Source organism: Rutidosis leptorrhynchoides, chromosome 7, assembly GCF_046630445.1.
Source record: "Rutidosis leptorrhynchoides isolate AG116_Rl617_1_P2 chromosome 7, CSIRO_AGI_Rlap_v1, whole genome shotgun sequence".
NCBI lineage: Eukaryota > Viridiplantae > Streptophyta > Magnoliopsida > Asterales > Asteraceae > Rutidosis > Rutidosis leptorrhynchoides.
Window position 1 is genome coordinate 348,338,850 of NC_092339.1, and position 72,089 is coordinate 348,410,938.

The 72,089-nt window shown below is 35.7% G+C and overlaps 7 protein-coding genes across 7 annotated transcripts; 1 reads left to right on the forward strand and 6 right to left on the reverse strand.

Annotated features, from left to right (window-relative positions):
• Positions 1 to 1,604: 1,604 nt before the first annotated feature.
• LOC139860403 (uncharacterized) lies at positions 1,605 to 9,466 on the reverse strand. Its single transcript, XM_071849166.1, has 4 exons — positions 9,277 to 9,466; positions 6,735 to 7,001; positions 5,760 to 6,666; positions 1,605 to 1,608 (listed from the first exon to the last, which is right to left on the reverse strand). Exons 1-4 carry the CDS (start codon positions 9,464 to 9,466, stop codon positions 1,605 to 1,607), a joined length of 1,368 nt encoding a protein of 455 aa, XP_071705267.1.
• A 2,001-nt stretch (positions 9,467 to 11,467) lies between these two features.
• On the reverse strand, positions 11,468 to 12,619 carry LOC139858120 (flavonol sulfotransferase-like). The gene has a single exon (XM_071846973.1). The coding sequence runs from the start codon at positions 12,579 to 12,581 to the stop codon at positions 11,652 to 11,654; it is 930 nt and encodes a 309-aa protein (XP_071703074.1). The 5' UTR covers positions 12,582 to 12,619; the 3' UTR covers positions 11,468 to 11,651.
• Positions 12,620 to 18,876: 6,257 nt separating this feature from the next.
• On the forward strand, positions 18,877 to 22,301 carry LOC139857032 (MND1-interacting protein 1-like). The gene is made up of 3 exons (XM_071845744.1): positions 18,877 to 18,925; positions 19,052 to 20,611; positions 21,574 to 22,301. Exons 2-3 carry the CDS (start codon positions 19,061 to 19,063, stop codon positions 22,081 to 22,083), a joined length of 2,061 nt encoding a protein of 686 aa, XP_071701845.1. The 5' UTR covers positions 18,877 to 18,925; positions 19,052 to 19,060; the 3' UTR covers positions 22,084 to 22,301.
• Positions 22,302 to 22,560: 259 nt separating this feature from the next.
• LOC139858312 (flavonol sulfotransferase-like) lies at positions 22,561 to 23,652 on the reverse strand. The gene has a single exon (XM_071847169.1). It carries the CDS (start codon positions 23,606 to 23,608, stop codon positions 22,679 to 22,681), a length of 930 nt encoding a protein of 309 aa, XP_071703270.1. The 5' UTR covers positions 23,609 to 23,652; the 3' UTR covers positions 22,561 to 22,678.
• A 4,433-nt stretch (positions 23,653 to 28,085) lies between these two features.
• On the reverse strand, positions 28,086 to 29,159 carry LOC139858326 (flavonol sulfotransferase-like). Its single transcript, XM_071847185.1, has one exon. It carries the CDS (start codon positions 29,115 to 29,117, stop codon positions 28,188 to 28,190), a length of 930 nt encoding a protein of 309 aa, XP_071703286.1. The 5' UTR covers positions 29,118 to 29,159; the 3' UTR covers positions 28,086 to 28,187.
• Positions 29,160 to 38,198: 9,039 nt separating this feature from the next.
• Positions 38,199 to 41,980, reverse strand: LOC139860405 (uncharacterized). The gene is made up of 3 exons (XM_071849167.1): positions 41,791 to 41,980; positions 39,249 to 39,515; positions 38,199 to 39,180 (listed from the first exon to the last, which is right to left on the reverse strand). Exons 1-3 carry the CDS (start codon positions 41,978 to 41,980, stop codon positions 38,252 to 38,254), a joined length of 1,386 nt encoding a protein of 461 aa, XP_071705268.1. The 3' UTR covers positions 38,199 to 38,251.
• Positions 41,981 to 43,981: 2,001 nt separating this feature from the next.
• Positions 43,982 to 45,133, reverse strand: LOC139858308 (flavonol sulfotransferase-like). Its single transcript, XM_071847162.1, has one exon. The coding sequence runs from the start codon at positions 45,093 to 45,095 to the stop codon at positions 44,166 to 44,168; it is 930 nt and encodes a 309-aa protein (XP_071703263.1). The 5' UTR covers positions 45,096 to 45,133; the 3' UTR covers positions 43,982 to 44,165.
• Between the last annotated feature and the right edge of the window lie 26,956 nt (positions 45,134 to 72,089).

Here is a 72,089-nt window from a genome sequence, read left to right on the forward strand (position 1 = left end):
CGGATGACTTTTTACAGCGCTTTGAGGGTGCAATGCGCACTCAAGGTTGGGTGGATCCGGTTGCGTGCTAAATATTTCCAATGACCTTGCAGGGCATTGCTCGCGAATGGTTCAATAAACTCCCGGCGGGCAGTATTGCCGGATTCATGGATCTGCGAACAAAGTTTTTATTGCAGTATCAGAATCAAAGACCACGCAAGCGCACTCACATTGAATGCCATGATATTACGCAGAAATCCAAGGAATCTTTGGGAGAGTATCTCACAAGGTATACTAATGAATGTTTGCGCATTCCAGATCTCAAGCCAGAACAACAGATATCAGGACTCATACATGGCATCAATTCAGAACGGCACCCAACGCTAGTCAAGCGTTTGCGTCATACGGTGCCAACAACTTATGCTGAGGCGCTTAAAGAATGTCACGATTATATGCGGAGTGGCGAAGATAACGATGTTCCCACAAACAGCTCGCGAAATGAAAAAAAGGATGATGATGACCGCTCACGAGATCAAAACCGCGGAAATAATTCTCGCGGGCGTTACCATAGTGGCGGTCCTATCAGAAGTGAAAAGGGGAGATCTAATGGCAATTATCGAAGCAATAATCAGCGCGGCATCAACAATCAGAACTATGCGCTTCTTAAAAGCTTATCCAAAACGCCCAAAGAAATTTTGGCGACGGAGCCAGTATGCGCGACCTTCGCGGTCCCAACTCCGCTTACAGAATTTGGTAAGCGGGATAAGACAAAGTATTGTGAATTTCACGATGATTACGGGCACGATACGAATAGGTGTAAAAACTTGATGGAATGGGTACTGGAGGCGCTCCGTGCGGGTAAGTTGGATCACCTCAAACCGCCAAAGAAAGATAAAGGGAAAGCCGCAGAAGAGGGGTCAAAAACTAAAACCTTCGCGTGGCAGAAAGTGGATAAGGCCAAAAATGCTGATTTAACCATTAACATGGTTGACGCAGAGAAATTAGGTCAGCGAAGAAAGTATAACGATCATCAGGATTGGGAACTTCTTCCAATCACTTTCCCTCCTGTGATGTCAATTGACAGGGTGAATGAACCTATCATTATCAAGTGCCGCATTCCTTCTTGCGGGGTGCAGGTCAAGCGCATGCATGTCGACACTGGGAGCGGCGTTGACATTATGTACGAGCATTGCTATCAATTTCTTCCCGAACACGTGAAGGCGCAGCTACGTCCGTCTGATATCACGCTGTCTGGTTTTTCCGGAGAAAGCTCATGGCCCGTGGGACGGATAGAGTTATTAATAGAGCTCGAAGATGACAAGAATCCGCAGTTAATAAGGAACGAATTAGTTGACTTTTATGTGGTTCGCTCGACTTCGCGATATAATGCGCTACTGGGAAGAAATTTCATACGGCGTTTTAACATCATACCTTCGGTAGTGCACGGTTTGATTAAGTTTCCTACTAAGGGAGGAGTTGCCACAATGGCGTCACATCAAACGATTGAGATATGTGCGTCAGTTGTGCAAATTAACATCCCTAGCGTCAGGGAGCAGATTGCAAGCAGTGCGGTCATTGCTAATCGCTTGCATCCAGATAAGGGTATAAAAATCGGCGCAGGTTTATCAGCTGAAACCAAGGCTAAGTTACATGGTATATTGTCCGCAAACGCAGATGTTTTCGCATGGCGCGAATCAGATATGACAGGTGTCCCGCGGGACATTGCGGAACATAAATTGAATGTTAATCCATCGCTCACACCTGTTAGACAAAAGAAGCGGCATATGGCTTTAGACCGCAGTGATTGGCTATGCGCAGAAGTAGACAACCTTGTCAAAGCAAACATTCTAAGCGAAGTGCGTTATCAAACATGGGTTGCCAATCCGGTGTTGGTGAAAAAGGCTGATGGTAACTGGCGAATGTGCGTTGATTTTAAAGACATTAACAAAGCATGTCCTAAAGACAATTACCCTCTCCCGGAGATAGACTGGAAGGTTGAATCTTTGTCTGGATTCAGATATAAGTGCTTTCTGGACGCATACAAAGGTTATCACCAAATTCTAATGGCTGCGGAAGACGAAGACAAGACTGCTTTTCATACGCCGCAGGGTATTTATTGTTACACAAAGATGCCTTTCGGCTTGAAGAACGCGGGCGCGACCTATCAGCGTGTAATTGACGCAGCATTCAAGCCTCAAATTGGCAGAAATCTTGAAGCGTATGTCGATGACTTGGTAATCAAAAGCAACACCGAAGAAGACATGCTCGCAGACATCCTAGAAACGTTTGCGTCTCTGCGAAGGATCAACATGAAGCTTAATCCGCTTAAATGTAGCTTTGGAGAGGAGGAAGGCAAGTTTCTAGGTCATGTGGTGACAGCGCGGGGTATCAAGGCTAATCCCAAAAAGATTGAAGCTATTGATAATTTACCATCTCCGAAAACAAAGAAAGATGTGCAGAGTCTCACTGGGAAGCTCGCAGCAATCACGCGGTTTTTGTCAAAAGCCGCAGAGCGTCAGCTACCATTCTTTAACACTTTGAAAAACTGTTTGAAGAAAAAGGATTTTGTCTTGACTCAGGAAGCAGAATCAGCCTTTCAGGAGATGAAAAAGGTGCTTGCAGAGTTACCAACACTTACTGCGCCAGTCCCTGGGGAGACGTTAACGCTGTACCTTGCGGTATCAAAGGAAGCAATCAGTTCAGTTCTCATCGCAGACCGTGAAAAGGTAACCTATCAATTTACTTGCATTATTTATTTCGCAGAACTTTAACGCTGAGGTTTTCTCAGACACAAATGCCGGTCTACTTCGTAAGCAAGACGCTGACATCAAGCGAAGTAAACTACTCGCCAATAGAGAAGCTAGTATATGCGCTTGTCCATACAGCGCGGCGTTTGCGCCGATACTTTCAAGCACATCCGATTGTGGTTCTAACTGATCAGCCAATCAAACAGGTTGGTACATGATTACTTTGCGGCAATGACCGGGGTTACCGCATTGACTAACGCAATCATTTTATTTCATTCAGGTACTGTACAAGCCCGAGATTTCTGGCCGAATGGCCAAGTGGGCAGTCGAATTGGGAGAACATGAAATAAACTTTTCTTCACGCAGTGCGGTTAAGGGTCAAATACTTGCTGACTACCTAGCAGAAATACCCGCGGATGTCGAAGCGTCAGCAGAACATCAAGATCCGCCCGCACCTGTTCTATCACCATGGGAATTATACACCGATGGTGCGTGTAGCGCATCTGGCGCAGGCGCAGGTGTAATTTTGACAGGTCCAGGCGGTGAGGAACATACGTACGCACTGCGGTTTAATTTTGCTGTCACAAACAATGAAGCAGAGTATGAGGCTCTGCTAGCAGGTATGCGCATCGCGCATAAGTTAAATGTTAAAATCTTGCACGCTTACGTGGATTCAAAGCTAGTATGCAATCAAGTCTGCGGAGATTTCGAAGCGCACGACATTGCTATGCAGCAATATTTATCGCTTGTTCATAATCTCGCTGACCAGTTCGAGGCTTTTCAAATCTCGCACGTAATGCGGGGGCAAAATAAGAAGGCGGATGCGCTAAGCAAACTAGCTGCCTTGGCTTTTGATCATATGGGTAAGAAAATTCTAATAGAGGAACTCAACGCAAAATCTATTGTCATGATGCCTCTAGTGGCACCGGTTGAGGAATCAAGCCCAACGTGGATGACGCCCATCATCGCTTTTTTACGGGACGGCACTTCACCCGCGGACTCCTCTGATGCGAAGAAAGTCCGCACAAAGGACCCGCTTTATGCCCTTGAGGGTGACGTCTTGTATCGAAAAAACTATTTGGGACCGCATTTAAGGTGCATAGGTCCGAAAGAGGCAGAGGAAGTTATACGCGAGGTGCATGAGGGTGCATGCGCCCTTCATTCGGGACACAGGTCCATTGTGTCAAAAATCATGCGGTTAGGTTATTATTGGCCTACTATGTACGCAGACACGGCGCGTATTGTCAAGCAATGCGAATCATGCCAAATACATGCACCTATCAGCAGGGCACCTGCGCATCCAATGATACCGGTCTCCTCACCATGGCCATTCTGCAAATGGGCGATCGACATAGTCGGACCATTCCCCAAAGGCCAAGGTAATATTGCCATTCATTTGCTAAATATGCTACTTACGTCATTATCTTACGCATACTCTGCACACGCAAGAAATGTCAAATTCTTAATTGTTGCAATCGATTACTTCACGAAGTGGGTCGAAGCGAAACCGCTGGCAACAATTTCAGGGAAAAGAGTGCGGAATTTTGTATGGGAAGACATTGTCTGTCGATTCGGCATACCCAATGAAATTGTTAGTGATAACGGTACACAATTTGCCGGCGATCCTTTTCGCAGTTGGTGTGCGGAGCTTAATATTAAGCAAACTTTTACTTCAGTTGCGCATCCGCAGGAGAATGGCCAGTGCGAAGTTACCAACCGAGATATAGTTGCTGGAATCAAGGCAAGGTTGGGTCATGACCGCGTTAGTTGGGTGTATGAGCTTCCAAAGGTTTTATGGGCGCATAGAACCACACCCAAAGCAAGCACTGGTGAGACTCCGTTTAGTTTGGTTTATGGGTCAGAAGCTGTTGTACCCGCAGAGATTGGGGTACCAACGTTCCGCATACAAAACTTTGATGAGCAAAATAACTCTGAAGCTCTGCGGGAAAATCTTAATCTGCTTGAAGAACGCAGACTCTCTGCGGCTGTTAACGAAGCAAATAACAAGCAGAAAATCGCAAAGTATTACAATCAGCGTGTGCGTTCACGCACTTATAAGTGCGGTGATTTGGTTTGGCGCCAGAACGATGCAAGTCATGCGGAAGATACTGGGAAACTGGGACCTCGTTGGGAGGGCCCATACAGGGTAGCAAAAGCAAGCAACACCGGGGCATACCATCTAGAGACATTAGATGGCAAACCTGTGAAACGCACTTGGCATGCGACGTTATTGAAAAAATGTTACATGTAGCTAGATGGACTTGATCACTCCAATTTGTTTAGCACATTATTTTTTGTATTTTTCATCCTTTCGGATATGTCGCAGTTGTAATCATAATTAATGCCAAATAAAAATAATTACATGCGCATACTTTTGTTGTCCATTTATATTTTTTGTATGCGGTTCCTGCCTACTTAAGGGGTGTCCTCTAGCCCCCGTGCGGCAGAAGCCTGTTTGGTTACAAGGCTAGACAATAACGGCAGGCGAAGGGAATTGGTTTTCCCCTAGCCAAGCGCCACGCAGACTAGATGGCTGCAAAGTCGACTTTAAAAAAAAAAAATACAAGCATTGGTTTGCTTGTGCGTAATCGCTCTCGCATTGGTTTGCTTGAGGAACTCCTAAGCATAAAAACATTGGTTTGTTTTTAGTTGCGTTTGCTTACCATACAACTAATAGTGCACCTCTAGTACATGACAAAGCAATAGCGCAGTAGCTTTTGAGTCTAAATTATTAAAGGTAAGTTAAAATATTGGTTTATTTTACGCAGTACCATCCGCATACGCATAAGTTGTGGTTAACTATGCGCATGCGCATGCGGTTCATAATTTTTTTTTGATTCGCGATATATAAACAAGGACATCACGCATGCATAACAGACAAACATATATACACATCCAAATAAATTATTACATAAGTAATTGTTTCACATGCCTGCCCAACATGGGACTTAGGGCTCCAAAATACATTTACAATTACCTGCCTAAGATTAGGGCTTACGGCACAAACTACTCTAGTAATCCTCCTTCAAAAACCCATCAAGCGGCATCGTCGGGTCAGCCGCAAACGTATTGATCAAAGGGATAGGGATGGACTTGATTGCCTCTTCCGCCTCCAGCAGCGCCGCGGCCGTTCCCTCCTTTAATTTCTTTTGGACAATGTCGGGGAACGGTGGAGTTAGGCCGCATGCCTGGATCACTTCCCGCACAGCCTTGTTCACCTCATGGTCCTTGACCGCATCGACATAGGCATTAAACCGGTCGGACACGGGCTCGGAGTCCATCACTTTCTGCGCAATTGCGGGGAGTGCGGTGCGCAGCTTTGTCATATCTGCCTCGGCCAGCTCGCGGTTGGTAACCGCATCGTCCCTCTCCCTCGTCACCTTTTCCAACTCCAGCCTCACTCGCTCAGTTTCCCCCTTTGCCTGATCAACCGCACCCACAAGCTCTTGATTCTTTTTTCTTTCTTGAATCAAGAGGGTCTTGGTTTCGGCCGCAGTCAATTCAACAGCTTTGCGGGCCTCCTCAGCAGCGTCCCTGTCCTTCTTGACCTGATCTACACCCGCCTGCAGCAAACCCAACTCCACCTCTTTGCGCAGTGCAACATCGTATAGGCTGGAGGATCGACGGGCTTGATCCGCAAACATCCCAAAGAATACCAGCCCGTTCTGGACAAAGGCGTTGAGCGCCTGGTTAAACGGCAGCGCGGCCAGTTGCTCGCGGAACTCTGCTGGGAAGATTTGCTGCAAGAATGCAGATTGCTCCGCAGCATTTTCTGCGGAGGACTGGCAAAGTTGGCGGAGGTTGGCAACACGGAAGCTGCCTTGCGGAGGAGGTAATGTAGACTCAGACTCGACGGGTATCGCCTTGTCTTTGGATGTGGCAGTGGCCTCCAGCTCGGGGTTGACCCGCGGTGTTGTTGGCTGCGTCTCCTCCACATGCTCTGCAAAATACTCAGATTAGTACGCAGATTTTTCTACGCGGTATACATGCGAAAAAATAAACGCTCACCATTAATGGGGGGAGGTAGGTCTGCGGACCGCGGCTCGATGGCAACAAAATTGTCGTTGCGCATGTCCTCCAGCTGCTTAGGAGTCATCTTCTTCTTCTTCTGAGCCTCGGACGTCCCAGCCGCCTTGCGTTTATTGCCTGACTCCGCCGGCGTTTCCTCCACATGTTCGCTAGTAGCTGCCTGCTCTAGCTGTTTGTCCACATCCTGCTTGCGGAAAGAGATCCCAGCAATCTCCTCCGCGGTAAGCACCTTCTTCATCCTCATCTCTGCAAACAATAAACGCCTGCGTTAGAAAATATACAAAAATTTATGTAAGTACGCGTTTATGCTATTCCTACCCTTTCCATCGGGGCCAACTATGGCCGGCCGCACATCCTCCCAAGGCCAATACGCGGAGATCTTCCCCAACCGCAGCATAACATTACCATACGAACGGTGCACCAGTTGTGCGTTGACGCACTGCTTCAACAACTTTTTCTCCTCGTCATCCAACGCTGGCATCTTGTTCACATCTTTTTCTACCTTCTCGCACCAAATGAGCATCTGCGGGAAGCCAGTGCCTACTACGGTCTGGTCGACGAAGAAAAAAGTTTCTTTCCAACTTCCCGCATTCGATTTCGGGGTTTTTGTGAAATTTTGGCGTGCGAAGAAGGTGAACCAAGATTTATGGTGGCTGGCTAAGCGGAATAGGTGGCAAAAAACCTTCACCAATGGTACTGTGTTGAGTGCAACACACCACATCTCGAATAGAACGATTTTGCCTACAGCATACGGGTGCAATTGCCGTAGCCCTACTTTGAAATGATCTAGTACGCCTAAAAAGAAGTCGGAGGGTGGAACCCTAAAATTACCATGCTTAAAAGCATGTTCGTAGATCGCCACCTTATTCTCTGGTGGCTGATGGGCTCGCTGGCTAGGCAGTGGTGGTACCGGATTGTAACCCGCTAGAGGGGGGTATTGCTTAACTAAGTGGTCGATGTTTTTCTGGCCTATGTTGGACTCTACATTCTCTACGAAAGTTTCATTAGCTTTGGTCATTTTTAGATGAATGGAGAACGACTGACCTTTAAATGACGATCGGAATATGACGGAGTTGATCGGAATTGATAGGATTTGGAGGCGAGAGCGTATTTGGGAAGCTTGACACCGGAAAAGTGAAAATGTGTGTGATTTGGGGCTATTTATAGGCAAGATTGGGGGAGCGTGGGTTGGAATGGTGTGATCGTGGCCATACACGTGTAATGCAATCGACGGGTAGCATTTGCTGATCGCGCGTGGTGTCAGTTAAGAATGATTACAAACACGCGCGTGGTTCGCACGCGCCTGCGGCACTGTTACTTTATGTCTTGTCAGCCGAATGGGCTTCTGCGATTGTGACAGGCATCGAGGCGCACGCGAGGACATTAAATGCTCGTCGTCCTTTTGTTTTCTCTTTTTCGCTTAATAGTTTGATATCATATGACTTGCGTCATATAACATCAAACTGGGGGGACTTAATGATACCGCAGCCCGCATGCGCATGTAACATACACACGGGCATGCGCTATGGTGCGTATGCGGGGTGCTCTCATGCGTCATGCGGCATGCGGATCCGTATCTGGTCCCTTTACGGCGGTTGCTTAGCTAACAAGCAAATATCTTTTCCATAATTATATCCGTGATTCGGGGGAGATGGTTATGGAAACGATTATCACTATCCTATGACGGTTCTAGAATTAGGGTTTGCCTATAAATACAAACCCTAATCGTCGTTAGCAACATACCACGTTACATAGCCATCTTCTACCACACATCCTACGTAACTTACATCCTCTATCATCTTCTAAAGGTTAACAGGTTAGTTCTTTATTAACTGGTACCTACAACCTTGCTTGGGGCCTTCTGATCGACGGACGTCATCGAAGGTGGACTTAATCACTTGGCCACCCCGCCGACATCATCATGTCGGCCAGGGTTATTCACGGTAGCCGGACCGGAGAGCCACGTTCTAAGATCCTTAAACCCCTCCTTTACGTTGAGCAAGCATGTTAAGACCCCTCGGTTAAAATATGCATGATCAAATGAAGAACCACATGGAATCAGCTGCACATATAAGTTCTGAAAAGGATTATATCAACTTGTAGTACGAATTACACTTCTCATAACATGATGTATGGTCGTCGTAAGATGAGTTAAGGTACATGAAATTAGAAGTAGACTAAAAGATCTTGCCAAGCAGAAAAATAATCCGGGTCTAGATATCAATGTGAAAGCTGACATTAGAAAAAATAGAACAAATGAACTTAGTTTGATTAATTTTTACTCATCCTCTAATTAAAGAAGGACCATTATCGCATTTAATTACCTAAAAATTACCATCAATCCACACTTGTTAACCATAAAGTAATTCAAATAGACACTACAGAGAGACTTACATAGCCCACAATCATTCAAAAACATAAGTTTGAAAGGAAAACTAAAATAAAGCATGTAATATCAGACAAACATATGTAACGCGAATGGTGTGATCTTTAATAGCTCTCTTTCACTTGAGAACTAAACCGGTTCCGTTAAGTTTTTCATCCATCACTTTATCTATCTTTTCTTTCATCTCATTTGTGAAGTAATTTTTCCAATCTCCATCTTCAGCCTTTCTAAAATAAAGCTTGTTTTCCAACCCACCAACTTGAATACTTCCTGTTTTATTCACTTCTAAGTTGCTCATATTCTCAAAACTACATAACGTTGTCATTTTTTCAATAATTCCCGCTTTCTCTTCTTCTGCCAAAAAGGGTAACCCATGAACTCTGCAAGCCTCTTCGCATTGCTTGTAGGATCCTTTTTCAGATCTTCGTATTTCAATAGAAGAATTCTGTCCGGCCTTTCGAGACTTGCTTTCCAGTACCCTAAAACTGTGTGAACTTTTTAAAACACTATTGAAAGACACAGGGTTGTATACACTTTGGGTGTCTTTTTTGCACCAGCTTCTTGGAGCTTATGAAAGCTTATAGGAGCTTGAGTTTATGATATTAATAAACTTCGTTTGATAGACATAAAAAATAGAGCTTATGAAAATTATAAGATATTAAAAAATAATCTCCTTATAGTAGCTTATGAAAAAAAAGTAGAGCTTGTGAATTGAAAAATAAGCTCCAGCTAGTTTGCCGACCACTTGCAAAAAATAAAAAGCTCCATCTAACAGTTTAAAAAATAAGCTCCAGCTGCGGCTCTAGCCCATAAGTTCCAGCTCCATCTATAAGCTCAAGCTCAAGCTCAAGCTCCAGCTAGTTTCATCCAAACACACCATTTTGAAAAGATCATATACCATTGCAGTAAATGTTAAAGACTGAGCTTTCATGTATTAACGTGGTCCTTTGAAGTGTATTAGATGACTCAAGGTCAAAGATACTTACCAAGTATATATTGGAATACATATATGATGTCTAATTGCATGATATGAGATAACCAACTTTGAGCTTTTGATGTGATTTGTATATCAGATAGCTAAGCTATTGTAGGTTTTAAATTTACCATTAAATTCTCACTTGGTGTTTTATATAACCAAATTCCAAAAATCATGATTTGAGGTAATTCTATCTCTTATCTGGTCAAAACTGATCCCAGTGGCAAGGGACATGGCTAAATTTTGACCAGTTGACTTTTTGCTGATGTGTTAATGTGGCCCTTATAAGTTAGGTCATCACAGGGTGTTGGGCATACTTAGTTTATCTTATAACCCGTACCCAAAAAAACAGAGCATCTTTTTTTACATGTTTTTAATCTTATGGACTATTCAAATTGCTTGCTGCTTGAATTACACTTAACAGACAAAATGGAGGCAAGAGCAAAAAGCTAAAGAGCTTGCACTTGCAAATGTCGAAGAAGAAAGGCGACTCAAAGAAGCAACAGAGGCAAATAACAAAAGAAAGCAAGAAGCTTTACGTTCCAAAATCGAGCTCGATTTCCAACGTCATAAAGATGACTTTCAAAGACTCGAACAAGAACTTTCACGTCTCAAAACGTCTACTAATAATTTAGATAATAGCCAGTCAACTAATCGGTCAACATCACAGGTTCCAAATGGTGGGTCCCTCCCAACTATTGCAAGGCTACTTAATGAACTAGATGATCTTGATGAAACAGAAGGTGGGGTCGATCGCGAATGCATAATTTGCTAGAAAGATGAAGTTTCTGTTGTGTTCTTGCCTTGTGCACATCAAGTTATTTGTGCTAGTTGCAATGATGAGTATGGAACCGGGACCCGGGGACGGGCTACATGTCCAGTTTGCAGTGTGGTTATCGAACAGAGGATTCGTGTTTTTGGCGCGAGCTCGTAAGTTACAAAATTATATAATGGCAGATACATTAAAGATGGACTTATATTATACAGAATGGTTTGTTATTGTGTTGTGTCTTTGAGTGTTTTGTTTGATCAAGCTGTGGTTAAAGCAGCAGTGTTGCTGAATGTGTGAATGTCTATAAATAAGCTGCAAAGCATGTTTGGGAAACCGGCTTGTCCTTTTACTTGGTACAATGAATCGCCATTTCTAGTGTGCTTTTTCGTTCAAGTAAAAATTAATGTGATTGGGTTGGTCAGGTAATGGGTCAAAATGGGTCGGGCCGGGTCGGGTTGACATGGTCACATGGACGATGAGATCTGTTAGACATTCTCATGTTTCATACAACTCAGATCCTCTAAATATAGTTTGACAAAACTCATTTGAATATTACCAACTGAATAAAACAACACCATAATCAAATTTTATTAACCACAATTTATCACACTCCACTCTTTAACAAACAACTCACAGAGAGACATACATACTCCTCAATTATTCAATAACATAACATAACTTTGAAATGAAAACTAAAATTAAAGCATATAATATCAAGCATATGTAACAAGGCCAGTGTGATATTTAACAGCGCGTTCTACTTTACTTGAGAATTAAACCAGTTCCATTAAGTTTTTCATCAATTAATTTGTCTATCTTTTCTTTCATCTCATTTGTAAAGTAGGTTCTCCAATCTCCATCTTCGGCCTTTCTAAAATAATGTTTGTTTTCCAACCCGCCGACTCTAATACTTCCCGTTTTATTCACTTCTAAGTTGCTCATATTCTCAAAACTACATAACGTTGTAATTTTTTCAATAACGCCCGCTTTCTCTTCTTCAGTCGAAAAGGGGTAACCCATGAACTCTGCAAGCTTCTTCGCATTGCTTGTCGGATCCTTTTTCAGATCTTCGTATTTCAATAAAAGAATTCTGTCTGGCCTTTCAAGACTTGCTTTCCAGTACCCTATAATATGATCCCAATAAGGTCCATACCCCGAAATGCCTTGACAGAACTCTTCAAACGCTTCCTCAAATGGTGCATCTTCATTGGCTACGTTAAATACTTTCCTAAGGAAATGATAATGAGAAACTATGACGTCTTTGGTGTTGCGATACACGTAAACTATCTTGCAGTTTGAAGCTATAACTGATTTGGGCAACGAAGGGTAAGGAAGGTGTGTGGCCACAAGTGGTAGGCTTGAATTTTTACGATTGTCATCAACTATGTCAAGCTCATATTCTAGGGATGGAACACATTCATGAGCATTTTTTGTGAGCAAAGGAGTAGTGGAATCATCAAACTTTTGTCGGGTTACTATGGCGAAAGCCAAGGACTTGACCCAAGTTGTGCCGGTTTTGGTGGAAGTACATAGAAATATATCGGTTGGCTCAGCTTTGAAGCTTTGTTGAGCTAGATGTGCTCCCACAACTAACTCTTGGAGTGTCCAAAAGTCTTGATACTTGTAAAAGGTTATCTTTCCTTTGGACCAACTACAAGTGTGCTGAGGAAGTGTTTTCAACATCTCTTCCATTATGGTTGGATAGAATGATATAACAAGTTAATTTTGGTTTTTGTAGTGAGGATTGTGAATTCAGTGACTAAACTAAGTCTATATTTAAAGATATATGGGTGCAGATACTATGCTTAACGTTTACTGTATTTAAATTATTAGATGAGATACTTACATTATTTGATCAAAAGATATGGATCATTGGTAGGTATTTTAATTATTAGATGAGATACATACATTATTTGATCAAAAGATATGAATCATTGGTAGATAGTCGCACGTTAACATCTAATAATATATAATACTCCGTACTATTTTTTGTAATTAGGAAAATAATACATGCTTTACTACTCTATCTATAGTAGCAGTGGCGAAACTAGTATTTACAGATTCCACCACTCCTTTGCTATAATAGTAGCATCTTCCTAAAAAAATATTTTATCAAACTTTTGTTGTTTGCTTAATATTAAATTTGGATCCAGTCTAATTAGTAGGCGCACGAGGATCGTGCATGAACATGAGATGTGCTAGCTAGATAGCCAAGATATGTCAGGAGGACGCGTAAAGGAAGGGTCGGTCCTGAGAGTTTTGTTGCCCGGTGCGATATGACACTAAGATGCCCCTATTAAGATATATAAACTTACTACATGTAGTGTTTGAAACGTTAGTTTATATTGCTCATTCTCACATTAATTTCTTAACAAATACTCCGTACAGTAAAGTGTAACACTTTGAAGAGACAAACTAAATTTAAAAATCATAATGATAATGATAATTCATATTATAAGTCAAGTGTGAGATCGATATATTCAAAAATTAATTCTAATATCAAAACTAAGTTCTTTTCTAATCGGAATAGTGTGACTTGATGATAGAAAAAGATTAGATTTCAAAAATATGATTTAACTTTTTACTAAATTATCAAAACTAAGTTCTTTTCTAATTTTTACTTAATGAATCATAATCATCAAGTTAAAAATTCAACAAAAGTATATGTAACAACAGATTATGAGGTCTACGAAAACGGCATACAATGTCCATATGAGCAATTTGATGAGATAACAAACGATCGTTTCGTTTACTGAGGTTGAAGACAATTAAGTCGGAGGATAACAACCGTCAATTTTCTTCAAATAGCTAGGTTTTACAGCTTTTTTTGTTGATCCAGTTGTTATCGATTAATATATAAAATTTATATCGTCTTGTCCGGAAAATCGTGACGAATTCATTGAAGATAGCGACGTCGCATAAGATGAAGACCAAAGAAATTAGGGTTTATGTTTAGCGACTTCCCTTACACCGTCAAAAACAAAAGAAATTAGGGTTTATGTTTAGCGACTTCAATCACCTCCATGGCTTCTCATCCCTGCTTGATTTCTTCTCTTCAGCGACATCCAGATGAAGACCAAAATCACCACCGCCATCTTCATTGGTTCATCATAATCCTTCCCTTTTCTTTTAATTTATTCTTAAATGTTTGATTCCAATATTTTCCTTTTCTTTTAATTTCTTCTTAAATGTTTGATTCCAATATTAAATTAGTTGTGTAGCTGATATTTTGGTATTATTTTTTGTTGGTTTCCCGATTGAAAGAAATTAGGGTTCGTGAATGACGACGGAACGTCCCCAAAACCGTCCCCAACACCCTCGCCATCTTCCACATAATCATTTCAAAACTTTGGCCATAAGGTACACATTTGCTTTCAATCTTTCATAATGATTTGATTGGTTGATTTATTAGGAATTTAGATATTGAAACTAATTGAGCATTATATTAATGTAACCGTGTGTTATCTAAGACCTTTTTGAATAGTTATGCGAAAGATATCATCAAACATCAACATTCAGCATGGTTTATTGCCATCCTTTAAGGGCGGGAATCCTTCTAGACAAGTTCGTCTTCCATCTCTCTCCATATGTTTTTAGTATGTTCAATTATACGACGTATGTAAAAAAATATGAAACATAATCTTTTTTATATTACCGGTGTGTTACAGGCTTTTAATGCTAGTGTGAAATTAATGGGTGCTACAAGCCACTTTGTGACAGAGGAACTTGATGATGGGCCAATCATTAAACAAATGGTAAGCTTCTAGTTATAACTACTTTTCCTATCTTTTCACTAAATTTTTCTACCCACTTGACCATATAGAGATTAAATATATCCCAAAACAATCGATTCTCGAATATATGGATCGAAATTGCCACCTTTAGTTTTTTTGACAAAATTGTATTCCAAGTAACCGAGAGATTACTTGAGGTGATGACCGAAAAATTTAAATGGCTAAAGTTTCTTTTTTGACTTCACTTGATAAAACTAAGCACCAACGTATTGAGGACTTAGGAAAACTTTGATTTTGATTATGACTTTTCAGGTTGAAAGAGTGTCACACAAGGATAATATGCTCGGTTTTGTGCAGAAATCGGAAAATCTTGAGAAACAATGCCTTTTGAAAGCATTAAAATCCTACTGTGACTTGCATGTTCTACCATATGAAGAGAACATGACGGTTGTCTCTTGATGTAAAGAAAAAAGGTAAGTTGAAAGTTTGTAAGACCTTATTACTTAATTAATTTCGATTCTTGTTTATTTCATGTTACATTTGAAACATTTTGTATTTCAAATTTCTATATATTCACATTCAGAGCTTCATAATTATATGCTTTTTTTTTTATATACACACACTGATGGTTCAAACTTAGTTCCATAGATCTTTTAGTAAAGAATATTGGTATGCTTATTGGGAAGTAGTACAAATTATAGCTATAACGGAAAAACATAATGTAAAGACTCAACTCGTCATTATACCTGTCATTATACCGACCCAGAAATTTTTTCTTTAGTACAACATTAATATTAATGACACCACACCACAATTTATGTTTTCAAAGCACTAACAATGCCCGAGAAGTTAAGCAACATTAATTTAATCAATACATAAGTCTAGGTGTAAAAATGAGCAAACAACCCAAGACCCGTTCAACATAACCAAAAACAATTTCGACCCAAAGCGTTTAAATTCCAATATAAGACCGAACATGGTGATTGGGTTTGCACTACCCAATCCTAAGTCACATCCAAAAGCAAAGTCTTCTAAAACATCACGTGGTAGTCCACTAATTCCCGTACTTACCCTTGCCACCTCCACCTTGCGAACCTATAAAAAAATATAAACAACGAGAGAGTAAGCTATAAAGCTTAGTGAATGTAAATATACTATATACATACATATGCATAAAATGAATACGTATCACCGACACAAGTAATAAACATATATCTCATCCATGCATAACTAAGCAAGTGAATCCGAAACCACACGCGATTCACTACCTTCACCTCAACGACAATAGGTTGGCCGAAACCACACGCGCCCTAGTGAATCCAAAACCACACGAGATTCATTACCCTAAGTCATAACAACAACAACGAGAAGGTTCGAAACCACACGTGACATTGTGAATCCGAAACCACACGCGATTCACTTCCCCAATTCCTCAACAACATCAACAGGGTTGGCTTACTCACGCCAATGTGAATTTGAAAACACCCGATATTCACTACCCTAAGGGTGGTAACCCAAAACGCACAAACGTGCTGTCACACTCCCAAATAGGGCCTGGGATTTTTGTGACTAATTATATCAAATCACAGTTGTATAAACGAGAACGACTCTATATGAGACGTTTTATTGAGTTTTGCAGCGGAAGATAAATAGATTACATTGTATTTAGAGTATTAAACGTTTTTAAATGAATTGGTAACTAATGCATGAAGACTCCAAGCATGGCAAGAAATCATCATTAAAGCAGCCGATATACAGCGGAAGCAATATTTAAGTACATGAGAATAAACATGCTTAAAAAGTCAACACGAGGTTGAGTGAGTTCATAGGTTTGTCATAAATAATGATTTCAGTAATAGATCACAAGATTTAATAAAAGACGATATATCATGTATATCAAAAGTATGCCATGAGCGTATAATATCAAAACTAAACGATTTTACCCCAAGACAATACATATGTAATTTTCGAGATCATTATTATACCACCAATTGACCTGAGGTCAACAGTGCAGGACGTTAATCCCAATAGCGCTATTTATAATAATTCCGTTTGCCACTTTATCATCTAGCAATTAATGATATTACAAAGCAAAGATTTGTATGTTTCAAATGAACACAATAAAAATACTCATGTTGGTCGCACAATAAGTTTGTACTTGTGTCTATCAGATATAAAAATAGTGCATGTATTCTCAGCCCAAAAATATATAAAAAGGGAGCAAATGAAAACTCACAATACGATACGATAGTTTGTAGTAAATATACATATGATGGCCCTGAGCAAGTGCAGAGTTGAGTTGACCTCGGATTCATGAATCTATATCAAGTATATATATTAACACATATACTCATAATCGAATAAGTTTATATATATATATTTTAGTTGTTATATATTTCTATATATATACTTATATATATATATATATATATATATATTATATATATATATATATATATATATATATATATATATATATATATATATATATATATATATATATATATATATTCTACATATAAGTATTTATTTGATAAAATGATATTAATAATGATAATGAATAAAGAGTTGTATTATTTTATAATAACAATAAACCTTAAGAATTTCCTTAGATAACCCCGTTATAGGATCAAGATCAGCAACTCGATAATCCTCTGGCAGAGACGTACGTTCAGAATTGAAATCCAAAGCCTCAGATAGCTCCTCAATAGCCGACTGATCATCTTGCACATCTACACTAATTTTTCGATTTCTTAAAACCCTCGTAGATGTCTCTTGCATTTTCTTCCTCTGATAACCCCAAGATTTCTTTCCCATGATTCAGAAACTCACGATGGAAACCACCAGAACCAAGAAGAAGAATGATTATCTATTTAGTTTGCAGGAAATTTGATTTTCGTATTGGAAGAAAACTGTCGCCGTTTTATCCCTAAAGTTCTAGTAATGTGGACTTGTGATCGTAGTGGAGGCGTGACCCACATCATGTGGGCTAAACATGCTTACTTGATATTTAAATTTAAAGTCTCTCTATTTTAATATTTACATATATTTATTCACATATCCCTTTTTCTCCTTATTTATTCGTATTTACTAGCATGCGTATAGTATATGTACCTATATATGTTTTTTCACTTATAGATTTCACATAGTTATTTATAATCCCCTTGATTTATGTATATACCTATATATAGATATATACATCTACAAATTTATTTATTTCACTAGTTTAGCCTTTTTTTTTTAGATTTATAATTACATTCGTTTTATCACGTAGACTTGGTGTTTTCAGTAGTTTTAGAATATATTTGGTAGGTAGCTTTCTATATAAAAGTTTAAAGTTCTTAGGTATCAAATTATATTTGTGATTGCAACTTTGATATTTCATTATTACCTATCAAGCTAAACTAGCTCAAGAAATTCTACCGTACTCTGTGCACTCCCCGTATGCTACTTAAGGGAAGAGCGAGAGGCTTAGAGTTTTTTTTAAGCAACCTACTCTGTGTTTGGGTCTCCCTAACGGTCGACAGGTATCACTTCTCCGACTAAAAGAGAGCGAAAAGCTTATCGCTTTCAAGTCGAAGGCGGGAGATGAGCGTCTTCCAGAGAAAGGGCGGGTTGTATAATCTCACTCCTCCATTAGTTGATACTTCAAGGAGGTTAAATTCACTTATTTCACACAATTCTTCTGGTCATGTCTTTTTCTCTTTACTTTTACTTTATATATATCTACAATGATGCTCAAGCATCATATTTTAGGTACGTATCGATTTTCATTCATACTTTTTTGTACTTTTGTATTTCTACTTTGGTCGGAGGTCTTCTGGAAGCAGTTACTCTATTTTCGAATATAAGGAGAGACGACTTTTTCTAACAATGGGTAGAGAAACGTGTTTCACTTATTGTTAGTGGAAAAACGATTTCTCTTTGTATTCTAGAGGAATAATTGTTTACATTTTACGTCTCTCATACATCATACATAGTTTTATGGGATTAAGTATTGTATATTTTTAGGAGATTAAGTATTGTTGTTGTATTTGTTCATTTCACTGTTTAAACATCATTCCATCTAATATGATCCATAAGTCCGTAACTATGAGTCCATAACACAATAAGATCAACCCTTGTAAGATACGGACTGGATTAACATAAGGCCCAGCAAATATCACCAATATTCTTAACGGGTGACCCGAATTCATATCCGGTTGGATCCGAGTACATATTCTATTTTGTACTACTCTGCGGTAGATCACCATTTCAATATTCTCTGAAATTATCAGAATTCACAATCCCCAATTTTCATCTGTAAGCCATCACAATCACTAATCTATCTATCATACATACATCATTACTCATCTAATTTTTAGTACTTTTTATTATCTGAATTGAATTGAATTTAATTTAATCATATTATTATTATTTTTTTTGCAGGATTTAATTATGGGCTGCACAGTAAGGGAAAAAGACATCCGTACAAATCGGAGACCTCGTCCTTTGAAATCAGATCATGTAAATGATTCAATTGATAAATCAGGTTTTAATTTTCAATTAGGTTTTAATGATGCATCTCAAATCCCTAACCCTAATTTTGAAGATAGTGGTGGTTGGGGTTACTGTACTGAAGAACAATTAGAACAAATACTATTAAAAAATTTGGAGTTCTTATATAATGAAGCTATTGTGAAGCTTGTTGCATTAGGTTATGATGATGATGTTGCTTTAAATGCTATATTAAGAAATGGACATTGTTATGGTGGTATGGATGTTTTGACTAATATTTTGCATAATTCGTTAACGTTATTAAATAGTCGAAATGAAGATGTTGGAGATGATGATAATGAACAAATGTTTGTTGATTTAAAGCAGTTAGAAGAGTATTCGTTAGCTGGTATGGTTTGTTTGTTGCAGCAAATTAAGCCTCATTTGACTAAAGGTGATGCTATGTGGTGTTTGTTAATGAGTGATTTGCATGTGGGCCGTGCTAGCGTGATGGAATTACCTAATAGTAACAGGGATGGTAACAATAATAGTGATTCGAGTGGTACAATTGTGGATAATGTTGAAAAGTTGAGTAATGATTCGGTTGGTGTAACACCTGCTTTGTGCAGGTTTCATGGTGGTTGGGGATTCGGGAACGGTGGGACCGGGATGTTGAAGTTTCCGGTTAATAGGTTTTTGTCTTATGCTGCTTCTGAAATGAGTTTGCAAAGGGATATTGAGTGTCCTAAAAGGTTTAATTTAAGTCCTTCAATGAAAATGCTTTTGAAACAAAATGTGGCTATGTTTGCTGCAGGGTACAAAGCAAACACAATACATGTATCTAATGGGAATTTGTCAAACGGGCATGTTTCTAATGCGGTTGTTGAGAAAGTTGAGAGTGTGAAGAATCAAGAAGTGGTTAATATGATGTTGAGTAAGTTTCGTGATATGAATCTGGAAGGAGAAACAGAATTTGTAGCCGAGGATCAAAAGGATGAGATGATATTAAGTTTAATGAATCAAATTAAAGATCTTGAAAAACAAGTTAAGGAAAGGAAAGATTGGGCTCATCAAAAAGCAATGCAAGCAGCACGAAAACTGAGTCACGATCTTACCGAGTTGAAAACGTTAAGAATGGAAAGAGAGGAAACACAACAATTGAAAAACGGGAAGTCGAATGTTGAAGATCCGACATTGAAACGGCTTTCGGAGATGGAAACTGCTTTGAGGAAAGCGAGTGGTCAAGTTGACCGTGCGAATGCAGCTGTTAGACGTTTAGAAAATGAGAATGCTGAAATTAGGGCTGAAATGGAAGCTTCAAAGTTAAGTGCATCGGAATCGATTAATACGTGTTTGGAAGTTGCAAGGAGAGAAAAAAAGTATTTGAAGAGGTTATTGGCTTGGGAAAAACAGAGAGTTAAGTTGCAGGAGGATATTGCAGGTGAGAAACGAAGGATTGTTGAGTTGCAAGAAGAGATGGTGCAAGTTGAAGCTGCTAAAAAGTTGGCTGAGGTATGGTTTTTGTTTTACTTGCTTATTGTTTTGTATATGTTATTTGATGTAGTAATTGGTTTAGTTTTAGAAGACACAATTAAGAAAAAATGAAAACTTTGTGAACTGTTTGAAAGACACTGAGGTTCACACACTTTGAAAAGATCATTTACCATTGCAGTAAATGTTAAAAGACTAAGGAGGTGTTTGTTTTGCAGTCTGCATATCTTATTATGTCTTATGTCTGCGTGCGCATATGTTTTTACTACAGACTGTTTGTTTTTCTGAAGACATAAGATAAAATAATGTCTTTTTCTGTTAAATTCGTAGACTTAGAAATGTGCTTCTAAGTGCTGTGCTGCAGACAGGATTAAGTTATTTTGCAGACATGAAAACAAACAGTCTTCAGTAGTCAGTAGTCACCTTTAGGTCACATCTTCTTTACAGACATGGTCTGCAGATCTTCAGACAAAAACATGTTAAAAAACAAACAGCACCTAAGCTATGTATGAACGTGGTCCCTTGAAGTATATATGATGATTCCAAAGATACTTACCTTAGTACAAGTATATATTGGAATACATATATGATGTCTACTTGCATGATACTAGTATGAGATAACCAACTTTGAGCTTTTGATGTGATTTGTATATCAGATAGCTAAGCTATTGTAGGTTTTAAATTTACCATTAAATTCTCACTTGGTGTTTTATATAACCAAATTTCAAAAATCATGATTTGAGGTAATTCTATCTCTTATCGGGTTAAAACTGATCCCAGTGGCAAGGGACATGGCTAACTTTTGACCAGTTAACTTTTTTGGCTGATGTGTTAATGTGGGGCTTATAAGTTAGGTCATCACAGGGTGTTGGGCATACTTAGTTTATCTTATAACCCGTACCCAAAAAACAGAGTATCTTTTTTACATGTTTTTAATCTTATGGACTATTTAAATTGCTTGCTGCTTGAATTTCACTTAACAGACAAAATGGAGGCAAGAACAAAAAGCTAAAGAGCTTGCACTTGCAAATGTCGAAGAAGAAAGACGACTTAAAGAAGCAACAGAAGCAAATAACAAAAGAAAGCAAGAAGCTTTACGTTCCAAAATTGAGCTTGACTTCCAACGTCACAAAGATGACCTTCAAAGACTCGAACAAGAACTTTCACGTCTCAAAACGTCTACTAATAATTTAGATAATAACCAGTCAACTAATCGGTCAACATCACAGGTTCCCAATGGTGGGTCCCTCCCAACTATTGCAAGGCTACTTAATGAACTAGATGATCTTGATGAAACAGAAGGTGGGGTCGATCGTGAATGCATAATTTGCTTGAAATATGAAGTTTCTGTTGTGTTCTTGCCTTGTGCACATCAAGTTATTTGTGCTAGTTGCAATGATGAGTATGGAACCGGGACCCGGGGACGGGCTACATGTCCAGTTTGCCGTGTGGTTATCGAACAGAGGATTCGTGTTTTTGGCGCGAGCTCGTAAGTTACAAAATTATATAATGGCAGATACATTAAAGATGGACTTATATTATACAGAATGGTTTGTTATTGTGTTGTGTCTTTGAGTGTTTTGTTTGATCAAGCTGTGGTTAAAGCAGCAGTGTTGCTGAATTTGTGAATGTGTATAAATAAGCTGCAAAGTATGTTTGGGAAACCGGCTTGTCCTTTTACTTGGTACAATGAATCGCCGTTTCTAGTGTGCTTTTTCGTTCAAGTAAAAATTAATGTGATTGGGTTGGTCAGGTAATGGGTCAAAATGGGTCGGGCCGGGTCGGGTTGACATGGTCACATGGACGATGAGATCTGTTAGACATTCTCATGTTTCATACAACTTAGATCCTCTAAATATAGTTTGACAAAACTCATTTGAATATTACCAACTGAATAAAACAACACCATAATCAAATTTTATTAACCACAATTTATCACACTCCACTCTTTAACAAACAACTCACAGAGAGACATACATACTCCTCAATTATTCAATAACATAACTTTGAAATGAAAACTAAAATTAAAGCATATAATATCAAGCATATGTAACAAGGCCAGTGTGATATTTAACAGCGCGTTCTACTTTACTTGAGAATTAAACCAGTTCCATTAAGTTTTTCATCAATTAATTTGTCTATCTTTTCTTTCATCTCATTTGTAAAGTAGGTTCTCCAATCTCCATCTTCGGCCTTTCTAAAATAATGTTTGTTTTCCAACCCGCCGACTCTAATACTTCCCGTTTTATTCACTTCTAAGTTGCTCATATTCTCAAAACTACATAACGTTGTAATTTTTTCAATAACGCCCGCTTTCTCTTCTTCTGCCGAAAAAGGGTAACCCATGAACTCTGCAAGCTTCTTCGCATTGCTTGTTGGATCCTTTTTCAGATCTTCGTATTTCAAAAAAAGAATTCTGTCTGGCCTTTCAAGACTTGCTTTCCAGTACCCTATAATATGATCCCAATAAGGTCCATACCCCGAAATGCCTTGACAGAACTCTTCAAACGCTTCCTCAAAAGGCGCATCTTCACAGGTTAAGTTCAACGCTTTCCTAAGGAAATGATAATGTGAAACTATGACGTCTTTGATGTTGCGATACACGTAAACTATCTTGCAGTTTGACGCAATAACTGATTCGGGCAATGAAGGGTAAGGAAGGTGTGTGGCCACAAGTGGTAGGCTCGAGTTTTTGTGATTTTCCTCAATTATGTCAAGTTCCCTTTCTAGGATCGGAACGCATTCATGAACATTTTTGGTGAGCAAAGGAGTGGTGGAAACATCAAACTTTTGTCGTGTTACGATGGCGAAAGCCAAGGACTTGACCCAAGTTGTGCCGGTTTTGGGGGAACTACATAGAAATATACCCGTCGGCTCGGCTTTGAAGGTTTGTTGAGCTAGATGTTCGCCCACAACTAACTGTTGGCTCGTCCAGTAGTTTTGATACTTGTAAAAGGTTATCTTTCCTTTGGACCAACTACAAGTGTGCTGAGGAAGTGTTTTCAACATCTCTTCCATTATGGTTGGATAGAATGATATAACAAGTTAATTTTGGTTTTTGTAGTGAGGATTGTGAATTCAGTGACTAAACTAAGTCTATATTTAAAGATATATGGGTGCAGATACTATGCTTAACGTTTACTGTATTTAAATTATTAGATGAGATACTTACATTATTTGATCAAAAGATATGGATCATTGGTAGGTATTTTAATTATTAGATGAGATACATACATTATTTGATCAAAAGATATGAATCATTGGTAGATAGTCGCACGTTAACATCTAATAATATATAATACTCCGTACTATTTTTTGTAATTAGAAAAATAATACATGCTTTACTACTCTATCTAGTTGCATCTTCCTAAAAAAAATATTTTATCAAACTTTTGTTATTTGCTTAATATTAAATTTGGATCCAGTCAAACTAGTAGGCTCACGAGGAACCTGGGGATTATAATGCACCAACAATACTTGTAAAAGACTAGCTTGCCTTTGGACCAGCTACAAGTGTGTTGAGGAAGTGTTTTCAACATCTCCTCCATTAATAACGGATGGATTAGCAAGTTTTGTTAATTTTAGTGAGGATTAATTGTGAATTCAGTGACTAAACGATCCCAAATTTAAAGATATATGGGTTAGGTATATCGTGCTTTGCGTTTCTTATATTTTACTCGTATTAATTTACTAAATATTGGTGCTTGGTAGGTAGTAGCAGATGGTATGTAGCATCTCCATTAATACGGAGTAACATTTTAATCAAACTTTGATGTCAGCTTAATATTAAATTCGGATCTAGTCAAATTAGGATGTGTGGCGTGTGAGTTACTTTGTATATTATAGTTACGGATGAGATTAGTTAAAACCTTAAAAAATTGAGACACAAAGTCGCGTATTACACCAATAGCTCATATTACCACTGGATATATACTAGATCCGCCATTGATTATACCAACGTATGTGTATTATTTAGTGTGACATAATTAATAGAGCACCATATGATTTGCACGCGTGAAAAACCAATTCGAGATGAAAAAGACGCTTAAATTAACATAAAATTAGCATTATGAGCCATTTTCTGAATTCACGTTCAGCGTTCTCCGTAAAGAAACAACATAATAAATTACAAGATATGCGGGTCAGCGTATTACGCAAGCCTGAAGGCTGCCTTTTATGCTTAAGCCCTAAAATATTACTTTGTACTAAAAAAATTTTTTTATAATAATTAATCCTTGTTTTGTTAGTCTAGTGGTAATGGCACATACCACTTTGTAGAGGTTAGGAGTTCAATTCTCTGGGCTGACAACATTGCAAACAAAGATATCCTTTTGATCTTGAATTCCACCCAAGGTCGCTTTTCACACATCGCGTTTTTACTGGCTATGCCCTTGGATTGGTCGGGGTTTCCTCCAGGGCAGCAATTGGGCGCGGGTTATGCAATTGCGGGAGATGATTTCGTGAGTGATTAAGTCCTCCTCTTTGATCTCAAACTGTTGTTAAAAAAAAAGATTTATAATAATTAAACCCAAACTTTTAACAAACCAATAAACCCAAGAGGGACTTGATTAAGCTGGTTCAATTTGATTAAGCTAGCTCAGTTTGATTAAGCTCAGTTTGAACTTTGAAGGAATCGGTTCTCATCTGAACATATGGAAGAAAACCTTGCACATGATCCAAGATGTGCTTTCTGATGCCGCTCAGAAGCATTAACTCAATGATATGGACACAAAAACTCTACGAAAGAAGTTGAATGAAGAACCACATGGAATCAGCTGCACATATAAGTTCTGAAAAGGATTATATCAACTTGTAGTACGAATTACACTTCTCATAACATGATGTATGGTCGTCGTAAGATGAGTTAAGGTACATGAAATTAGAAGTAGACTAAAAGATCTTGCCAAGCAGAAAAATAATCCGGGTCTAGATATCAATGTGAAAGCTGACATTAGAAAAAATAGAACAAATGAACTTAGTTTGATTAATTTTTACTCATCCTCTAATTAAAGAAGGACCATTATCGCATTTAATTACCTAAAAATTACCATCAATCCACACTTGTTAACCATAAAGTAATTCAAATAGACACTACAGAGAGACTTACATAGCCCACAATCATTCAAAAACATAAGTTTGAAAGGAAAACTAAAATAAAGCATGTAATATCAGACAAACATATGTAACGCGAATGGTGTGATCTTTAATAGCTCTCTTTCACTTGAGAACTAAACCGGTTCCGTTAAGTTTTTCATCCATCACTTTATCTATCTTTTCTTTCATCTCATTTGTGAAGTAATTTTTCCAATCTCCATCTTCAGCCTTTCTAAAATAAAGCTTGTTTTCCAACCCACCAACTTGAATACTTCCTGTTTTATTCACTTCTAAGTTGCTCATATTCTCAAAACTACATAACGTTGTTATTTTTTCAATAATTTCCGCTTTCTCTTCTTCTGCCAAAAAGGGTAACCCATGAACTCTGCAAGCCTCTTCGCATTGCTTGTAGGATCCTTTTTCAGATCTTCGTATTTCAATAGAAGAATTCTGTCCGGCCTTTCGAGACTTGCTTTCCAGTACCCTAAAACTGTGTGAACTTTTTAAAACACTATTGAAAGACACAGGGTTGTACACACTTTGGGTGTCTTTTTTGCACCAGCTTCTTGGAGCTTATGGAAGCTTATAGGAGCTTGAGTTTATGATATTAATAAACTTCGTTTGATAGACATAAAAAATAGAGCTTATGAAAATTATAAGATATTAAAAAATAATCTCCTTATAGTAGCTTATGAAAAAAAGTTGAGCTTGTGAATTGAAAAATAAGCTCCAGCTAGTTTGCCGACCACTTGCAAAAAATAATAAGCTCCATCTAACAGTTTAAAAAATAAGCTCCAGCTGCGGCTCTAGCCCATAAGTTCCAGCTCCATCTATAAGCTCAAGCTCAAGCTCCAGCTAGTTTCATCCAAACACACCATTTTGAAAAGATCATATACCATTGCAGTAAATGTTAAAGACTGAGCTTTCATGTATTAACGTGGTCCTTTGAAGTGTATTAGATGACTCAAGGTCAAAGATACTTACCAAGTATATATTGGAATACATATATGATGTCTAATTGCATGATATGAGATAACCAACTTTGAGCTTTTGATGTGATTTGTATATCAGATAGCTAAGCTATTGTAGGTTTTAAATTTACCATTAAATTCTCACTTGGTGTTTTATATAACCAAATTCCAAAAATCATGATTTGAGGTAATTCTATCTCTTATCTGGTCAAAACTGATCCCAGTGGCAAGGGACATGGCTAAATTTTGACCAGTTGACTTTTTGCTGATGTGTTAATGTGGCCCTTATAAGTTAGGTCATCACAGGGTGTTGGGCATACTTAGTTTATCTTATAACCCGTACCCAAAAAAACAGAGAATCTTTTTTTACATGTTTTTAATCTTATGGACTATTCAAATTGCTTGCTGCTTGAATTACACTTAACAGACAAAATGGAGGCAAGAGCAAAAAGCTAAAGAGCTTGCACTTGCAAATGTCGAAGAAGAAAGGCGACTCAAAGAAGCAACAGAGGCAAATAACAAAAGAAAGCAAGAAGCTTTACGTTCCAAAATCGAGCTCGATTTCCAACGTCATAAAGATGACCTTCAAAGACTCGAACAAGAACTTTCACGTCTCAAAACGTCTACTAATAATTTAGATAATAACCAGTCAACTAATCGGTCAACATCACAGGTTCCAAATGGTGGGTCCCTCCCAACTATTGCAAGGCTACTTAATGAACTAGATGATCTTGATGAAACAGAAGGTGGGGTCGATCGCGAATGCATAATTTGCTTGAAAGATGAAGTTTCTGTTGTGTTCTTGCCTTGTGCACATCAAGTTATTTGTGCTAGTTGCAATGATGAGTATGGAACCGGGACCCGGGGGCGGGCTACATGTCCAGTTTGCAGTGTGGTTATCGAACAGAGGATTCATGTTTTTGGCGCGAGCTCGTAAGTTACAAAATTATATAATGGCAGATACATTAAAGATGGACTTATATTATACAGAATGGTTTGTTATTGTGTTGTGTCTTTGAGTGTTTTGTTTGATCAAGCTGTGGTTAAAGCAGCAGTGTTGCTGAATGTGTGAATGTCTATAAATAAGCTGCAAAGCATGTTTGGGAAACCGGCTTGTCCTTTTACTTGGTACAATGAATCGCCGTTTCTAGTGTGCTTTTTCGTTCAAGTAAAAATTAATGTGATTGGGTTGGTCAGGTAATGGGTCAAAATGGGTCGGGCCGGGTCGGGTTGACATGGTCACATGGACGATGAGATCTGTTAGACATTCTCATGTTTCATACAACTTAGATCCTCTAAATATAGTTTGACAAAACTCATTTGAATATTACCAACTGAATAAAACAACACCATAATCAAATTTTATTAACCACAATTTATCACACTCCACTCTTTAACAAACAACTCACAGAGAGACATACATACTCCTCAATTATTCAATAACATAACTTTGAAATGAAAACTAAAATTAAAGCATATAATATCAAGCATATGTAACAAGGCCAGTGTGATATTTAACAGCGCGTTCTACTTTACTTGAGAATTAAACCAGTTCCATTAAGTTTTTCATCAATTAATTTGTCTATCTTTTCTTTCATCTCATTTGTAAAGTAGGTTCTCCAATCTCCATCTTCGGCCTTTCTAAAATAATGTTTGTTTTCCAACCCGCCGACTCTAATACTTCCCGTTTTATTCACTTCTAAGTTGCTCATATTCTCAAAACTACATAACGTTGTAATTTTTTCAATAACGCCCGCTTTCTCTTCTTCTGCCGAAAAAGGGTAACCCATGAACTCTGCAAGCTTCTTCGCATTGCTTGTTGGATCCTTTTTCAGATCTTCGTATTTCAAAAAAAGAATTCTGTCTGGCCTTTCAAGACTTGCTTTCCAGTACCCTATAATATGATCCCAATAAGGTCCATACCCCGAAATGCCTTGACAGAACTCTTCAAACGCTTCCTCAAAAGGCGCATCTTCACAGGTTAAGTTCAACGCTTTCCTAAGGAAATGATAATGTGAAACTATGACGTCTTTGATGTTGCGATACACGTAAACTATCTTGCAGTTTGACGCAATAACTGATTCGGGCAATGAAGGGTAAGGAAGGTGTGTGGCCACAAGTGGTAGGCTCGAGTTTTTGTGATTTTCCTCAATTATGTCAAGTTCCCTTTCTAGGATCGGAACGCATTCATGAACATTTTTGGTGAGCAAAGGAGTGGTGGAAACATCAAACTTTTGTCGTGTTACGATGGCGAAAGCCAAGGACTTGACCCAAGTTGTGCCGGTTTTGGGGGAACTACATAGAAATATACCCGTCGGCTCGGCTTTGAAGGTTTGTTGAGCTAGATGTTCGCCCACAACTAACTGTTGGCTCGTCCAGTAGTTTTGATACTTGTAAAAGGTTATCTTTCCTTTGGACCAACTACAAGTGTGCTGAGGAAGTGTTTTCAACATCTCTTCCATTATGGTTGGATAGAATGATATAACAAGTTAATTTTGGTTTTTGTAGTGAGGATTGTGAATTCAGTGACTAAACTAAGTCTATATTTAAAGATATATGGGTGCAGATACTATGCTTAACGTTTACTGTATTTAAATTATTAGATGAGATACTTACATTATTTGATCAAAAGATATGGATCATTGGTAGGTATTTTAATTATTAGATGAGATACATACATTATTTGATCAAAAGATATGAATCATTGGTAGATAGTCGCACGTTAACATCTAATAATATATAATACTCCGTACTATTTTTTGTAATTAGAAAAATAATACATGCTTTACTACTCTATCTAGTTGCATCTTCCTAAAAAAAATATTTTATCAAACTTTTGTTATTTGCTTAATATTAAATTTGGATCCAGTCAAACTAGTAGGCTCACGAGGAACCTGGGGATTATAATGCACCAACAATACTTGTAAAAGACTAGCTTGCCTTTGGACCAGCTACAAGTGTGTTGAGGAAGTGTTTTCAACATCTCCTCCATTAATAACGGATGGATTAGCAAGTTTTGTTAATTTTAGTGAGGATTAATTGTGAATTCAGTGACTAAACGATCCCAAATTTAAAGATATATGGGTTAGGTATATCGTGCTTTGCGTTTCTTATATTTTACTCGTATTAATTTACTAAATATTGGTGCTTGGTAGGTAGTAGCAGATGGTATGTAGCATCTCCATTAATACGGAGTAACATTTTAATCAAACTTTGATGTCAGCTTAATATTAAATTCGGATCTAGTCAAATTAGGATGTGTGGCGTGTGAGTTACTTTGTATATTATAGTTACGGATGAGATTAGTTAAAACCTTAAAAAATTGCGACACAAAGTCGCGTATTACACCAATAGCTCATATTACCACTGGATATATACTAGATCCGCCGTTGATTATACCAACGTATGTGTATTATTTAGTGTGACATAATTAATAGAGCACCATATGATTTGCACGCGTGAAAAACCAATTCGAGATGAAAAAGACGCTTAAATTAACATAAAATTAGCATTATGAGCCATTTTCTGAATTCACGTTCAGCGTTCTCCGTAAAGAAACAACATAATAAATTACAAGATATGCGGGTCAGCGTATTACGCAAGCCTGAAGGCTGCCTTTTATGCTTAAGCCCTAAAATATTACTTTGTACTAAAAATTTTTTTTTATAATAATTAATCCTTGTTTTGTTAGTCTAGTGGTAATGGCACATACCACTTTGTAGAGGTTAGGAGTTCAATTCTCTGGGCTGACAACATTGCAAACAAAGATATCCTCTTGATCTTGAATTCCACCCAAGGTCGCTTTTCACACATCGCGTTGCGTCGACAGCGGGGATGAGGGTTTTACTGGCTATGCCCTTGGATTGGTCGGGGTTTCCTCCAGGGCAGCAATTGGGCGCGGGTTATGCAATTGCGGGAGATGATTTCGTGAGTGATTAAGTCCTCCTCTTTGATCTCAAACTGTTGTTAAAAAAAAAGATTTATAATAATTAAACCCAAACTTTTAACAAACCAATAAACCCAAGAGGGACTTGATTAAGCTGGTTCAATTTGATTAAGCTAGCTCAGTTTGATTAAGCTCAGTTTGAACTTTGAAGGAATCGGTTCTCATCTGAACATATGGAAGAAAACCTTGCACATGATCCAAGATGTGCTTTCTGATGCCGCTCAGAAGCATTAACTCAATGATATGGACACAAAAACTCTACAAAAGAAGTTGAATGATAATGATACCGCAGCCCGCATGCGCATGTAACATACACACGGGCATGCGCTATGGTGCGTATGCGGGGTGCTCTCATGCGTCATGCGGCATGCGGATCCGTATCTGGTCCCTTTACGGCGGTTGCTTAGCTAACAAGCAAATATCTTTTCCATAATTATATCCGTGATTCGGGGGAGATGGTTATGGAAACGATTATCACTATCCTATGACGGTTCTAGAATTAGGGTTTGCCTATAAATACAAACCCTAATCGTCGTTAGCAACATACCACGTTACGTAACCATCTTCTACCACACATCCTACGTAACTTACATCCTCTATCATCTTCTAAAGGTTAACAGGTTAGTTCTTTATTAACTGGTACCTACAACCTTGCTTGGGGCCTTCTGATCGACGGACGTCATCGAAGGTGGACTTAATCACTTGGCCACCCCGCCGACATCATCATGTCGGCCAGGGTTATTCACGGTAGCCGGACCGGAGAGCCACGTTCTAAGATCCTTAAACCCCTCCTTTACGTTGAGCAAGCATGTTAAGACCCCTCGGTTAAAATATGCATGATCAAGTGGTGCTTTCATTGAGAGTCGAATTAATTCAAAACTGTTTAATTGTTCTTTCTTTTTAGGTTTTGAATTATGATTCGCTATTTACAGAATTTTTTGAATTTTTTCTTTTTAACAGTATCATGACTTCCGAGGAATCATCGGAGCATACTCAAACAGCAATTCAACACGCGCCGTCTGGTAGTCAGCAAACGCCAGTTTTGACTACGGAGGCGGCTGCTCAAGCAGGGTACACAATGTACCCCCCACCTGTATCCGGCGAACCCTTTCAGCGGTTTAAGCCGATATATCCGGATGGGGTTACACCGCCAAGAGCAAACTCACCAGTCACAACCACGCGGTTGGATTTTTCATCGGTGGATCCAAGGGTTATCCCGATAAACGCTGGTGGCGAAACCATGGGACCACATGTAGTTTGCTGCGGCCAGGTACCTATTTACAGTACCACTGTTTCGATACCTCTGCAGACGCAGACTATTCAGCAAAACTCGTCGTTTACACCCCTGCAACCTTGGCAACCACCGCGCCCAGTTTCTCAATTCTTAACCCCTGCGGATGCGCAGGCGTTACTTAACAGCTGGGGATTTGGTGTCATTCCAGACGCAAACTCTCATTGGGCGCCAATAACAGCGCAACAACAAAGCACAGCGCAAACGGTTGGGCTCTTGAGTGTGTATCCTCAGTTTTCGCAGGCATCTGCGCCACAGGTCTCGCTCCCCTTACAACCTGTGTATTCGGCATCTTCAAGTAATCCCTCTTTTCCAACACCGCAGCCGTGGGTATATCCGCAGATGCAGGGTCAACCTTGGCAAAATATTCAGGGGCAGGCTAATCTTGCAGGGCAATTTATGCAGGCCGCACCCCCTGACATGGTTCACTTATTTTCGCAGCCTGACTTCGTTCAGGACATGATGCGGCGTTTCTTTGCGGGTTTAAAAGGGGATCCTGTTAAACCACCTTTCGAGCTACCGACTACTTTTGACAAATTTCCTCCGCACATAACTGCATATCCGTTTCCAGCAGCACCAAAGATACCTGGTACGCTAGGTACTTACAATGGTTTGTCCGATCCGGATGACTTTTTACAGCGCTTTGAGGGTGCAATGCGCACTCAAGGTTGGGTGGATCCGGTTGCGTGCCAAATATTTCCAATGACCTTGCAGGGCATTGCTCGCGAATGGTTCAATAAACTCCCGGCGGGCAGTATTGCCGGATTCATGGATCTGCGAACAAAGTTTTTATTGCAGTATCAGAATCAAAGACCACGCAAGCGCACTCACATTGAATGCCATGATATTACGCAGAAATCCAAGGAATCTTTGGGAGAGTATCTCACAAGGTATACTAATGAATGTTTGCGCATTCCAGATCTCAAGCCAGAACAACAGATATCAGGACTCATACATGGCATCAATTCAGAACGGCACCCAACGCTAGTCAAGCGTTTGCGTCATACGGTGCCAACAACTTATGCTGAGGCGCTTAAAGAATGTCACGATTATATGCGGAGTGGCGAAGATAACGATGTTCCCACAAACAGCTCGCGAAATGAAAAAAAGGATGATGATGACCGCTCACGAGATCAAAACCGCGGAAATAATTCTCGCGGGCGTTACCATAGTGGCGGTCCTATCAGAAGTGAAAAGGGGAGATCTAATGGCAATTATCGAAGCAATAATCAGCGCGGCATCAACAATCAGAACTATGCGCTTCTTAAAAGCTTATCCAAAACGCCCAAAGAAATTTTGGCGACGGAGCCAGTATGCGCGACCTTCGCGGTCCCAACTCCGCTTACAGAATTTGGTAAGCGGGATAAGACAAAGTATTGTGAATTTCACGATGATTACGGGCACGATACGAATAGGTGTAAAAACTTGATGGAACGGGTACTGGAGGCGCTCCGTGCGGGTAAGTTGGATCACCTCAAACCGCCAAAGAAAGATAAAGGGAAAGCCGCAGAAGAGGGGTCAAAAACTAAAACCTTCGCGTGGCAGAAAGTGGATAAGGCCAAAAATGCTGATTTAACCATTAACATGGTTGACGCAGAGAAATTAGGTCAGCGAAGAAAGTATAACGATCATCAGGATTGGGAACTTCTTCCAATCACTTTCCCTCCTGTGATGTCAATTGACAGGGTGAATGAACCTATCATTATCAAGTGCCGCATTCCTTCTTGCGGGGTGCAGGTCAAGCGCATGCATGTCGACACTGGGAGCGGCGTTGACATTATGTACGAGCATTGCTATCAATTTCTTCCCGAACACGTGAAGGCGCAGCTACGTCCGTCTGATATCACGCTGTCTGGTTTTTCCGGAGAAAGCTCATGGCCCGTGGGACGGATAGAGTTATTAATAGAGCTCGAAGATGACAAGAATCCGCAATTAATAAGGAACGAATTAGTTGACTTTTATGTGGTTCGCTCGACTTCGCGATATAATGCGCTACTGGGAAGAAATTTCATACGGCGTTTTAACATCATACCTTCGGTAGTGCACGGTTTGATTAAGTTTCCTACTAAGGGAGGAGTTGCCACAATGGCGTCACATCAAACGATTGAGATATGTGCGTCAGTTGTGCAAATTAACATCCCTAGCGTCAGGGAGCAGATTGCAAGCAGTGCGGTCATTGCTAATCGCTTGCATCCAGATAAGGGTATAAAAATCGGCGCAGGTTTATCAGCTGAAACCAAGGCTAAGTTACATGGTATATTGTCCGCAAACGCAGATGTTTTCGCATGGCGCGAATCAGATATGACAGGTGTCCCGCGGGACATTGCGGAACATAAATTGAATGTTAATCCATCGCTCACACCTGTTAGACAAAAGAAGCGGCATATGGCTTTAGACCGCAGTGATTGGCTATGCGCAGAAGTAGACAACCTTGTCAAAGCAAACATTCTAAGCGAAGTGCGTTATCAAACATGGGTTGCCAATCCGGTGTTGGTGAAAAAGGCTGATGGTAACTGGCGAATGTGCGTTGATTTTAAAGACATTAACAAAGCATGTCCTAAAGACAATTACCCTCTCCCGGAGATAGACTGGAAGGTTGAATCTTTGTCTGGATTCAGATATAAGTGCTTTCTGGACGCATACAAAGGTTATCACCAAATTCTAATGGCTGCGGAAGACGAAGACAAGACTGCTTTTCATACGCCGCAGGGTATTTATTGTTACACAAAGATGCCTTTCGGCTTGAAGAACGCGGGCGCGACCTATCAGCGTGTAATTGACGCAGCATTCAAGCCTCAAATTGGCAGAAATCTTGAAGCGTATGTCGATGACTTGGTAATCAAAAGCAACACCGAAGAAGACATGCTCGCAGACATCCTAGAAACGTTTGCGTCTCTGCGAAGGATCAACATGAAGCTTAATCCGCTTAAATGTAGCTTTGGAGAGGAGGAAGGCAAGTTTCTAGGTCATGTGGTGACAGCGCGGGGTATCAAGGCTAATCCCAAAAAGATTGAAGCTATTGATAATTTACCATCTCCGAAAACAAAGAAAGATGTGCAGAGTCTCACTGGGAAGCTCGCAGCAATCACGCGGTTTTTGTCAAAAGCCGCAGAGCGTCAGCTACCATTCTTTAACACTTTGAAAAACTGTTTGAAGAAAAAGGATTTTGTCTTGACTCAGGAAGCAGAATCAGCCTTTCAGGAGATGAAAAAGGTGCTTGCAGAGTTACCAACACTTACTGCGCCAGTCCCTGGGGAGACGTTAACGCTGTACCTTGCGGCATCAAAGGAAGCAATCAGTTCAGTTCTCATCGCAGACCGCGAAAAGGTAACCTATCAATTTACTTGCATTATTTATTTCGCAGAACTTTAACGCTGAGGTTTTCTCAGACACAAATGCCGGTCTACTTCGTAAGCAAGACGCTGACATCAAGCGAAGTAAACTACTCGCCAATAGAGAAGCTAGTATATGCGCTTGTCCATACAGCGCGGCGTTTGCGCCGATACTTTCAAGCACATCCGATTGTGGTTCTAACTGATCAGCCAATCAAACAGGTTGGTACATGATTACTTTGCGGCAATGACCGGGGTTACCGCATTGACTAACGCAATCATTTTATTTCATTCAGGTACTGTACAAGCCCGAGATTTCTGGCCGAATGGCCAAGTGGGCAGTCGAATTGGGAGAACATGAAATAAACTTTTCTTCACGCAGTGCGGTTAAGGGTCAAATACTTGCTGACTACCTAGCAGAAATACCTGCGGATGTCGAAGCGTCAGCAGAACATCAAGATCCGCCCGCACCTGTTCTATCACCATGGGAATTATACACCGATGGTGCGTGTAGCGCATCTGGCGCAGGCGCAGGTGTAATTTTGACAGGTCCAGGCGGTGAGGAACATACGTACGCACTGCGGTTTAATTTTGCTGTCACAAACAATGAAGCAGAGTATGAGGCTCTGCTAGCAGGTATGCGCATCGCGCATAAGTTAAATGTTAAAATCTTGCACGCTTACGTGGATTCAAAGCTAGTATGCAATCAAGTCTGCGGAGATTTCGAAGCGCACGACATTGCTATGCAGCAATATTTATCGCTTGTTCATAATCTCGCTGACCAGTTCGAGGCTTTTCAAATCTCGCACGTAATGCGGGGGCAAAATAAGAAGGCGGATGCGCTAAGCAAACTAGCTGCCTTGGCTTTTGATCATATGGGTAAGAAAATTCTAATAGAGGAACTCAACGCAAAATCTATTGTCATGATGCCTCTAGTGGCACCGGTTGAGGAATCAAGCCCAACGTGGATGACGCCCATCATCGCTTTTTTACGGGACGGCACTTCACCCGCGGACTCCTCTGATGCGAAGAAAGTCCGCACAAAGGACCCGCTTTATGCCCTTGAGGGTGACGTCTTGTATCGAAAAAACTATTTGGGACCGCATTTAAGGTGCATAGGTCCGAAAGAGGCAGAGGAAGTTATACGCGAGGTGCATGAGGGTGCATGCGCCCTTCATTCGGGACACAGGTCCATTGTGTCAAAAATCATGCGGTTAGGTTATTATTGGCCTACTATGTACGCAGACACGGCGCGTATTGTCAAGCAATGCGAATCATGCCAAATACATGCACCTATCAGCAGGGCACCTGCGCATCCAATGATACCGGTCTCCTCACCATGGCCATTCTGCAAATGGGCGATCGACATAGTCGGACCATTCCCCAAAGGCCAAGGTAATATTGCCATTCATTTGCTAAATATGCTACTTACGTCATTATCTTACGCATACTCTGCACACGCAGGAAATGTCAAATTCTTAATTGTTGCAATCGATTACTTCACGAAGTGGGTCGAAGCGAAACCGCTGGCAACAATTTCAGGGAAAAGAGTGCGGAATTTTGTATGGGAAGACATTGTCTGTCGATTCGGCATACCCAATGAAATTGTTAGTGATAACGGTACACAATTTGCCGGCGATCCTTTTCGCAGTTGGTGTGCGGAGCTTAATATTAAGCAAACTTTTACTTCAGTTGCGCATCCGCAGGAGAATGGCCAGTGCGAAGTTACCAACCGAGATATAGTTGCTGGAATCAAGGCAAGGTTGGGTCATGACCGCGTTAGTTGGGTGTATGAGCTTCCAAAGGTTTTATGGGCGCATAGAACCACACCCAAAGCAAGCACTGGTGAGACTCCGTTTAGTTTGGTTTATGGGTCAGAAGCTGTTGTACCCGCAGAGATTGGGGTACCAACGTTCCGCATACAAAACTTTGATGAGCAAAATAACTCTGAAGCTCTGCGGGAAAATCTTAATCTGCTTGAAGAACGCAGACTCTCTGCGGCTGTTAACGAAGCAAATAACAAGCAGAAAATCGCAAAGTATTACAATCAGCGTGTGCGTTCACGCACTTATAAGTGCGGTGATTTGGTTTGGCGCCAGAACGATGCAAGTCATGCGGAAGATACTGGGAAACTGGGACCTCGTTGGGAGGGCCCATACAGGGTAGCAAAAGCAAGCAACACCGGGGCATACCATCTAGAGACATTAGATGGCAAACCTGTGAAACGCACTTGGCATGCGACGTTATTGAAAAAATGTTACATGTAGCTAGATGGACTTGATCACTCCAATTTGTTTAGCACATTATTTTTTGTATTTTTCATCCTTTCGGATATGTCGCAGTTGTAATCATAATTAATGCCAAATAAAAATAATTACATGCGCATACTTTTGTTGTCCATTTATATTTTTTGTATGCGGTTCCTGCCTACTTAAGGGGTGTCCTCTAGCCCCCGTGCGGCAGAAGCCTGTTTGGTTACAAGGCTAGACAATAACGGCAGGCGAAGGGAATTGGTTTTCCCCTAGCCAAGCGCCACGCAGACTAGATGGCTGCAAAGTCGACTTTAAAAAAAAAAAATACAAGCATTGGTTTGCTTGTGCGTAATCGCTCTCGCATTGGTTTGCTTGAGGAACTCCTAAGCATAAAAACATTGGTTTGTTTTTAGTTGCGTTTGCTTACCATACAACTAATAGTGCACCTCTAGTACATGACAAAGCAATAGCGCAGTAGCTTTTGAGTCTAAATTATTAAAGGTAAGTTAAAATATTGGTTTATTTTACGCAGTACCATCCGCATACGCATAAGTTGTGGTTAACTATGCGCATGCGCATGCGGTTCATAATTTTTTTTTGATTCGCGATATATAAACAAGGACATCACGCATGCATAACAGACAAACATATATACACATCCAAATAAATTATTACATAAGTAATTGTTTCACATGCCTGCCCAACATGGGACTTAGGGCTCCAAAATACATTTACAATTACCTGCCTAAGATTAGGGCTTACGGCACAAACTACTCTAGTAATCCTCCTTCAAAAACCCATCAAGCGGCATCGTCGGGTCAGCCGCAAACGCATTGATCAAAGGGATAGGGATGGACTTGATTGCCTCTTCCGCCTCCAGCAGCGCCGCGGCCGTTCCCTCCTTTAATTTCTTTTGGACAATGTCGGGGAACGGTGGAGTTAGGCCGCATGCCTGGATCACTTCCCGCACAGCCTTGTTCACCTCATGGTCCTTGACCGCATCGACATAGGCATTAAACCGGTCGGACACGGGCTCGGAGTCCATCACTTTCTGCGCAATTGCGGGGAGTGCGGTGCGCAGCTTTGTCATATCTGCCTCGGCCAGCTCGCGGTTGGTAACCGCATCGTCCCTCTCCCTCGTCACCTTTTCCAACTCCAGCCTCACTCGCTCAGTTTCCCCCTTTGCCTGATCAACCGCACCCACAAGCTCTTGATTCTTTTTTCTTTCTTGAATCAAGAGGGTCTTGGTTTCGGCCGCAGTCAATTCAACAGCTTTGCGGGCCTCCTCAGCAGCGTCCCTGTCCTTCTTGACCTGATCTACACCCGCCTGCAGCAAACCCAACTCCACCTCTTTGCGCAGTGCAACATCGTATAGGCTGGAGGATCGACGGGCTTGATCCGCAAACATCCCAAAGAATACCAGCCCGTTCTGGACAAAGGCGTTGAGCGCCTGGTTAAACGGCAGCGCGGCCAGTTGCTCGCGGAACTCTGCTGGGAAGATTTGCTGCAAGAATGCAGATTGCTCCGCAGCATTTTCTGCGGAGGACTGGCAAAGTTGGCGGAGGTTGGCAACACGGAAGCTGCCTTGCGGAGGAGGTAATGTAGACTCAGACTCGACGGGTATCGCCTTGTCTTTGGATGTGGCAGTGGCCTCCAGCTCGGGGTTGACCCGCGGTGTTGTTGGCTGCGTCTCCTCCACATGCTCTGCAAAATACTCAGATTAGTACGCAGATTTTTCTACGCGGTATACATGCGAAAAAATAAACGCTCACCATTAATGGGGGGAGGTAGGTCTGCGGACCGCGGCTCGATGGCAACAAAATTGTCGTTGCGCATGTCCTCCAGCTGCTTAGGAGTCATCTTCTTCTTCTTCTGAGCCTCGGACGTCCCAGCCGCCTTGCGTTTATTGCCTGACTCCGCCGGCGTTTCCTCCACATGTTCGCTAGTAGCTGCCTGCTCTAGCTGTTTGTCCACATCCTGCTTGCGGAAAGAGATCCCAGCAATCTCCTCCGCGGTAAGCACCTTCTTCATCCTCATCTCTGCAAACAATAAACGCCTGCGTTAGAAAATATACAAAAATTTATGTAAGTACGCGTTTATGCTATTCCTACCCTTTCCATCGGGGCCAACTATGGCCGGCCGCACATCCTCCCAAGGCCAATACGCGGAGATCTTCCCCAACCGCAGCATAACATTACTATACGAACGGTGCACCAGTTGTGCGTTGACGCACTGCTTCAACAACTTTTTCTCCTCGTCATCCAACGCTGGCATCTTGTTCACATCTTTTTCTACCTTCTCGCACCAAATGAGCATCTGCGGGAAGCCAGTGCCTACTACGGTCTGGTCGACGAAGAAAAAAGTTTCTTTCCAACTTCCCGCATTCGATTTCGGGGTTTTTGTGAAATTTTGGCGTGCGAAGAAGGTGAACCAAGATTTATGGTGGCTGGCTAAGCGGAATAGGTGGCAAAAAACCTTCACCAATGGTACTGTGTTGAGTGCAACACACCACATCTCGAATAGAACGATTTTGCCTACAGCATACGGGTGCAATTGCCGTAGCCCTACTTTGAAATGATCTAGTACGCCTAAAAAGAAGTCGGAGGGTGGAACCCTAAAATTACCATGCTTAAAAGCATGTTCGTAGATCGCCACCTTATTCTCTGGTGGCTGATGGGCTCGCTGGCTAGGCAGTGGTGGTACCGGATTGTAACCCGCTAGAGGGGGGTATTGCTTAACTAAGTGGTCGATGTTTTTCTGGCCTATGTTGGACTCTACATTCTCTACGAAAGTTTCATTAGCTTTGGTCATTTTTAGATGAATGGAGAACGACTGACCTTTAAATGACGATCGGAATATGACGGAGTTGATCGGAATTGATAGGATTTGGAGGCGAGAGCGTATTTGGGAAGCTTGACACCGGAAAAGTGAAAATGTGTGTGATTTGGGGCTATTTATAGGCAAGATTGGGGGAGCGTGGGTTGGAATGGTGTGATCGTGGCCATACACGTGTAATGCAATCGACGGGTAGCATTTGCTGATCGCGCGTGGTGTCAGTTAAGAATGATTACAAACACGCGCGTGGTTCGCACGCGCCTGCGGCACTGTTACTTTATGTCTTGTCAGCCGAATGGGCTTCTGCGATTGTGACAGGCATCGAGGCGCACGCGAGGACATTAAATGCTCGTCGTCCTTTTGTTTTCTCTTTTTCGCTTAATAGTTTGATATCATATGACTTGCGTCATATAACATCAAACTGGGGGGACTTAATGATACCGCAGCCCGCATGCGCATGTAACATACACACGGGCATGCGCTATGGTGCGTATGCGGGGTGCTCTCATGCGTCATGCGGCATGCGGATCCGTATCTGGTCCCTTTACGGCGGTTGCTTAGCTAACAAGCAAATATCTTTTCCATAATTATATCCGTGATTCGGGGGAGATGGTTATGGAAACGATTATCACTATCCTATGACGGTTCTAGAATTAGGGTTTGCCTATAAATACAAACCCTAATCGTCGTTAGCAACATACCACGTTACATAGCCATCTTCTACCACACATCCTACGTAACTTACATCCTCTATCATCTTCTAAAGGTTAACAGGTTAGTTCTTTATTAACTGGTACCTACAACCTTGCTTGGGGCCTTCTGATCGACGGACGTCATCGAAGGTGGACTTAATCACTTGGCCACCCCGCCGACATCATCATGTCGGCCAGGGTTATTCACGGTAGCCGGACCGGAGAGCCACGTTCTAAGATCCTTAAACCCCTCCTTTACGTTGAGCAAGCATGTTAAGACCCCTCGGTTAAAATATGCATGATCAAATGAAGAACCACATGGAATCAGCTGCACATATAAGTTCTGAAAAGGATTATATCAACTTGTAGTACGAATTACACTTCTCATAACATGATGTATGGTCGTCGTAAGATGAGTTAAGGTACATGAAATTAGAAGTAGACTAAAAGATCTTGCCAAGCAGAAAAATAATCCGGGTCTAGATATCAATGTGAAAGCTGACATTAGAAAAAATAGAACAAATGAACTTAGTTTGATTAATTTTTACTCATCCTCTAATTAAAGAAGGACCATTATCGCATTTAATTACCTAAAAATTACCATCAATCCACACTTGTTAACCATAAAGTAATTCAAATAGACACTACAGAGAGACTTACATAGCCCACAATCATTCAAAAACATAAGTTTGAAAGGAAAACTAAAATAAAGCATGTAATATCAGACAAACATATGTAACGCGAATGGTGTGATCTTTAATAGCTCTCTTTCACTTGAGAACTAAACCGGTTCCGTTAAGTTTTTCATCCATCACTTTATCTATCTTTTCTTTCATCTCATTTGTGAAGTAATTTTTCCAATCTCCATCTTCAGCCTTTCTAAAATAAAGCTTGTTTTCCAACCCACCAACTTGAATACTTCCTGTTTTATTCACTTCTAAGTTGCTCATATTCTCAAAACTACATAACGTTGTCATTTTTTCAATAATTCCCGCTTTCTCTTCTTCTGCCAAAAAGGGTAACCCATGAACTCTGCAAGCCTCTTCGCATTGCTTGTAGGATCCTTTTTCAGATCTTCGTATTTCAATAGAAGAATTCTGTCCGGCCTTTCGAGACTTGCTTTCCAGTACCCTAAAACTGTGTGAACTTTTTAAAACACTATTGAAAGACACAGGGTTGTATACACTTTGGGTGTCTTTTTTGCACCAGCTTCTTGGAGCTTATGAAAGCTTATAGGAGCTTGAGTTTATGATATTAATAAACTTCGTTTGATAGACATAAAAAATAGAGCTTATGAAAATTATAAGATATTAAAAAATAATCTCCTTATAGTAGCTTATGAAAAAAAAGTAGAGCTTGTGAATTGAAAAATAAGCTCCAGCTAGTTTGCCGACCACTTGCAAAAAATAAAAAGCTCCATCTAACAGTTTAAAAAATAAGCTCCAGCTGCGGCTCTAGCCCATAAGTTCCAGCTCCATCTATAAGCTCAAGCTCAAGCTCAAGCTCCAGCTAGTTTCATCCAAACACACCATTTTGAAAAGATCATATACCATTGCAGTAAATGTTAAAGACTGAGCTTTCATGTATTAACGTGGTCCTTTGAAGTGTATTAGATGACTCAAGGTCAAAGATACTTACCAAGTATATATTGGAATACATATATGATGTCTAATTGCATGATATGAGATAACCAACTTTGAGCTTTTGATGTGATTTGTATATCAGATAGCTAAGCTATTGTAGGTTTTAAATTTACCATTAAATTCTCACTTGGTGTTTTATATAACCAAATTCCAAAAATCATGATTTGAGGTAATTCTATCTCTTATCTGGTCAAAACTGATCCCAGTGGCAAGGGACATGGCTAAATTTTGACCAGTTGACTTTTTGCTGATGTGTTAATGTGGCCCTTATAAGTTAGGTCATCACAGGGTGTTGGGCATACTTAGTTTATCTTATAACCCGTACCCAAAAAAACAGAGCATCTTTTTTTACATGTTTTTAATCTTATGGACTATTCAAATTGCTTGCTGCTTGAATTACACTTAACAGACAAAATGGAGGCAAGAGCAAAAAGCTAAAGAGCTTGCACTTGCAAATGTCGAAGAAGAAAGGCGACTCAAAGAAGCAACAGAGGCAAATAACAAAAGAAAGCAAGAAGCTTTACGTTCCAAAATCGAGCTCGATTTCCAACGTCATAAAGATGACTTTCAAAGACTCGAACAAGAACTTTCACGTCTCAAAACGTCTACTAATAATTTAGATAATAGCCAGTCAACTAATCGGTCAACATCACAGGTTCCAAATGGTGGGTCCCTCCCAACTATTGCAAGGCTACTTAATGAACTAGATGATCTTGATGAAACAGAAGGTGGGGTCGATCGCGAATGCATAATTTGCTAGAAAGATGAAGTTTCTGTTGTGTTCTTGCCTTGTGCACATCAAGTTATTTGTGCTAGTTGCAATGATGAGTATGGAACCGGGACCCGGGGACGGGCTACATGTCCAGTTTGCAGTGTGGTTATCGAACAGAGGATTCGTGTTTTTGGCGCGAGCTCGTAAGTTACAAAATTATATAATGGCAGATACATTAAAGATGGACTTATATTATACAGAATGGTTTGTTATTGTGTTGTGTCTTTGAGTGTTTTGTTTGATCAAGCTGTGGTTAAAGCAGCAGTGTTGCTGAATGTGTGAATGTCTATAAATAAGCTGCAAAGCATGTTTGGGAAACCGGCTTGTCCTTTTACTTGGTACAATGAATCGCCATTTCTAGTGTGCTTTTTCGTTCAAGTAAAAATTAATGTGATTGGGTTGGTCAGGTAATGGGTCAAAATGGGTCGGGCCGGGTCGGGTTGACATGGTCACATGGACGATGAGATCTGTTAGACATTCTCATGTTTCATACAACTCAGATCCTCTAAATATAGTTTGACAAAACTCATTTGAATATTACCAACTGAATAAAACAACACCATAATCAAATTTTATTAACCACAATTTATCACACTCCACTCTTTAACAAACAACTCACAGAGAGACATACATACTCCTCAATTATTCAATAACATAACATAACTTTGAAATGAAAACTAAAATTAAAGCATATAATATCAAGCATATGTAACAAGGCCAGTGTGATATTTAACAGCGCGTTCTACTTTACTTGAGAATTAAACCAGTTCCATTAAGTTTTTCATCAATTAATTTGTCTATCTTTTCTTTCATCTCATTTGTAAAGTAGGTTCTCCAATCTCCATCTTCGGCCTTTCTAAAATAATGTTTGTTTTCCAACCCGCCGACTCTAATACTTCCCGTTTTATTCACTTCTAAGTTGCTCATATTCTCAAAACTACATAACGTTGTAATTTTTTCAATAACGCCCGCTTTCTCTTCTTCAGTCGAAAAGGGGTAACCCATGAACTCTGCAAGCTTCTTCGCATTGCTTGTCGGATCCTTTTTCAGATCTTCGTATTTCAATAAAAGAATTCTGTCTGGCCTTTCAAGACTTGCTTTCCAGTACCCTATAATATGATCCCAATAAGGTCCATACCCCGAAATGCCTTGACAGAACTCTTCAAACGCTTCCTCAAATGGTGCATCTTCATTGGCTACGTTAAATACTTTCCTAAGGAAATGATAATGAGAAACTATGACGTCTTTGGTGTTGCGATACACGTAAACTATCTTGCAGTTTGAAGCTATAACTGATTTGGGCAACGAAGGGTAAGGAAGGTGTGTGGCCACAAGTGGTAGGCTTGAATTTTTACGATTGTCATCAACTATGTCAAGCTCATATTCTAGGGATGGAACACATTCATGAGCATTTTTTGTGAGCAAAGGAGTAGTGGAATCATCAAACTTTTGTCGGGTTACTATGGCGAAAGCCAAGGACTTGACCCAAGTTGTGCCGGTTTTGGTGGAAGTACATAGAAATATATCGGTTGGCTCAGCTTTGAAGCTTTGTTGAGCTAGATGTGCTCCCACAACTAACTCTTGGAGTGTCCAAAAGTCTTGATACTTGTAAAAGGTTATCTTTCCTTTGGACCAACTACAAGTGTGCTGAGGAAGTGTTTTCAACATCTCTTCCATTATGGTTGGATAGAATGATATAACAAGTTAATTTTGGTTTTTGTAGTGAGGATTGTGAATTCAGTGACTAAACTAAGTCTATATTTAAAGATATATGGGTGCAGATACTATGCTTAACGTTTACTGTATTTAAATTATTAGATGAGATACTTACATTATTTGATCAAAAGATATGGATCATTGGTAGGTATTTTAATTATTAGATGAGATACATACATTATTTGATCAAAAGATATGAATCATTGGTAGATAGTCGCACGTTAACATCTAATAATATATAATACTCCGTACTATTTTTTGTAATTAGGAAAATAATACATGCTTTACTACTCTATCTATAGTAGCAGTGGCGAAACTAGTATTTACAGATTCCACCACTCCTTTGCTATAATAGTAGCATCTTCCTAAAAAAATATTTTATCAAACTTTTGTTGTTTGCTTAATATTAAATTTGGATCCAGTCTAATTAGTAGGCGCACGAGGATCGTGCATGAACATGAGATGTGCTAGCTAGATAGCCAAGATATGTCAGGAGGACGCGTAAAGGAAGGGTCGGTCCTGAGAGTTTTGTTGCCCGGTGCGATATGACACTAAGATGCCCCTATTAAGATATATAAACTTACTACATGTAGTGTTTGAAACGTTAGTTTATATTGCTCATTCTCACATTAATTTCTTAACAAATACTCCGTACAGTAAAGTGTAACACTTTGAAGAGACAAACTAAATTTAAAAATCATAATGATAATGATAATTCATATTATAAGTCAAGTGTGAGATCGATATATTCAAAAATTAATTCTAATATCAAAACTAAGTTCTTTTCTAATCGGAATAGTGTGACTTGATGATAGAAAAAGATTAGATTTCAAAAATATGATTTAACTTTTTACTAAATTATCAAAACTAAGTTCTTTTCTAATTTTTACTTAATGAATCATAATCATCAAGTTAAAAATTCAACAAAAGTATATGTAACAACAGATTATGAGGTCTACGAAAACGGCATACAATGTCCATATGAGCAATTTGATGAGATAACAAACGATCGTTTCGTTTACTGAGGTTGAAGACAATTAAGTCGGAGGATAACAACCGTCAATTTTCTTCAAATAGCTAGGTTTTACAGCTTTTTTTGTTGATCCAGTTGTTATCGATTAATATATAAAATTTATATCGTCTTGTCCGGAAAATCGTGACGAATTCATTGAAGATAGCGACGTCGCATAAGATGAAGACCAAAGAAATTAGGGTTTATGTTTAGCGACTTCCCTTACACCGTCAAAAACAAAAGAAATTAGGGTTTATGTTTAGCGACTTCAATCACCTCCATGGCTTCTCATCCCTGCTTGATTTCTTCTCTTCAGCGACATCCAGATGAAGACCAAAATCACCACCGCCATCTTCATTGGTTCATCATAATCCTTCCCTTTTCTTTTAATTTATTCTTAAATGTTTGATTCCAATATTTTCCTTTTCTTTTAATTTCTTCTTAAATGTTTGATTCCAATATTAAATTAGTTGTGTAGCTGATATTTTGGTATTATTTTTTGTTGGTTTCCCGATTGAAAGAAATTAGGGTTCGTGAATGACGACGGAACGTCCCCAAAACCGTCCCCAACACCCTCGCCATCTTCCACATAATCATTTCAAAACTTTGGCCATAAGGTACACATTTGCTTTCAATCTTTCATAATGATTTGATTGGTTGATTTATTAGGAATTTAGATATTGAAACTAATTGAGCATTATATTAATGTAACCGTGTGTTATCTAAGACCTTTTTGAATAGTTATGCGAAAGATATCATCAAACATCAACATTCAGCATGGTTTATTGCCATCCTTTAAGGGCGGGAATCCTTCTAGACAAGTTCGTCTTCCATCTCTCTCCATATGTTTTTAGTATGTTCAATTATACGACGTATGTAAAAAAATATGAAACATAATCTTTTTTATATTACCGGTGTGTTACAGGCTTTTAATGCTAGTGTGAAATTAATGGGTGCTACAAGCCACTTTGTGACAGAGGAACTTGATGATGGGCCAATCATTAAACAAATGGTAAGCTTCTAGTTATAACTACTTTTCCTATCTTTTCACTAAATTTTTCTACCCACTTGACCATATAGAGATTAAATATATCCCAAAACAATCGATTCTCGAATATATGGATCGAAATTGCCACCTTTAGTTTTTTTGACAAAATTGTATTCCAAGTAACCGAGAGATTACTTGAGGTGATGACCGAAAAATTTAAATGGCTAAAGTTTCTTTTTTGACTTCACTTGATAAAACTAAGCACCAACGTATTGAGGACTTAGGAAAACTTTGATTTTGATTATGACTTTTCAGGTTGAAAGAGTGTCACACAAGGATAATATGCTCGGTTTTGTGCAGAAATCGGAAAATCTTGAGAAACAATGCCTTTTGAAAGCATTAAAATCCTACTGTGACTTGCATGTTCTACCATATGAAGAGAACATGACGGTTGTCTCTTGATGTAAAGAAAAAAGGTAAGTTGAAAGTTTGTAAGACCTTATTACTTAATTAATTTCGATTCTTGTTTATTTCATGTTACATTTGAAACATTTTGTATTTCAAATTTCTATATATTCACATTCAGAGCTTCATAATTATATGCTTTTTTTTTTATATACACACACTGATGGTTCAAACTTAGTTCCATAGATCTTTTAGTAAAGAATATTGGTATGCTTATTGGGAAGTAGTACAAATTATAGCTATAACGGAAAAACATAATGTAAAGACTCAACTCGTCATTATACCTGTCATTATACCGACCCAGAAATTTTTTCTTTAGTACAACATTAATATTAATGACACCACACCACAATTTATGTTTTCAAAGCACTAACAATGCCCGAGAAGTTAAGCAACATTAATTTAATCAATACATAAGTCTAGGTGTAAAAATGAGCAAACAACCCAAGACCCGTTCAACATAACCAAAAACAATTTCGACCCAAAGCGTTTAAATTCCAATATAAGACCGAACATGGTGATTGGGTTTGCACTACCCAATCCTAAGTCACATCCAAAAGCAAAGTCTTCTAAAACATCACGTGGTAGTCCACTAATTCCCGTACTTACCCTTGCCACCTCCACCTTGCGAACCTATAAAAAAATATAAACAACGAGAGAGTAAGCTATAAAGCTTAGTGAATGTAAATATACTATATACATACATATGCATAAAATGAATACGTATCACCGACACAAGTAATAAACATATATCTCATCCATGCATAACTAAGCAAGTGAATCCGAAACCACACGCGATTCACTACCTTCACCTCAACGACAATAGGTTGGCCGAAACCACACGCGCCCTAGTGAATCCAAAACCACACGAGATTCATTACCCTAAGTCATAACAACAACAACGAGAAGGTTCGAAACCACACGTGACATTGTGAATCCGAAACCACACGCGATTCACTTCCCCAATTCCTCAACAACATCAACAGGGTTGGCTTACTCACGCCAATGTGAATTTGAAAACACCCGATATTCACTACCCTAAGGGTGGTAACCCAAAACGCACAAACGTGCTGTCACACTCCCAAATAGGGCCTGGGATTTTTGTGACTAATTATATCAAATCACAGTTGTATAAACGAGAACGACTCTATATGAGACGTTTTATTGAGTTTTGCAGCGGAAGATAAATAGATTACATTGTATTTAGAGTATTAAACGTTTTTAAATGAATTGGTAACTAATGCATGAAGACTCCAAGCATGGCAAGAAATCATCATTAAAGCAGCCGATATACAGCGGAAGCAATATTTAAGTACATGAGAATAAACATGCTTAAAAAGTCAACACGAGGTTGAGTGAGTTCATAGGTTTGTCATAAATAATGATTTCAGTAATAGATCACAAGATTTAATAAAAGACGATATATCATGTATATCAAAAGTATGCCATGAGCGTATAATATCAAAACTAAACGATTTTACCCCAAGACAATACATATGTAATTTTCGAGATCATTATTATACCACCAATTGACCTGAGGTCAACAGTGCAGGACGTTAATCCCAATAGCGCTATTTATAATAATTCCGTTTGCCACTTTATCATCTAGCAATTAATGATATTACAAAGCAAAGATTTGTATGTTTCAAATGAACACAATAAAAATACTCATGTTGGTCGCACAATAAGTTTGTACTTGTGTCTATCAGATATAAAAATAGTGCATGTATTCTCAGCCCAAAAATATATAAAAAGGGAGCAAATGAAAACTCACAATACGATACGATAGTTTGTAGTAAATATACATATGATGGCCCTGAGCAAGTGCAGAGTTGAGTTGACCTCGGATTCATGAATCTATATCAAGTATATATATTAACACATATACTCATAATCGAATAAGTTTATATATATATATTTTAGTTGTTATATATTTCTATATATATACTTATATATATATATATATATATATATATATATATATATTATATATATATATATATATATATATATATATATATATATATATATATATATATATATATATATATATTCTACATATAAGTATTTATTTGATAAAATGATATTAATAATGATAATGAATAAAGAGTTGTATTATTTTATAATAACAATAATAATACTAGTAGTAAAAATGATAATAATCATTAAAAAAAATAATAATAATAGTAATAGTAAAAATGAAAGTTCTTATAATACTAATAATAGAAATAATTAAAATGTTATATGTTATCAATAGTAATGATATTAGTAATTTTTGTAATATCCATAATAATAATAATCGTAGTAGTAGTAATAATAATACTTAGAAATGATAGTTTTAATATAAATGTTAATTTTTATAATAATGATACTACTAATAATATTCTTAATGATAATATTAGATATATTGATAGATTTAAAAATAATGTTACTTTTATTAATAACGATAATAATAATGATATAATAATAATGCTTATAATAATAATAATAATAATAATAATAATAATAATAATAATAATAATAACAATAATAATAACAATAGTTTTTAAATAACATGAAAGGTTTAATAATAATGATAATGAAAATAATTTTGATAATAATACTTAATACTTAATAATAATAATAATAATAATAATAATAATAATAATAATAATAATAATAATAATAATAATAATAATAATAATAATAATAATGATAATGCTAGTAATTATAATAATATTGGTGATAATAATAATAATTATAATTATAATAATAAATGGTAACTAATATTTGTATTAGTAATAATAATAATAATAATAATAATAATAATAATAATAATAATAATAATAATAATAATAAAGATAATAATAATAATAATAATAATAATAATAATAATAATAATAATAATAATAATAATAATAATAATAATAATAATAATAATAATAATTACTACCTCAAGAAAAAGGGCTTAAAAAAATAAACGCCATTGCTCGGGCTCGAACCCGTGACCTCTCGAATACCCGCTAATACCCTTAACCATGGAACCATTTCTATTTATCTGTTTTATATCTCTTCCCGAATATATATAACCCATATGAATTTATTTCCTTCTTCTTCAAAATTTCGATCAGCCAGAAATTTATGAATCATACTAATCGAATTAATTACTAGATTTGTAAATTAATACAGAACCAGCTATATTCATTTTGATGGATTGAAGAAAGAAAAAAAATATAACATACAGCAGCAGCAGAAGTGATGAACGAACCAAGTATGAAACTCAAACGTCAATTTCGAATTCTAGGCTGTTTTAGATCCAAATTTCTACACGAATTAGGTTGTAAATCCTTCCTAGAATCTTTATGAATCATCAATTGATCCAGAAACAATTAAACCAACTCGAATTTCATGAAGAACATCACAGTTGACTTTTTTTTTAAAGTTTGACTTCGAAATTCGAAATTAATAGGAGAAATTGGGACTTGAAAACTTACAGAAAGTTCGACTAGATGAATCCTAACATGTCTGCATTTATAGATTTTGAAACTTCATTTGAAATCGAGCGTTTGAATGTTTGAACAAGAATAGAGTATCGAGCTTCTGTTTATTTTTTTATTCAGATAAATACAGAAGTAAATGATAATTGATAATGTGAGATTAACTGGTTTATATAAAAAAATATGAGATTGATTGATACTTCTTGTGTGGATGTCGACTGGAACCCATGATCACAGACAAAAACAGAAAAAAAATAAAGCAGATAATAAAAAAAATTAAAAGTTGAATACGTAATTGCTTTATATAAAATATATAAAAAAATAAATACAGAAGATATGGAAATCACGATGATAAAAAAATATAAAATAAAAAAAATTAATAACCTAATTTAGGTATTTGTCGTCTTTTTCTTTTTAATTATTATTATTAAATAAATAAATTAATAATAATAATACTAATAATAATTAATAATAATAATTATATTAATAATAATTATAATGATAATAATAATAATGATAATAGATAAAGATAAGAATAATAAATATGATATCACTAATACTAATAGTAACAATACTAAATATAATGATAATAATGTAAATGATTTTAATAATAATAATAATAATAATAATAATAATAATAATAATAATAATAATAATAATAATAATAATATTTTTTTATAATAATGATATTAATAATAATATTTTTAATCATAATGACAATATTGATATGATAATTGTAAATGATAATAATAGTACAAATAATAATAATACAAATAATAACAAATAATAATAATGATGATATTACTAATACTAACAATAATGATAATAATATTAGTATGATAATACTATTAATAATAATAATGATAATAATATAAATTATGTTAATGATATTAATAATCATATGAATAGTAAAAATAATAATATCATAATAACAATACTGATAATAAAGATATGAATTATTGATATATTGTTTTAAAAAATAATAATAATAATAATAATAATAATAATAATAATAATAATAATAATAATAATAATAATAATAATAATAATAATAATAATATTAATATAACAAATTAATGCATAATAAATAATTGTTCGTGAATCGTCAGAATTTATTCGAAGTTAAATGAAATCATGTACAGGTTTTGTTTAAATTTTATCGGAAATTTTTGGGTTATCACAGTACCTACCCGTTAAAAGAAATTTCGTCCCGAAATTTAGTTGTTGCCATCAGTCGGCGTTGTTTGTAAATATATGAGGATATTTTCGTTTTATTTGGTTTTCACGTTCCCAGGTATACTCGGGGCCTTGCGTGAATTCCAACGGATAGATTATTGTTCTGTTTCTAGCGTTAAATCTTACGATCCATAAATTCTATGAAGTGCATTTTATTATTAATGCAGAGGTTATCTAAAGGATTTAACAAGAGTGTCATTGATTAGGTTTTCTCAGAAAGAGATGATGACGCTATACAAGCATTTCTATACACATGAAATGTGTTATGAATAATAGTGAGCTTATTTAAACCTTGAGCGTTTATGTCACAATATTAGGGTAGACAAAATAGAGAGGAGTTCGTGAAAATCACGGTCATGAAATTTGATAGAGATCGTCATTGTTTACAACAAGAATGATGAATATGAGTTGAAAAATAGAGTTTTATCACCGTTGAGTAATATGAATAAAACGATTTGATTATAGGAAGAGTATAAGCGAAGCTATCACAAAAGAGTGAAATGAGGAAATTAAATGTTCGTCTTAACTTTTGACATAGTTAAAGTTGATTTCCGAAATTGAAGGAATTAAAGAAAATCTTTATAATCTTTATAAGATTTGATTCTCCGGTAATTAAGGAATTTTGAGATTTTCTTTGATTAAATGCGGTAAATTACCTTGATTGCTGTGTCTGGAATTTTGCTATAAATTAGCTTCTTCCATTTTATTATCTTCAACACTTCTATACTTTCTTTCTCGATTCATACTTTTAAAAGATTGTGAAAATGCTCAATCCAGTTCTTGTTCTTGGCCTTATATTGGTTATCGCCACAATCATCCTTCTTTTACAACTCCCACCAGAGGAGTCTGTTTACTTCTACTATGCTCTAGGGATTATAGTGTTTATTATTCTCCCGTGTCTTTATATTGCTATACGCATTGATATACATAGTTTGTAATTTATGTGTTCTTGTAGGGCTTTATATTTTCCCTTATATGTCGGAGATCTATGCTCTTGTTTTCTCTTCTCGACTTTAAGTAAAGCGAATAATGGTAAAGAATTTGTAGGTATGAAGTTTCGAATAGACCTGTTGTTCTAAGTAGAAAGGAACGTAATATCACAATTTGATTTGTTAAATTACCAAAATTACTGAGGATAGAACTATCAAGAATATATTTTCTTGATATGTTCAGAGGTTAAGTAGAACGTAAGAATCGTGTAACATGGCAAATGATGATTGTAAAGTCTATGAATCATCATATTCTATTAAAAATTTAGCATGATTTACTGTAATATAATCACGTTGGCCTGATGTTATTATATTATACTAACTCATGCTTCAATTCCCAACACTTCCCCAAAAACCATTCATAATTTAAACTTGAATTTTACAGAATATAGAAACTAAAACAGTTTCCTTTATGATGTAATAAAGATATCACAAAGAGATCCTTAATTTCGGACAAGAATAGTTATGAAGATATCTTTAGAAATATCGAGGATATTTATAACAAAAGATATGATGATATCTAAGAATTTCTAAGATATGAATAATGTAGAAAATACTTCCGTAAGGATTTAAGATAAGTAAGGAGCAAGGTATTTGCTAAGGATTTCAGCAGATATTGAATCATCTGGATTCTTTGAATATAGGTTTAGTCCTTGTGATTTATCCACAGTCTCCTTCATAGTTTGCTCAATCTGTTTTTCAGTTCTAAATTTTCTTTTGAGCTTTTCCAACACATAATTCTTTATTATCAAGCTTCTGGTCATTAAGACCATCTACTGCTTTTGCTGCTTCATCAGCATTATTAGGGTTAACGAATCTGAATCGTTGGCTATATTTCTAAGGTGTTTTCAAGGATTTTGAATTTGATCGTTGAACGCAGGATGTAACCTGTCAACGGATCTAACGGTTGATGAAGAAATGTTGTAAATTTCAAAAGTAATGAATGGTAATTTCGGTGGTTTGATGTGATAATTCATTGCAGAATACGAATGAATATAATTCATGAATGTAGTAATCTTTAGGAAGATAACACCTGCTAAAGCTTTACTTGAATTCTGATATGTCAAAATCAGAATATGTAATTGAATTTGTATGAAAATGATTGTTCTTTAGTGTGCGGATACATATATTGGTGGATGTAAGTAGTACAGTTACTAATTATTGAATCAGAATTTGAAGAATGTACAATGTAACATATTAATGTGAGATATAAATACTTCTCGGGTATTACCTACCCGTTAAAATATTTTCACAATTAACAGTTTGTACAAAAGAATTTTTAATTACCATCTTTATGAAGATATACGTTCATATATGTATTCATTAGATATAATACAGATTTAATAAGTTAATATAATATTAAACTCATTTGATTTGCGGTTGGAACGAGAATAAATAATCTTCAAAACTTGAGAGATTACATAATCGTCGCAGAAGATTTCTTTAATGAAGTTATGAATCAATACTTCATCGTTCATTGTTATTGATATACCTCGGTATATGATGTTGTTGCTCGTGGAATTTTTGTGAAATTTGCAAGGCACGAATGATGTTTTCTAGAAAGTTTCGAGTACATCAAAAATGGAATTATACAATCAATCATGTATTTGAATAATACACTTGGTTTATTATGAAATGAAGTTTATTGTGTTGAAGCAGTGATTAGCGATTGTTAAGTTATTAACGAAGGATTTACATCATAGCATATTAGTGATATGAATTAACCGAGTAGTATTTACTAGTTAAGATTCACACGTAATAGCTTAGTACAAAAAGATTTATTATTATTCCAAACCGTATATATATAAAGTATACATATATAATTTTTCAGGAAGAATGAGTCAATACATCTTAACTCATTATTACTAATATTCCTTGATATCTATGGGGCGTATGATGTTGATGTTTGAGGTACTGAGTGGGATGCGGATGTTCTTGTTGGTGAAGCTGATGCTATTGGTATTGCTTGTGGTGTTGGTGATGTTGGTGGTACTGGTGGTCCTGGTTATGGTGTTGGTGCTGCTGATGCTTGTAGATATTGCACCTTGTTCTCCAGAGCCACTATTCGAGCGCGAAGCTCGTTGACTTCTTCCCTTACTCCGGGATGATTGGCGGTTGGAACAAGGGGATAAATAAGATCTAAAATCTTCGATATTATATAATCGTGATGGGATACCCTGGAAAGAAAAGAGTAAATGGTGTCCCGAACTGGTTCGCTGGTAAGTGCTTCAGGTTTTTCTCCAAGTGGTAAATTCGGTTGGTGGAAGGGATCTCCTTCTTCTCGCCTCCATTGATTGAGTCGGCTACGAACCCATTGTGACGACTCGGAAATTTCCGACCAAATTTAAACTTGATCTTTATATGATTTCGACACAATAAGCAAAGTCTGTAATGTTGAGCCTCAAAATTTTTGAACTATCTTTCATGAATGCATTTGACCTTGACTACTCCCGACGATTCACGAACAATTGTGTGTATATATATATATATATATATATATATAATATTTTGAATAAATAAAATACACTTTAATCAATTAGAATTAAAAATGTAAAATAATAAATAGAATAATTAAGTACTATTAACATAATTATATATAAATATGTACATGATATTATTATGAATCTATATGTATATATATTTTTTCTATTAATAATTTTTATTATATGGTAATATATATAAAATATATAAATATTCAATATTTAATAAAGGTTATCATATTATATACGATTAATAAATATTAAATATTACATAATTAAAAATATATATTACAAGTCAAGAATATAGTTGTCATAATAACTTTCATTATTAATTATTAATACAATACTAATATCAATATCAATATTAGTTTTATGCATATATTATAATTATAATTTAAATATTATCAGTTATTATAATTGTTATTATTATTATGTAGTAGTATTATAATTATTGTTAGTATAATTATTATTAAGAATTATAAATATTATGATTATTATTGTTATCATTGTTAATATCACTATTATATTATAATAAGTAGTAAAATTTTGATTAAGATTATTATTTTTTTTAAAATTACCAGTATCATTAAAATCATTATTATTATAAATATTCTTAGAAAGTAATAAAATTTATTATTTGTATCATTAATAATATTATTATTATCATTCTTATTAATGATTATTACAAAACTTATTAAAAATTATCATTTTGGTTATTATTAATATCATCATATGATTATCATTATTTTTTTTTAAATTTATTATTATAAATATCTTATTATTAATAATTAATGTAATTATTATTAATTAGTATTAATATTATTAATAATGTATTTATTAGTTATTAAAAATTAAGTACATAAATTATATAGAGAAAAAGGTACATAATCTGTTTTCAATCCACATCCAAACTGTGTATAATCTTGTTTCTATCCTCAATTTGTTTCATATCATTTTCATTCGTACAGATTTGTTAATCGACTTTTATTTTAATCTTCTTCCTAATCAAGCGAATATCCTGTCGACCATAATCCATTATATAATCGATCACATTCAGTGTTAACTGATACCTTTTGACGTCACTTTATCAACTACTAGTTACCATTATTTCTTACAGATTTTTAAGTGCTCGAAATTTATCAAAAAAGATCAAGAACACAGCGACTGCCCTGTTCTTGTTATATTTTTTTAAAGCTCGAATTTGAAACAAATTTCAAAATGTATAAACGTAATGTTGTTAGGAATCATGTACTCAAGCTATCTGTAAAGTTACAGCTTCCAATTTTTCCAATTCAATTCGAATTTCTGAGTTAAAGTGTAATTCTAAAAAAGTCAAACTTTTGTTCATCGTAAAATTCGAGATCAATTTGGTGTTTTAGTTTCAATTGAGACTACAGTAAGTTGCTAATGATAATTTTTGACCTTTTTCAAGAAGGAATCATGGTCTGTAACGACCTCTAAGTTCGAGTTTGATTTTAAGTTCAAACTGAAAGGGCCCGTTCATATACATTATAAACGATTTACAATAGTTGATTACATCGCGAGGTACTTGACCTCTATATGATACATTTTACAAACATTGCATTCGTTTTTAAAAGACAAACTTTCATTACATCGAAAGTTGACAGGCATGCATCACATTTCATAATATATCCAACTATCAACGACTTAATAATAATCTTGATGAACTCAACGACTCAAATGCAACGTCTTTTGAAATATGTCATGAATGACTCCAAGTAATATCTCTAAAATGAGAAAATGCACAGCGGAAGATTTCTTTTATACCTGAGAATAAACATGCTTTAAAGTGTCAACCAAAAGGTTGGTGAGTTCATTAGTTTATCATAATCAATCATTTTCATCATTTTAATAGACCACAAGAATTTCATTTCCAGTTCTCATAAATATACGTCCCATGCATAGAGACAAAAATATCATTCATATAGTGAACACCTGGTGACCGACATTAACAAGATGCATATAAGAATATCCCCTATCATTCCGGGAAATCATTCGGACATGATATAAAACGAATTCGAAGTACTAAAGCATCCGGTACTTTGGATGGGGTTCGTTAGGCCCAATAGATCTATCTTTAGGATTCACGTCAATTAGTAGATCGGTTTACTAATTCTTAGGTTACCAAGCAAAAGGGGCATATTCGGCTTCGAACATTCACCCATATAATGTAGTTTCAATTACTTGTGTCTATTTCGTAAAACATTTATAAAGATTGCGCATGTATTCTCAGCCCAAAAATATAAAAGGTAAAAAGGCAAATGAAACTCACCATACTGTATTTTGTAGTAAAAATACATATGACTATTTTGAACAATGCAGGGTTGACCTTGGATTCACGAACCTATATCATTTGTATATATATTAACACACATAATTGGAATTGAACAAATATATATATTATATCCTTAAATTATATATTATGTATATATTTATCTGATTAATATTATATTAGGAAGACCTAATTTATTATATATGAATATTTATATAAAATTTGATAATATTATTAATACATACTTATATGTAATATAAATATACTCTCACTTGTATATTATTCACTTGTCATAAAATTAACAATGATAATAAAATAAAATAATTTTTAATAAAAGGATAGTTTTAATATAATGATAATTTTAGTACTACTAATAATATAAATGATAATACTAATAATAAATTTAGTAGTGATAATAAAAATGATAATTTTAATACAGTTGGTAAAATGATAAAAATAATATTTGTAACGATATTAGTAATTTTAATAATAATTATATTTCTTATAGTAATTTTTATTGATCGTATTAATAATAATACTAATACTAATAATGATATTTAGATGATAATTCTATTACTAGTATTAATAATAATGATGTGATGACCCAGAAATTTCTGACCAAATTTAAACTTGATCTTTATATCTTCCCAATACGATAAGCAAAGTCTGTAATGTTGAAGTCTCAGAATTTTTGAACTGTTTTCATATATGCAATGACCTTTGATCGTTTTTGACGATTCACGAATAATTAATTACGAATAGATATATGTGTAAGTATATATAAATAATAATTCGAAATATGAATTTGATATATATATAATTTAATAAAATATTATTATTACTAATATTACTATTAACATTAATAACATTAGAATTATTATAATTAGTATTATATTATGATCAATAAATACTATTATTATTAATTTTATAGATATCATATTCTGTAAAAACCCGTCCTTATCCACCTGGACAAAGTCATCAACATTTGGTTCTATTGCGATGATCGACTCCAAGTAATGTCCTTAGTATGAGCTAATGCACAGCGGAAGACTTAATTCGTACCTGAGAATAACATGCTTTAAAACGTCAACATAAAGTTGGTGAGATATACGTTTGATGCTAGCAACGTTATAACTATGGACCACAAGATTTCATATATTTAAACATAATACACTCGCAAGTGTATGTAAAAGTAGTTGAGCACTTGGTAACCATACTTAACATTTAAATCATCGCAGCATATTCTTAAATAATCGCTACACCGTACCAAGTGTAGTATACATAAACGAAGTACTGTGCAACCGTTGAAAACTGGTCGTCCAGCCCGGTTGGGGTTGTCAGGCCCGATAGATCTATCAACAGGATTCGCGTTTACCTTCCTCATGTAAATATTAGCTACCAAGTATAAAGAAATATGCCATGGTACAACTCAACGTAGAATTTATTTTTGATCACTTGTGTCCATAACGTAAATCATAAAATGCATGTATTCTCATCCCAAAATATTTAGAGTTTAAAAGGGACTATATACTCACCTAATGTATTTTGTAGTAAAAATATATATAACATCATTGAACAAGGGTAAAGTTGGCCTTAGATTCACGAACCTATATCATTTGTATATTTATTAATATACATAGTTGTAATCGAACAATTTATATTATTATTGTTAGTGACGCAATTTAATAATTTATAAGTATTATTAATTATTTATATATTTTCATTTTATATAATATGGAATTATTAATATAGTTAAGTTATGTAATTTAATTATATTTTTATATAAAGATCATTTATTTGTTAAATCAATAATTGTAATAATACTAGGTTAAGGATAATAGTAATAATGGTAGTAATAATATAATAGTAATAATAATATCAAAAATGTTAATTTTTAAAATGATACTTTTAATAAAGTTAATAATTAATAACTTTAATAATAATGATAATTTTTACTAAAATTGATGTTTTTAATAATAATGATAAAAATTAATAATAAGGGTAGTACTAATAATAATAATAATAATATAATAATAATAATAATAATAATAATAATAATAATAATAATAATAATAATAATAATAATAATAATAATAATAATAATAATAATAATAAATGGAAATGAGAAGAAAGGATATACCCTAAAAAGATATGCACCAAAGGGGACTCGAACCCGTGACCTCATGCTAACACACTAACACCCTAAACCGTTGGGCCATTGCCCGTTTTCTGAATTAAAACCCAGACCATATACTTATAAACGTATATTCTGTGTTCCAACTTCTTCTTCTTCACAACCAGAAACAAATCGACCCAATAACATACTAACTTTTAATTTGCTTGTTATAACACTCATAATTGTAACAGAAACATTTTTAATGGGTGTTTGGACTAACAGAAAGCGATAAAAAAATATAGGCCTGCTATTCGTCGCAGCAAAAGAAAAAAAAATTGAAATTGATTTTCGATTTTGCAAACAATTTGGCCAAAACTCATAACATGAAAAAGGTTTTATGTCGTGTTTGGAAACTTTATCAATCATCAATTTTATTTGAAACCTCAAATCAAATTCTAATTTCCTTATGAACAATACGGTTGACTTTTATAAATAAATGTTTGACTCCGAAATTCAACTTTGATTTTGAGAATTAAGAATTGAAATTGTGCAGATAGTATCACGACTAACCTTTGATCACTTCTGCATTTATAGATTTTTCAAAAGAATTCGAAATCAAAATTGGAGTAAAAATATAACATACAGAGGATAGAACCTGTTTTTCTTTTTTTTTCTTTTTTTTTATTTAACAGATAAATACAATTGCATATTGATAATTGATAACTGGTAGGGAATCGAGTAATTTCCAACACCAGAGGGATTCAGTGTATATATATTGATATTATGGATCGACAATGAGTCACAAGCAGCACAGTATCAACAGAAAAAAAAAAAACAGATAAAGGTATAAATTACGCGAGAATATATCTGTGTACATGTATATATTATTTTAATTTTAATCATTAATAATTTTAATAAAAATAATAATAATGTTATTATTATTAATAATAATAAACATATACATACTAATAATAATAATAATAATAATAATAATAATAATATAAAGAGTAATAATAATAATATGTCTCAATAACAATAATTTTTAGTGAAATTTATAATAATAATATTAATGATAATAATTAAAATAATAATACTAATGTTATTAATATTTTTTATTAGTAATAATAATTTGTTTATATCAAATTTCATAAAATAATAATATTAATAACACTAGTAACGATATTGTGATTTAAAAGTAATAATAATATTGTTATAACAATTATAATTAATATATTACAATTTATAGATTATGTACTATAACTGTATAATACATCATATAGTAATAAGTAATAATATCTAATCGTAATGCAGATATAACAAGTTACATGTTTTCGTAATATTAATAATACATATATTGATATTAGTGATAATAAAAACAATTATAACAATTATATTTTTATATCTATTTAATAACATATACATATTTATATATATTACAATACTTAATTATTCTTATTTTTTTTTACATTTTAAATTCCAATTATTTAAGGTATACTTTATTAAATCAAAATATTATATATTCTAATGTTCATATTAATATAATATATACATATTTATTTACAAATAATTGTTCGTGAATCGTCGGGCATGGTCAAAGGGTAACTGATTATCCGAATATAAATTTCAAACTTTCTAGACTCAACATTACAGATTTTGCTTTCCGTGTCGGAAATATATAAAGATTAAGGTTTAAATTTGGTCGAAAATTTCCGGGTCGTTACAGTACCTACCCGTTAAAGAAATTCCGTCCCCGAAATTTGGTAGAGGTTGTCATGGATAACAATAGGAATGTTTTCATGACGAATATAAGGTAATAATGGAGTTTTATCATTATTGAGAGATATAGATAAAACGATTCGATCATGCGAGGCGCGAGTGAAGCTATCACAAAAGAGTGAAATGAGTAAATAAATATATCAGTTTCAACCGATGACGTAGTTACTATTGATTTCCGGGATTTAAGGGATTTAAAGAAAATCTTCGTAATAAGATTTGATTCTTCGACGATTAAAGAAAATAGGATCTCCTTTGATTAAATGCAGTAATCTATTCGATTACTCTGTCGGATATTGTACTATAAATCCACCCCCTTCGCTCCCTTATTTCCATATCTCTCATCTTCTATTCTTTCTTCCTCGTTCTATACTTTAAAGTATTCGCTATTATGCTCCATCCCATTCTGATCCTTGATATACCCTTAATTTTTATATATCTCATTCTTCTTTTTTATCTACCACCAGAAGAATCTATTTACTTCTACTATACTCTTGTGTTCATAGTGTTTCTAGTTCTTCCGTGTCTTTATATTGCTATATGCATTGATGTTCACAGTTTGTAATTTCGGGGTTGTTACCGGCCTTTGTATTCTTCATTATTTTTCAGAGCCTTATGCTTTCGTTTTCTCTTCCCGACTTCGAATCAAGCGAGTAATGGTCCGAAATTCGTAGGTATGAAATTTGGAATGAATATAGCTAATGCTTTTAGAAAGAAATGGTAATGGCATGATTTTGATATGTCAAATTACCAGAATATCCTGGAAAAGACCGAATCATCAAGGAAATATTTTCTTGATATGTTTAGAGATTAAATAGAATGTAAGAGCCGTGTAACATGACACATGATGATGTACTGTAAATCATCACATTCCATTAGAAACTCAACATGACTTACTGTAATATAATGACGTTGATCAAGTGTCATTATATTATACTAATTCATGCATCAGTTCCCAACACTGCTTCAAAACATTCCTATTTCAAACTCGAAGATTTCAGAATTTAGAAACTAACACCGTTTCTTTTATATTGTATCGCAGATATTACGGAGGGATAAATGATCTCAGATAAGAATTGTGGTGAAAGTATCTCCAGGAATATGGGGAATATGTTTAATGGAAAATATGAAGATATCTTTTAATATCTAAGATAAGATGATGATGAAGAATATCATCTGGAAAGGTTTAGAATAAGGAGTAGGGTTCTTACTAATGTTTTCAGTAGGTACTGTATCATTTGGATCCTTTGAAGGCAGGTTCAGTCCTTGTGATTTATCCACAACCTCTTTCATACTTTGCTCAATCTGTTTTCCCGTTCCAAACCTTCTCTTTTTCTGATCTTTACCAACACACCGTACTTTATCATCAAACTTTTGACTGTTAAAGTCGTTTACAATTTTTGCTGCTTCATCAGCATTTCAAGAACTACTTCATAGTTCAGGGTGTTTTTCAGAAACTTCACATCCGAAGTATGTAATTCTTAGAGGTAGACGTTATAGGTATAAATGGAGAAGTTCTGTGAGATTTTCAAAATACTGATTGCGGATTCCGCCAAAGAGATGATGAGCTGCTGGTACATCTGATGATGATGTCGTGGAATATAAAAGGTTCTCCGGTAACGACGGCGAAAGGGCAACGTATATATATCGAGGTTATAATAAAACTGGTTTTACTGAAAAGTCGAAGTTAACTTGCTGAAGCTGTGACAAAATTGACTACTTTGAAAAGGAGTCGTAAGGTTGTTTTTGCTAATAAATGGTAAAGAATTCAGCACGGGTACGTGTTAAACTATGAATTTGGGTCCGAGAGTTTTTCAGGTGCATAACTATATGCATAAATCTTTTCTTCCGTAGATAAAGTGTGGTTGGTTCAACTTCTCGATTGAGGTGTTTTCAAGAATCATGAAAAGATTTGAACGCGAATTGTAACTGTCGAGGTACAAATGAGGTTTAAGATGAAATCAAGTGGCAAACTTGAAGAATTGTTTAGTTTCATATGTTATAATCAATATTTTAATTCATTTTAATTGTCCAAAGTTAGCAGTCCAATAGTCCAATTGTCCAATGGTCCAATAGTCCAATGATTCATATACAGTTATACATATAATATTTGAATTAATTAATATGTATCGTGACCCGTGTACCGGTCTCAGTATTGATCACAACTCAAACCATATATATATTTTGGAATCCACCTCAACCCTATAAAACCAACTCCAACATTCACATATAGAGTGTCCATGGTCGTTCCGAAATATATATATATATAGATGGGTCGATATGATAGGTCGAAACCTTGTATACGTGTCCCGTTATTTAAAGTGCGTAAAATAAATAAATATATATATCATGACCCGTGTACAACGTATTATCTCAGAATTAATCCAACGTATTGTGTACATGTGTCCCGATTTAAAATGCGTAAAAGTAAATAACAGAAATTAAATAAAATTGCGAGAATGTAAATTGCGATAATTAAAATGTAATACGGAATTAACAGTTAGCTGGGAACAGTTAGCTAGGAACAGTTAGCGTGGAATCTTAACAAATTTCATCATAGTTAATTCGTTTGTTTCTAACACTTTTTATTTTGTCCAATGTTTTCTTCGTTATGCCACTTGTTGGATTCTGATAGGTCAAAATCCAAATATGAAATTGAATGAAAATGGTTATTCGGTGGTGAACAGATACGTATATCGGTAGTTGTAAGTAGGATAGTAAATGACCGTTGAATCAGATTTGAAGGATGTACATTGTAACTTATTAATGTGAAATCTAAATATTCCTCGGGTATTACCTACCCGTTAAAATATTTTCATCATTAACAGTTTGTACGAAAGAATTTTCAATTACAATCTTTATGAAAATATACTTGCATATATATTTTCTTCGGATGTAATCATGGATCTAATGAGTCAATAATATATTAAACTCATTTGATTTATCGTTAGTACTTGGTTACATGGTCTCTAAAACATTATAGATTACATAATCACCATGTCGAACAAAAATAAATAAGATAGTACGATACGTAAGCGAAGGTAATCTATGTAGAACGATGAACGAAGATCATACTCAAAGTACAGATGGTAATACTGAGGCGTGTGAGGTTGATATCCGAGGTATAGTTTGTGATGTTGAGGTTTACAACGTGGTTGTGATTGAGGTGATAAGGGTACTGTCGGCGTTGATGATGGTGGTACGGATTATGCTGCTGGTGCTGCTGCTGGTGTTTGCAATCTTCGCACCATGTTCTCCAAAGCCGTCACGCGAGCGCGAAGTTTGTTAACTTCTGATAGTACACCGGGATGATTGGCGGTTGGAGCGAGCGAATGAATAAGATTCGAAATATGGGATAGTATATAATCGTGACGAGATACTCTAGAGATGAGAGAGAAAATGGTTTCTCGAACAGGTTCGCCGGTAAGTGCTTCAGGTTCATTGCCAAGAGGGCAATTTGGTGGATGGAATGGATCACCTTCTTCTTGTCTCCAATGATTTAGTATATTATGAACCCATCCCTAATTCATCCAGAATAGATGATGGGAAATTGGTTGATCCATTCCGGTGATGCTGCTTTCGGAGCCCGAATGGAAATCCATGTCGGCATAACTGTCGGAATCTGAGGAATTCGAACTAGATGCAGAATCCATCTTGTATAGTCGGGGAAATGAATTTTTGATATGGAATAGATTATAGGAGTAGATTTGGTACTTTTTAATACATAATTTACATATGTATATATAATACCAAAATCCCGTAAATTACGGAGAATCTTTGAAAAGATGTCAACCAAAGGTGACAATAACAGATATGCTAAGATATGAATTTGTCTATACACTATCAATACAGTAAATGCAGTAAAACGTGTCTAGACTTATGAATGATAAGCAGGTAATTTCCTAAGGATGATAAGCAGATGATTTCTGACTAGAAATGATAAGCAAAACTTTTGACACAAAGTCCAGACTCACTAATGTATCCTAACAACTACCAGTTAGACACACTAATGAAAGACCTGGTTCGCTAAGGCCACCGCTCTGATACCACCTGTAAAAACCCGTCCTTATCCACCTGGACAAAGTCATCAACATTTGGTTCCATTGAGATGATCGACTCCAAGTAATGTCCTTAGTATGAGCTAATGCACAGCGGAAGACTTAATTCGTACCTGAGAATAACATGCTTTAAAACGTCAACATAAAGTTGGTGAGATATAGGTTTGATGCTAGCAGCGTTATAACTATGGACCATAAGATTTCATATATTTAAACATAATACACTCGCAAGTGTATGTAAAAGTAGTTGAGCACTTGGTAACCATACTTAACATTTAAATCATCGCAGTATATTCTTAAATAATCGCTACACCGTACCAAGTGTAGTATACAGAAACGAATTACTGTGCAACCATTGAAAACTGGTCGTCCAGCCCGGTTGGGGTTGTCAGGCCCGATAGATCTATCAACAGGATTCGCGTTTACCTTCCTCATGTAAATATTAGCTACCAAGTATAAAGAAATATGCCATGGTACAACTCAACGTAGAATTTATTTTTGATCACTTGTGTCCATAACGTAAATCATAAAATGCATGTATTCTCATCCCAAAATATTTAGAGTTTAAAAGGGACTATATACTCACCTAATGTATTTTGTAGTAAAAATACATATAACATCATTGAACAAGGGTAAGGTTGGCCTTGGATTCACGAACCTATATCATTTGTATATTTATTAATATACATAGTTGTAATCGAACAATTTATATTATTATTGTTAGTGACGTAATTTAATAATTTATAAGTATTATTAATTATTTATATATTTTCATTTTATATAATATGGAATTATTAATATAGTTAAGTTATGTAATTTAATTATATTTTTATATAAAGATCATTTATTTGTTAAATCAATAATTGTAATAATACTAGGTTAAGGATAATAGTAATAATGGTAGTAATAATATAATAGTAATAATAATATCAAAAATGTTAATTTTTAAAATGATACTTTTAATAAAGTTAATAATTAATAACTTTAATAATAATGATAATTTTTACTAAAATTGATGTTTTTAATAATAATGATAAAAATTAATAATAAGGGTAGTACTAATAATAATAATAATAATAATAATAATAATAATAATAATAATAATAATAATAATAATAATAATAATAATAATAATAATAATAATAATAATAATAATAATAATAAATGGAAATGAGAAGAAAGGATATACCCTAAAAAGATATGCACCAAAGGGGACTCGAACCCGTGACCTCATGCTAACACACTAACACCCTAAACCGTTGGGCCATTGCCCGTTTTCTGAATTAAAACCCAGACCATATACTTATAAACGTATATTCTGTGTTCCAACTTCTTCTTCTTCACAACCAGAAACAAATCGACCCAATAACATACTAACTTTTAATTTGCTTGTTATAACACTCGTAATTGTAACAGAAACATTTTTATGGGTGTTTGGACTAACAGAAAATGATAAAAAAAAAATATATAGGCCTGCTATTCGTCGCAGCAAAAGAAAAAAAATTGAAATTGATTTTCGATTTTGCAAACGATTTGGCCAAAACTCATAACATGAAAAAGGTTTTATATCGTGTTTGGAAACTTTATCAATCATCAATTTTATTTGAAACCTCAAATCAAATTCTAATTTCCTTATGAACAATACGGTTGACTTTTATAAATAAATGTTTGACTCCGAAATTCAACTTTGATTTTGAGAATTAAGAACTGAAATTGTGCAGATAGTATCACGACTAACCTTTGATCACTTATGCATTTATAGATTTTTCAAAATAATTCGAAATTAAAATTGGAGTAAAAATATAACGTACAGAGGATAGAACCTGTTTTTCTTTTTTTTTCTTTTTTTATTTAATAGATAAATACAATTGCATATTGATAATTGATAACTGGTAGGGACTCGAGTGATTTCCAACACCAAAGGGATTCAGTGTATATATATTGATATTATGGATCGACAATGAGTCACAAGCAGCACAGTATCAATAGAAAAAAAATAAAACAGATAAAGGTATAAATTACGCGAGAATATATCTGTGTACATGTATATATTATTTTAATTTTAATCATTAATAATTTTAATAAAAATAATAATAATGTTATTATTATTAATAATAATAAACATATACATAATAATAATAATAATAATAATAATATAAAGAGTAATAATAATAATATGTCTCAATAACAATAATTTTTAGTGAAATTTATAATAATAATATTATTGATAATAATTACAGTAATAATACTAATGTTATTAATATTTTTATTAGTAATAATAATTTGTTTATATCAAATTTCATAAAATAATAATATTAATAACACTAGTATCGATATTGTGATTTAAAAGTAATAATAATATTGTTATAACAATTATAATTAATATATTACAATTTATAGATTATGTACTATAACTGTATAATACATCATATAGTAATAAGTAATAATATCTAATCGTAATGCAGATATAACAAGTTACATGTTTTCGTAATATTAATAATACATATATTGATATTAGTGATAATAAAAACAATTATAAAAATTATATTTTTATATCTATTTAATAACATATACATATTTATATATATTACAATACTTAATTATTCTTATTTTTTTTTACATTTTAAATTCCAATTATTTAAGGTATACTTTATTAAATCAAAATATTATATATTCTAATGTTCATATTAATATAATATATACATATTTATTTACAAATAATTGTTCGTGAATCGTCGGGCATGGTCAAAGGGTAACTGATTATCCGAATATAAATTTCAAACTTTCTAGACTCAACATTACAGATTTTGCTTACCGTGTCAGAAATATATAAAGATTAAGGTTTAAATTTGGTCAGAAATTTCCGGGTCATTACATATTCATTACCAGTAATAATAATATAATTGTTAATACAATTAGGTTATTACAAATTTTTATATTAAGTGTATTATTATTATAGTTATAATTACTAATTAATAAGAGTAATTATATAATATAAATACAGATATATTAATACCGATGTAAATTCAGATATATAGATACGGATATATAAATACATATACAATATATAGTGATATATATGTATATACATATAAATACGGTTAGATCCTGTTATAAATCCAGATAATCATAATATCTGCTATAGATCACTATCTTCACTATGTAATTTGCCCTCTTAATTGAAACCATGTCGTTATCAAAATCACAAAAAGGATTAAGTCAGTATCCGTCTATTTTAGAGTTTTATTTTCTTTTATTATTTCTGTCCTTGTGAATAAATTCTATCGATCACCTACATCAATCATTTTTTCAAATATAACACCAAACCCAGCATCATTCATCATCCATACCCTCTATAATGGTTCTGTTTTCAGTCCACCATAACCACCACGAATGTCCACCATCATAATGTATTTGTTGTCATCGTGATTACTCAAACCACCGTCACCGAACCATCACCACTCTCTCTCTTATATTTACTTGAACTCACCTTAATAAACACCACCACCTTTAACTCCAATTGTAACCCATTTTAAGCAACCCATAAACACCTTCAAGCTCGATTTACCTCCTGTTTAATCACAACTTACACACCACCTTGCTCTCTTTTTAATATTTGTCAACCTACAATCACACACAACCACAATTTTCCTTCACCTTGATGACCACCATTTATTATTTCTATTTTCTATCTTGAACGAACAACCACCACATCGATTCCTATTACTCACCTCCGATTTATATTTGAAAACAACTAAGATGAAACCCACTCAAAGACATCATGGGAACCGGCTGTTATTTATGTCATCACCGTAGCAAAAACCATCACCTTTCTTCATAAACAACCACCACAACCCACAAGAAGATCATGTACAACTATCTACTGCTATCGTGTGTTCCTGCTGCTACTTGTCTATTTTCTATTTCAAACCAAACCATCACCATTTAATCCCTACGAAAACCATCGATATTTCTTACAACTAAAAATTTCTGTTGTAACTACCTTTCTATTACGGTTTCTGTTCGAATAATACAAACAAAAGCTATCAATAACAGCTTTGTTACTATACGCAAATATTGTTTCTAATTCTGTGTTCCAATTTATAATGCATGTTCTTTCCCACTTGCTTATTAACCGACAACTATTTGGAGACACTTTAATAACTTTATTAAAAAAAAGGAAAAACGAATGGTGCTGAAATGTTTGGGTCAAAAATTCCTTTCTAGGTGGAGCCAATTTGAATTAAAATAGATATTAGTGCTAGTGACTTGTGATGATTATGAATTAAGATAATGTTCATGAAGTGAGGATAAGAATAAGAAAAAGGCACCAATGTTTGTTTAATCGAATACAGTGGTTTAGATTATTTTGTCGATCATTAATATAAAAATCCCCACTTGCAATAGATTAATTGGTAGTGGTTTACACAAGAAAAAGGGGATAGATAAGTATCGATTATGTGTAGTCCTCGGAAGAACCATTTATATTTAAATTGAGTATGTGGGCTTATGAGTGATATCGAGCAGAAGTCCATTTCCATTTTATGTTGGGCCATCAGTTTTACTTGGGCCGAGTGATATATAGACTAAAACATAAGGTTGAATGATGTACGTGACTAAAATGATATGTACAGATTACTGATGAAGATATTATGATGCGAAGATGTGATGATGATAATAATGGATGATAAGGAGGGTGATGAAGTGAAGTCGATTATTATGATGATGACGTGATAAAATGATGATGATCATTATTGTTATTAGGATGATGAAGTGGTGTTGTGGTTTAACGAGAAGTCTCGGGTTCGAGCCCGGTCTTGGACATTATTTTTAGAAAAAGAAGGAGAAAATAGAAACAAGTTAATACGGGTTAAATAAATTTAAGGTGGGAATTAAATCAGAAAAGCTGAGACAGAGGAATGGTTTAGGTTGTTATCGGGTTAGCGGTGTAAAGACCCGTCCTAATCCATCCGGACAAAGTCCATATCGATTATAAACATTTCACAAAAGTTGATTACATTGCGAGGTACTTGACCTCTATATGATACATTTTACAAACATTGCATTCGTTTTTGAAAAGACAATCTTTCATTACATCGAAAGTTGACAACATGCATATCATTTTATAATATATCTAACTATAATTGACTTAATAATAATCTTGATGAACTCGACGACTCGAATGCAACGTCTTTTGAAATATGTCATGAATGACTCCAAGTAATATCTTTAAAATGAGTAATTGCACAGCGGAAGTCTTCTTTCATACCTGAGAATAAACATGCTTTAAAGTGTCAACCAAAAGGTTGGTGAGTTCATTAGTTTATCATAAATAATCATTTCATAATTTTAATAGACCACAAGATATCATTTCCAATTAAATATACGTCCCATGCATAGAGACAAAAATAATCATTCAAATGGTGAACACCTGGTAACCGACATTAACAACATGCATATATAAGAATATCCCAATCATTCCGGGATCCTCCTTCAGACATGATATAAATTTCTAAGTACTAAAGCATCCAGTACTTTGGATGGGGTTTGTTAGGCCCAATAGATCTATCTTTACGATTCGCGTCAATTAGGGTGTCTGTTCCCTAATTCTTAGATTACCAGACTTAATAAAAAAAGGGCATATTCGATTTCGATAATTCAACCATAGAATGTAGTTTCACGTACTTGTGTCTATTTTGTAAATCATTTATAAAACCTGCATGTATTCTCATCCCAAAAATATTAGATTTTAAAAGTGGGACTATAACTCACCTAATGTATTTTGTAGTAAAAATACATATTACGACATTAAGCAATGCAGGGTTGGCCTCAGATTCACGAACCTATATCATTTATATATATTAACACATATATTTGTAATCGAACAAATTTATTATATCTTAAATTATATATTATATATATTTAATTTGTATGTATCTTTAAAAATGACTAATGTTTATATAGTTATATTAATATTTATATATGATTAATATTATATTAAAAATACATCATTTGTTATATATGAATATTTATATAAAAAAATATGTTTATAATATATAATAGTATTAT

What these genes read in the sequence shown, in the direction of transcription:
- LOC139858326 (XM_071847185.1), bottom strand. Translation starts at nt 29,117, where the DNA reads ATGGAAGAGATGTTGAAAACACTTCCTCAGCACACTTGTAGTTGGTCC.
- LOC139858308 (XM_071847162.1), bottom strand. Translation starts at nt 45,095, where the DNA reads ATGGAAGAGATGTTGAAAACACTTCCTCAGCACACTTGTAGTTGGTCC.
- LOC139860403 (XM_071849166.1), bottom strand. Translation starts at nt 9,466, where the DNA reads ATGACAACGTTATGTAGTTTTGAGAATATGAGCAACTTAGAAGTGAAT. An exon ending in TGAAAAACTTAACGGAACCG is followed by an intron (nt 7,002 to 9,276) that starts GTTTAGTTCTCA and finishes TATTGTTTGCAG; the next exon opens with AGATGAGGATGAAGAAGGTG. An exon ending in CCTACCTCCCCCCATTAATG is followed by an intron (nt 6,667 to 6,734) that starts GTGAGCGTTTAT and finishes AGTATTTTGCAG; the next exon opens with AGCATGTGGAGGAGACGCAG.
- LOC139858312 (XM_071847169.1), bottom strand. Translation starts at nt 23,608, where the DNA reads ATGGAAGAGATGTTGAAAACACTTCCTCAGCACACTTGTAGTTGGTCC.
- LOC139860405 (XM_071849167.1), bottom strand. Translation starts at nt 41,980, where the DNA reads ATGACAACGTTATGTAGTTTTGAGAATATGAGCAACTTAGAAGTGAAT. An exon ending in TGAAAAACTTAACGGAACCG is followed by an intron (nt 39,516 to 41,790) that starts GTTTAGTTCTCA and finishes TATTGTTTGCAG; the next exon opens with AGATGAGGATGAAGAAGGTG. An exon ending in CCTACCTCCCCCCATTAATG is followed by an intron (nt 39,181 to 39,248) that starts GTGAGCGTTTAT and finishes AGTATTTTGCAG; the next exon opens with AGCATGTGGAGGAGACGCAG.
- LOC139857032 (XM_071845744.1), top strand. Translation starts at nt 19,061, where the DNA reads ATGGGCTGCACAGTAAGGGAAAAAGACATCCGTACAAATCGGAGACCT. An exon ending in CTGCTAAAAAGTTGGCTGAG is followed by an intron (nt 20,612 to 21,573) that starts GTATGGTTTTTG and finishes TTCACTTAACAG; the next exon opens with ACAAAATGGAGGCAAGAACA.
- LOC139858120 (XM_071846973.1), bottom strand. Translation starts at nt 12,581, where the DNA reads ATGGAAGAGATGTTGAAAACACTTCCTCAGCACACTTGTAGTTGGTCC.